Below are 72,089 nucleotides of genomic sequence, written 5' to 3'. Positions count from 1 at the left end.
GTAGGCAGAGCGAGTTATAGGCGATATTAGACGACATAATTCGATCTTGGCCCCCAAATTAGGCCTGCTTCTCAGCATTGCCTGCTTCTCTATTACACTAAGTGCTGAACTAGGAACAGTCATCAGTTCTGGTATGATATATAGTCCTATATGTATTTGTCGTGAGCAAGTCTTTCCTAATTGCATGTTGACCGCACACACTTTGAAATAATCAATCACATGCATCAGCCACCTTGAAAGTCCTTGATATGTTCAAATGACATTCATGTCTAAATGGAAACCAAGGCATGACGGCGACAGGTGGTATACACATTACATCACGAAAGGAATTATTTATGATTTGAGATTTTAGTCATATCATAGAAATCGAGAGCGAGTAGTATAATTTTAATGTTATTTACAATAGGGACGTTTTTATGACCGAAGGAAATATTTTCATATACTGACCGACCAAACTGATAAATAATCTATTTGTTTTTTTCATTATTAATCTCGCCGACAGGGAATTGAAGAGGCGGAAAATAAGGAAGTTCAATCATGACAATATGTTCATTTCAAACGCGAATAAAACGAATATACAAGCGGAATTCAAACATCAAAAGACTAATTCATTTTTGAAATAGATAAATAGCCTATGATAAGGCAGAAAAACGTCAAAAAATTCTATTTAGTCCGATTCATTGTCATCGCTGGGGATTTAAATTCCGCGCGGTGCATACAGCTAGGGTACAAAAATATTGTTATATCGGTGCTGTGTATCATTGGTGACTGCACACACATTAGACTATTTTACCACATCAGCAATTTTGACATATTCACGACACTCACGACTAAATGAAGAGGCCCGGCATTACGGCGACGGCTGGTACACAAAACATCACAAAAGAATTACAGGCTTGTTTATTCACATTGGCGGCAAAACTTAACTCGACTTTGAGATCCTAAGGAAATGTCAACAAGTTGTGGTGTTTGTGTCCTAACAGCGTATTCTTGTATTCAAACCGCTAATTGCATGTTGACCGCACACACTTTGAAATAATCAATCACATGCATGCATCAGCCACCTTGATATGTTCAAGACACTCACGACTAAATGGAAACCAGGCATTACAGCGACAGCTGATATACTAATAATGAATGTTTATGAGTGCAATGGTAAGAATATTTTAATCAATGGAACATACCATATTTCACCTGATCAAAATATTCTTACCATTCCACGAATGAAAACATTCATTATTTGTTCTATATGACACCAAAAAAAAAAATCAACTTAATGAATTATTTCTTTATTAAGTAAACATATTGCAATTGATGCATAATAATAAAACACAATTAGAACATGCTAGTGAATAATTTTTTAGCAGAATCGGCTCATAGAGTCGGCTTCGTCGATAAGCATGGGAAAATCCTCGTCTGTCGCCAAAAGAAAAGGCGATTCTGTTTTTGAAGCACCCGCCATTTTGTCTCATATGTGTTTATCCTTGAAATGCAATACCATTGGCCATATTATTCTGATTCATGATCAAATACGTGCGAGAAAGGTACGATTAATATCGTTAGTTATTGGATTTAGTGAAAGCAACCGTACAATAGAAAAAACTGTGTTTTCCGTTGCGCGGTCATTAAAATGGGAATTTGTTTTTTAATGTTACGTGATCAAAAACAACCAATTAAAAGACATTGTATTAATAAAGTGTTATTTAATATACATTTCATAACAACAGAAATGAAATCATGAGATTCAGATTCTTGTTCCGACGCGCACGATTTGCAAATTGTTTATTATCATTGGTTAAGGTGGGTTTCCATATATAGTCCTATATGTATTTGTCGTGAGCAAGTCTTTGCTAATTGCATGTTGACCGCACACACTTTGAAATAATCAATCACATGCATCAGCCACCTTGAAATTCCTTGATATGTTCAAATGACATTCATGTCTGAATGGAAACCAGACATGACGGCGACAGGTGGTATACACATTACATCACAAAAGGAATTATTTAGGATTTGAGATTTTAGTCATATGATAGAAATCGAGAGCGAGTAGTATAATTTTAATGTTATTTACAATAGAGACGTTTTTATGACCGAAGGAAATATTTTCCTATGCTGACCGACCAAACTGATAAATAATCTATTTATTTTTTTCATTTATAATCTCGCCGACAAGGAATTGAAGAGGCGGAAAATAAGGAATTTCAATCATGACAATATGTTCATTTCAAACGCGAATAAAACGAATATACAAGCGGAATTCAAACATCAAAAGAACTAATTCGTTTTTGAAATAGATAAATAGTCTATGATAAGGCAGAAAAACGTTAAAAAATTCTATTTAGTCCGATTCATTGTCATCGCTGGGGATTTAAATTCCGCCCGGTGCATACAGCTAGGGTACAAAATATGTGACCTTCCACGGGAAAACATACGTTAACGCTATTTCGTTCGTTCGAAAATATCGTTCGTTATCCGTTCGTTTGCCGTTCAAACGCTTCAAGCGTTCGTTGAAACGGTTTTCGAGATCGTTCATCTTTCGAAATTGCCCGTTCGAACGCTTAGGGAAAATCGTTCGAAAATTGGTCCAAAAGCGTTCAACCGTTTCATTTACCGTTCGTTGAAACGTTGGCCGGAATTTCGTTCAATCGCATTGGATTTGGTTCAACATTCAATTAAACATTTGCAATGTTACAACTTTAGAGAAGAAGCCAAGAATGTGTTACACAGAAATACTCCCAGAAACGTATTCAGTTCCTTACTAGAAGGCTTGTGAAGGAAATAGTAGGGTTATATCATTTTAGCCTAATCGAATGCTTTTTTGTGCGCTTCATGTTCTGGTTTATGCTTAGCGTCATGCAGACATGAAGGTTATTAATATGTATGCTCTTATTTCATTACCGAAAAATTTCACGTCATAAGCTTTCTTTCAAAAATTTATCGTTTTTTGAGTTTCGGTAATGCACTGAATGGTTAGAATTTGTGCTTTAATATACTTCTGTAGCTTCCATAAAGCTAAAGTTCACCGCGCGCACAAACAACGTCGCAAGCCATATATTACAGCATTACGAGCCATATATATGCCTTGGCAAGGTGCTAATTAAGTTGCATAATTGTCGGCATTTAGAGACATAAAAGTCTCTAAATGTATGTAAACAGATAAGATCAGATTTTTAAATGGATTGAGGGATTTTGCGTGTTACATATCAATATCGTACTTGTAAACCATGTGTATAGCGAAACATCATAGTATGAGCAAAACGCGATCCATGACAAACAGCGAATTAAGGGACCCCGCAGTACAAGTATACCTCAAGACCCCATCCTCAGTTCGTTATGCCACTGCATGAATATCGAAGCAATTTAAATATGTACGCGTGCATCTAGTCTAAAACTGGAGCCGAAGCAACAAGATCTTCAGTGCCCCGTTTACAAAATTGTCTTATTTCCTTAAAAAGGTATCTTTGTCTCACCAGATCTAAGCCATCTGGCTCGATCGTCGCTGGCATGTTGAAAGGTGGCAATTGCATAAATATAACTTATGGCATAAATATAACTCATGCATTGTAAATATTTATTTAGACTCTTAATTCACAAAAAAATACTTCATATATATTGATATATACACATTTCAGCACAATTCACTCCCCATGTATATTTTGATACTCCTCGAATCGGAAACGTGGAACGCGGAAAAGGCTCAAATCGTATAAATGATAGAGACTGTATGAAAGTAATGAACCTATGTCAATGATGTTCATTGCTTGACATTGTTTATTACAATGAAATTCCGTGTTTTGTGAGGTTGAGTTTTGCGCGATGTTTTAACCAAGTGCGTGCAGTCCTTGCGCACAACTAGCACAAGCCCAAAGGGCAAGTTGCCAAGCTAACGTTTAAAAACATTTGACCTTTCAGATATTTTGCTACATATATTTCGCTATTAATAACTCATCAAAATTTACATTAGAATAAAATTTATCTTGCTTGGACAACATATCAGCTGTTAGGCAACAGGAAAATTTTCACTAATTTTGATTTGGGCTTCTTGATTAGGAATTACATTCCGGATATAAATTGCAATTATGCATGATCATTGCACCTTGAAGCCTGCCAGCTAGAGCGGCAAAATGAGCAAATTTGAAATGGCGCCTATCAACTGTTTATGCGTGCATGAGCGCGCGGGTAAAGATCTTTACCAATAATTTCGCGAAGACTGTCCCAAATATTTGCTGGATATTAGCATCTATGGAGAAGTCAAGGGCGGCGTTTTAACACGTGCATATATAAAGGTATGAACACTAAATGAAACATTAGCTATGATATAAGGAAAGTCATGACTGGGCCACTTTATTAGGCACGCTTGTAATTATTTCCCTCAAAGCATTGAAATCAGGTTTATCAATGAAATCATCAACAGAATTCGTATAACGGTTGGCTCGATTTAAACTAAAGTTTCTTTCCCTTGAGTGTATTTGCTTGGCTAAACTGTAGCTCTCTATTGATCTATGCATTTATCGAAATATAACACGCATTCAAACTAAGATTTCATATAGATGATCATGCAATTGTATATAACAAAACGTTCTCAATTGCATTTTATGTATATGTTAACGCGAGTAAAATGTATTCGGATATAAATGCGCACTGCAATATAACCCTTTAGATTGCTTATCATGGCCGGTGGAATCAACTTGGGCCACGATCATCCAATCATTCCGAAAAAACATGACATGAAACTTCAAATTGACCGGGCTGAGGTTAGAAAGTTGTTAGCTTGGTGTTTACAGTTTATAGGATGCATTACTCACATTGAAACAACAATTGTTTACAAACTTTACTGACATTTTTCAAAAAACGTCTGGGTTGATGCTACCTCGAATACCTACCTCAAATATATATAATTATATGATATAAAAAGATTTCGCCAGACAAAATGGATTAATGCTTTCATGCATGTCTTAATCTTGATTAGTTAATTTTACTGTAAGTAGGAGGCACAAATTGTGTCACAAGTATAGATGTCTCGAAGATGTTGAGGATCGGTTGTTTCTTAAAATGGTGAGTATAAACTCCCCTGTGCATGCATTTGGCATCGTCGTTTCTATATGGGTGGCAACATTGCTATATGCTTTGCAGAAAAAATTATTTGCACTCTCTGATTTAAAAACCCGGTTTCTATATGGGCCGTCTCCTATTGCTATATGCTTTAGTGAAAATACTGTGCAATCTCTTCTTGCTGCCGGGGTTGAGTTGTTTCGCAGGGCGGAACTGAATTCGGACCATCGGGATTGCGGATTGCCGCGGTCGTTTCAAATAAAGATTTTGAAAATCATCCCACTAATTTATGCGTTCTACTTCTTTGGGTCACTATTGTTAGGCTCATGCAGGTAGCTTAGGCATTTTTACACAATTAGCTATGTAGATGGTCGGGGGGGGAATAATAAAATTTCCTGATGAATATAGTGACCACCAAGAATTTTGTTAGCTAATTTAATATCACAAGTGTAGCGACTTGTTATACACAAAATATGTAACTTATATGAAAAAAATATGGCGGCAGAAATAGCGACATTGCAGCTTTAGCTTTTCGAGGAAAATATGGTGCATGCATTCGATGGTGCATGCAATCGACAAAATAGATTATTATCAAATTTTAAAATATTCTTAAGGTGATGATGCCCTTCGTTGCTACTGACAGTACTGTGTATAGGCGACATTCCGCGACAAGCTTGACCGTGGCTAGAGGCTACTGTTGTTGCTGCACGGAGCATATTGTGCGCATTAGGTAAATATCCAAGCTTATATTTTAAATATTATATTACCGCGCAATGCATTGCTGAAATTGAAATGCAGATTTTCACGTGTATAAATGGTGTGGATACTTAAATGAGTTTTTACAGCATGCAAGCACACGTTACTACGCTGGTTCGCATACAAACGAACTTCGCGTATTCGATATTCTGTATTAATGTCTGGTTATCATCTCTAAACAACTTGATCCTTGCGCTAATTATTCAAATGACATTCATGTCTAAAAGGAAACCAGACATGGCGGCGACAGGTGGTATACACATTACATCACGAAAGGAATTATTTAGGATTTGAGATTTTAGTCATATCATAGAAATCGAGAGCGAGTAGTATAATTTTAATGTTATTTACAATAGGGACGTTTTTATGCCCGAAGGAAATATTTTCCTATACTGACCAACCAAACTGATAAATAATCTATTTATTTTTTTCATTATTAATCTCGCCGACAAGGAATTGAAGAGGCGGAAAATAAGGAAGTTCAATCATGACAGTATGTTAATTCAAACGCGAATAAAACGAATATACAAGCGGAATTCAAACATCAAAAGAACTAATTCGTTTTTGAAATAGATAAATAACCTATGATAAGGCAGAAAAACGTTAAAATTTCTATTTAGTCCGATTCATTGTCATCGCTGGGGATTTAAATTCCGCGCGGTGCATACAGCTAGGGTACAAAATATATTGTTATATAGGTCCTGTCTATTTGAAATGTGAGTAGTTCATTCGTAGTCACATAACTTTAAATAAATGCAATGTTTCCCGCCAACAAGTGAAAAATTGTTGCCCGCATATTCAAAATGTTTGGTTTCGCGTTGCACACAGAACGTCGCAGACGCAGCGTATAATTTCTCTTGAACTTCGCTAAATATTCATATCATTTGTCCTGGTTTTAGAATTTTATTGTTTACTAGCTGTTGCTGTTGCAAAGGCGTTGTTAAATCCTAAGGTCGCTGTTAAATATTAAGTAATAATAGCTGTCAGTGACAGCTGGTGAAGCATATATGGCATGCTCATACAACAGTTGATCTAAATTCTTACTTTATCAACTTTATAATATCAACTGGTAGTGAAACTGAATAAATTCAGAGCGGATGCAGCACTAGTGCGTTAATTAGCATGACACAAGGAAATTGCTAAAAAAACCTTGTTTAACCTTGTTCAAATAATAACTTTGTTTTGTAATGCAAATTTGTGCTTTAGTGCTGGACCATCCCCTGACACTGACACCGCTCAAAGCAAATTCAAAAGTTATTTAACTATATTGCGAAAGTTTCTGTTTCCGCGCGATATTAATTAGTCATGCTAATAGTGTGGAAATTTTGCTTGCTGTGCCCTCGCGCTAATGTTTTTGCAGTCTTGGCCAATGGCGTCGTCGAAGTTAGCCTATTGTGGAGCTGAAGCGGAAATATATATTGCATTGCACCTTGGGGTCCCAAAATCAACAACGTAGATTATAAAAAGGATCTCACAATGATTTGTTCGCAGTTAACTTGAAAAGCCGACGAATAAAGAGAAGCCGAATTCAAACACAGAAAAAGGTTAAATTTTAGGTGGGTATAAAGTATACTTATTACTGTCATAAGAATAGAAGAAGACACCTACGAAATATCAGACTTCAATTTCAATTGCACGCGTATACATTTGGCTTGATAAGCCAATACTAAATTGAATAATGCCTTTCTCTCATTCCATTCACTAATATAGCCAGTTATATATGGTCCTCTGTGTATATGGAACTCCCTTATGGCACTTACTGAAGTCAATTCAAAACAATGGCGTTCACGAGCGAAAATAAGCTGCGGCCTTAAATAAGTCGCGAATAGTCGTATAAAGCTCCGCGACTAAAATAGGCCGCCCAGCTAGCATCGATTTTCATTGCGTTGCGAAGCTCGTGTGCACTTCCATTGCCTTAAATATACCTGATTTTTAGGGGAATTATCTTTCGCGCAATGTGGGCAATAAGATAGCTAATATAGAAAATAGGTTCGTTTTTTAGGTTTGTCGTATATGCGCAATTACTTTTACCATACTTTTGCCAAATTAACCAAAATATATTTATATTGAAATAATCAACCGCCCACTCATCAAGATAACTTTACAACAACACTGCAATGGTGGACTTTGCAACAATTTTGTCTCACATGAAATGTTATAGTTAAACGTAAAACTAATCATATTCGTGCTCGTGTAAGAATTAAGGAAAGGTGTACGCCACAACTCACGTCAGTATTAGTCAAAGCATGAAGTTTGCTCTGAAAATGAAATTGAAGATTAGGATTGACTTCGACATATCTGTCAAAAATTCATTCAATAGCCCACGTTTTGATGTACTGTTATAACGACTCCCGCATTGCGCTTTACCGATGCGACTAGCCTAACAAAACGTGTGCTTTATATAGACATGAATGTATTAGGTATGTGTGTAGCTATATATCTATAACCTAGTATGTATTTGAATGTATTAGGTCTCCATTTAGTCGTATTTGTCCTGAACAAGTCATTTTTACCCATAAAAAAATAAACCGGATGTGTCTACGCGCGTTGCCGGCCAAACTGAACTCGACTTTGAGATCTTCAAGAAATGTCAACAAGTCGCTTTGGCTCTGAAAAATTAATGAAATTGAAGATTACGATTGTATTCGGCGACAACTGAACACATCAAACGCGTCAAGAAGGGCTATAGCTATATTGTGCCGACACAATAGTCATATAAACAAAAATAGGCGCTCAAGGAGTATATAAGGATTTGCATGCAACAACATGGTGTCAACTTTAATTTTGAACATACTTTAGCTTTTATAAAGACAAAATACTTCAATAAAACGACAAACGCACGCAGAATATTACTGCACTGATTCAGGTAGACCGTTAAATGCGGATTGTCGTCGCGCTACAGTTGCGCGATGGCGCTGCTAGACGAATTTTGACACGTTTCTAGTTATGGCAAGCCAAAGCTGACAAAAGTGTATCGAGTTTCAATTCACTATTCGAGAAATATAAATCAATAGTCTAGTTCCGTAAGTCGATGGACCAGGGTAATATATCGACGGTTGAGACAAATAAATTGACACACGAATTAAAAAAATAAAGTGTCGAAAAACAAATCGATTGTCGAGAAAGCGATCAGCAGGCGGGAAACATATCATTAGTCGAGAAGGATAATCATAATCCGAAAACAGCCGAAGCGTAAAGCGAGTTTTGCAAACGTCAGTGGCTTAGCCAGCCTGACGATTTACTCATGTTGCTATGCAAATTTTATGTTATTATCATTATTCATTTCTTTAGAAATTCATTGTTTTCACAGTCAATGATCACCAAAATATTAGCATAGCATGACTAAATTGTCGGGCTGGCTACGCCACTGGCAAACGTAAACATAAGACGATTCGCCCCATATTGAATAATGCTTGGTTACAAAGCTATTTCGAAAAAGTTAGCCCAAAATATTATTCTGCCAAAGGTACAACGAAATTGTTTCAATGCTTGCGCTACAAGCAATTACATTTTCTAAAGTTCCATGAGTGAAAAATGAAACTATAGGTATCCCTATATTTTCCCTATTAAATGGAAACACCGCTTCAATTTGATTTTATAACCCTGTCATTGTTGATTAAATTTCCATCAATTATGTCGCCATTGCCATGTCTCGCCGCCTTTATGCACGATAAATACCACTTTTTGATCCCCACCTGTATTTTTTCACACCATCGAGAAATAATTGATAGTACAATAGTACCTATCCAAAATCTAAAAGCATTTGTCCAACTTTGGAGTAAAAAGCCTCCCTTCGTTATCGGGAATGAAATTCAGGTGCGAAAGTCTCATCGAGGACAGCATTATGGGGGGACGCAATGCATTAAATGCAAATTAACTGTTCTGTATTCCCGGCTGGATTCCAAAGTTATCTGATTCTGTTATCAATTTTGACCTTGAAGCCCCCCCCCCTAATCACATTAGCGAAATTATCAAGAGCTTATACCACCTCCTCCACAGGCGTTTCATTAGAGAGCTTTAGATTTGACTACGGCTCCCGCTACGGCTACGAGATTCGTCACTGTGGCGCGAAACAAACGTTGTATGTTTACGCCACCTCGTGTTGGCATGATAAACCTCTGCAAACACAATAATAAATGCATGTCTATCCTGTCAAATATTTCGGAAATTTTACGCCCAATATTTCGAAAAATACACATTATCAAAGGCCACGGTCATGAAAAACAGTTCTCTCAAATTATCAGTTTTTTTGGAAAAAACGAGAAAATGTGATTGCTTTTTAAATCAAATAATCAGGACTACGAAAGTTTTCTTAAAATGCCGTAGTCAGATAAGCGACGGCTACGAGTCTATAGCGTCAGTACGAAGTATCACGAATATCACGTCAATGAGACGAATCTCGTAGCGGTAGTGGGAGCTGTTGTCAAATCTAAAGCTCTCTAATATACTGCGAGCGGGCGAGAAAATTAGGAGAGAGCGGCACGAGCAGCATTAGAAATGCGGGTATTGCGAACAGAAACGCCTGCTGATTAATGATTTCAGGATGGCAGTAGCTAATCCAAAAACTGACTACAAAAACCTTAACAATTTTAGGAAAGTCAGTTAAAGCTTGTTTAGCATAGTTAATAAGCGTAGTTATTGTGCTTTTCTCTGTTTTGATTATCACATTATGCTTTCAGATTTATTCATTGCTATATATATATTCATGTTACTATATAATTTGAATATAATTTCCCTTGAATTTAATTATGTAATACATATTAAACGTACACAGTTCCATTTTACGAAACGATAAATAATAAATTGATAATATCTACATCACTTTCATTTGAATGGCTTGAAGTATAAATATTGAAGCCCAACATAGTGCTTTCAGTAAAGCAATAAGAGACAATTAAACCATATGGGAATGATAAGAATATATTTCGTATAGACGTTTCGTCTTAACTTAAGACATCTTCAGACTAAATGATAAATTACATGATAATTTGAATATGTAGACTAGTAATATATTTACAAGTATCAATTTACAAAAAGTGATAACAAGGACAACGTAAGGACAAACGGTACATGAAAGGACAAGGGACAGAGACGTCACGACACGATGACAATACGAAGTCAGGGCTAAAATAAATTGAGAGGGATAGAGTTGCCTTGAACATTAAGAGAAGGCTTAAGTTTGGTGCTTTACTGAAAGCACTATGTTGGGCTTTAATATTTATACTTCGAATACGCTTCCCGCCCGGCACGTCTCTGACAACAGTATTGAAAAACCTTCGCGTTTTGAAATCATTCCTTCTTGTTTGTCGGCCATCGGTATACGGGCTACATCGGATCATATTTAAAATTAACTTTCAAAATATACCCAGCTAAGACGGAACACTCGAAAATACATTTTTTACGATTGGCAAATTCAGAAAGATTTTTAAGGATGTCCGCAAAATGGATATTTTGTCCCGAAAACAAATATATTATTCAGCAGGCCTTTCCCCGTTGTTTGGTTTCTCTTCGCATTACCCGCATTTGTAATGTTGCCCTCGCCGATCGCTCCCTAATTTCCCGCCCGCTCGCAGTATTATGAAACGCCTGTGGAGGAGGTAGAACTTGTACACTGACTTCAATATAACGATGATCACAGTGAATATTCTATACCGTACCATTAATAATAGTTGGCCGAGGTGTGCTTTATGGAGACTGTCTTATAGTCCGTTACTTTTTAACTCGTATTCATGTCGTATTGAAATCACATATATACATGTATTTATAATTTATGAATTATGAGGTCTAGTAGGCGAAAGCTGTAGGCAGACGGTTATGGGCGATTTTAGACGACATTCGTCGAGCTTGGCCTCCAAACTAGGCCTGCTTCTCAGCATTGCCTGCTTCTCTATTAAACTAATTGCTGAACTAGGAACAGTCATCAGTTCTTGTACAGAAAGTTTAAAAACCATCCCAAAATTAGATAAATCAGGAAATTTGTCTGTGAAATGATGAAAAAAAAACGTACGAAAAATATAGTCGTGCGATTTTAGCATGATGTGTATAAATTAGTATTATATAATATTATTATAATTATGGCAAGCGTCAATTCCGGTGAAATGAAGCTCAGTGATATGCTGAGAAGAATTTTCCGCGTTCCATTACTTTCCGGTAATGGACCGGCACTTTCCCGTAATGGACCGCCGTTAGCGGCGATCCGTTACGAGATGAAAAACAGAGAAACTCTGAATGAAAAAGGCCCAAATAAATGCCCAAGAAAAAATTTAAATGATTTTGAAATTAATAAAATGTCTGCAGACAGTTTAGGTAAACTAAATTACTCAATATTGTGTTTTTGTTTTTATCAAATGCGTACCAGCTCGGTCTGTACAAAAAGTCCTCGGTCCGATATTTCTCGGTAAAGACCTCACGTTCGGTTAATAAGAAGTTAGTAATTTCTACAACATTTGGCGGCTCCGCACGCCGATATTTTTCACAGTTTCTATATTTTGAAACCAAACCTTCAAACTTCCCAGCTGTATAATAGTGAATATTGAAATTTTTAAATTTAGCTAAATAGGGGAGATGTTTCAGCAAATGGTGTATATATTCTCATAAAAATTTTTTTCAGGATGATGACCCTTTTGAGAAAAGATTTTATATGTTGGTGGATTATTCTAATTGGGTTTTTGGAAGCTGTTCAAGGAACCGTTTCCAACACCAAGTATATTACTCGCTATAACAAGCTTTGCACTAGTCCCTGTAAAAGTAAATATAGAAATAGTTATTGGTGCTACACAAAAGGAGCATATGATAGTTGGGAATATTGTTCGCGATCAGCAAACGAGGATATCGAAGGAAAGAAATGTAAGAATGCGTGCGCTGAACGTGGGGAAAAATATAAGTGGTGTTATCTTCTCAACGGAGGGTGGAACTATTGCGGGCTTGTTCAAAACAGACTCCAGCGCTTCAAAACCAGATATGGCTATGACTGTGTTGACGACTGTTCGTATTATCCAAGCAAAGGATATATTACTGTCATACAAATATTAATTATGATTATTGTTCTCCGAATTCTGACACAACTATTTATGGGAAGGCATGCAAAGGTAATAGCAAGTGCGCTTTTCATGGTTATTCATATACATGGTGCTATACAAATGATGGCAGTTGGGATTACTGTGGAGTAATTCAATGGAATTCTTGCGAAAATACTAGAAAAAAGCGGCAGATTGAAGAACTATGCATGAGAGATACAGGAAATAGTATTGATGTCGTATACCTTATGGGACGTGGGCAAATTGCTACTGATCAACTGAGCGATGCTCTAACGCGCAGTGCCTATGAGGCCATCGCTCAAATGGAAACTTCGCGAATACCACCGCGACCACGCTCGGAGATTGTTAGCAATTCTAACTTTCGTATCGATTTGCAAGGAACTCATTGGTGGGGGGGTCAAAATTACTACAATCTCCAACTACAAAAAATATACCTCGCCAACCTGGTCAATCAACCACCTACGCCACAGTTCTCGTTCCTGTAGCTCGAGTAGGAGGTCAGTATATGAATTCACGACGTCTCAGAAATGCATTCATCGAAAGCTTATTAAAAAAAGAAAACATCCGAATAATTGTTCGTTCGACTCGATCCAACCAGAGAAGAAGCCGAGAACTGTTAGAAAAGGATGAAGGACCTGAAAAATACCTTATCCAAGATGAGCAAATAGAAGATAATGTGAGTGAAGAAAATTTGGCCGGCTTCGAGTGGAAGTTAGAATAACAGTTCTTTACAGTCTGCAAATATTATAATTATTATCATAATATATACTTTTGATTCATTAAATTAGATTTAGTTTCATATAAAAATGCAAGCTGCTTGATTGAACTAAAGTTATACATATACATGTAGATTTGTATTTGAATTAAAGATTTGTAATCAAGGCAGATTGGTTTGTCAATGAATGTTCTCCGGATTTAAAATTGTTTTTTATTGAGCTTTCGACTCGGTACTTCGAGTCTTCTTCAAAATATCTAAATTATTAACATGTGGCTAGCTTTATATATTTATTTAAGTTTTGCGCTCTTCTTTAAGACTTTGTATATGTTGAGAGTCTCTTATTGGTATGCACCAACTCGAGTGTGCTTGCTATGTAAATATATCTGCTATGCGGGTGTTTCATACATTTACATAGCAAGCACACTCGAGTTGGTGCATACCAATAAGTCACATGACATGTATATTGATATACTTGATTTGGACAACATTAATGACAGCGGCTGTATATATATATATATATATATATATATATATATATATATATATATATATATATATATATATATATATAATATATTTAATATATATATATATATATATATATATTGATATATATATATATTATATATATATATATATATATATAAAAAATTATGCTGACGCTGATGAGATGCACGATTTTGAGGTCTCATTCAGTTTCAATATCAGTTTCAACAAAATGCGCTAAATATTGTTATATTTGCACAATTTTTATCTGGTTAGAACAGGTAAGGAGAAACTTCTCAGCGCCTTGAGAATTTGGGCATTAACGAAGTTATAACCACGAAACGCGGCGCTAAATCCAGCATTAGTAAGTTTCGTACTATATTCTAGTGAGCTAATAAAATCGTGTTCATCTTCGACGTGACACGACAACAAAAAAATTAAGGTGGCGGCCGAAACGTTCACACAGGTATTGCCAAAAATTTGCAACTTCAGATATCTATAAAGTCTGTTTTGATTGAAAAGATTCATTTCTGATTGCGGCAAACAAGTCGATAAAAAGTTAAAAGCTAAAGTAAAGCTAAAAAAACTAGGTTAAAAAATTCGACTCAGTAGCACTTTAAAGAAAGATTACAGTGGTTTCTGCGCATCGGTTGTGCACATTACATTGGGGTACGCCCATAATTGTTTGATTATAATCACAAAACCGCGTTTACACTGCATTAAATATACCTATACCCAGTTGTATAGTGTTCAAGCTAACAATACAAAAGCCGAACACAGATGAAATGGGCACGAATACCCATTTTAGCCGTGCCGTTCCGATAAATTCTGTGACGAAAAAAACGAATTCGTAGAAAATATATTTTAAAAACGTAAATAACGATACGCTCTGTGTCTTTAAACACTCTAAAATGCCATAATTCTGGACAGATACCTTAGCCAAATCAACGTCATTGACAATGTTCTAGTTTAATTTTAAAATTGATTTCATATTGCTGCAGAAGGCTGATCACATAATATCCAGCAATTCATAAAGTGACTCGCTTTTTTAATCGTCCAACTGAACTGAATCACATGCGAACTATCGTGATTACTTTGATCGTGTTCGTTCTTTGCATTTAGACTTAAGTAATTAATTTTTACGTATTTGTTGGTTTGTGAGGCTTGATTTCCAAACAAACAAAATTCCGTTCAAACAAAAAATCTCCAAATCCAAAAAAAAATCCTGCCAAACGTCTTATGCCTATAATTATGCTTTTCTTGCTTGTTGAAACACTTTATTTTGGGGAAATGAAAAGCGTTTAGGCGATACGAGTTTTTTGTTGTTTTATCGACCTAAAAAAAGAATAATGCAGGAAAAAATCAGCACATGAAATACATGTCTTCCCTCGTAAAAATGCAACATGGCGATTGCATCGTTTGTCAGATTAGCCTGCGCATCAGCCCTTCTTTGGGGTGGCAACCCGCAGACTAGCAAGCGCGCGGCTCCGCAAAAGAAATGATAATAATATCCACGGCAAAACTATGAGCTGACGTCATTCTGACGCTGCTCACAATGTTTTGACGTAATAATCGAAAGGGCCTATTTACATCAGAAGAAAATCCAGCGAAAAAATTCGTACGATCGAAAAATTCCGCTTGTGGGTATAACCGCTTTTCGTGATTGGCTAAATGAGGTTTTCAATGTGTCTTTGCTGAAGTTTTACCCTTGACATGCAATAGCCTATAACTTTAATTGTTGTGACTGAGAATTTTCTTTGACAAATTTATTCTTGGTATTACCTAAACAAATCGCAATACATCACAAACAATCTAATAGGCAATACACAAAAACAAATTCACATCGTGAATGTGCTCCCTTAGATTTTTGTAGTTCGCAAACAAAGATTCAGGGAAAAAGCAAGAAACTTAACTTGAGGGGTTTACATTTATCATTTATTAATATATTACACCGAAAATTTGTTGACTGTGAAAAAGTAAAACGTACGCTATAATACATTTTAGCCTTCCCAAGACAATAAATCGAGTGTAGTGTAAACGGCGCTAGAAGAAGAAATATATGTTACTTACCAAATTGGAGGTCCGTATGGGGAAATATTTCCCAAGGTCTCAAAAAAAGCCCACGGCGCCGAAGGCCGAGGGACGTTTTGGAGACCGAAGGAAATATTTCCCTATACGGACCGACTAAACTGGTAAATAATAAATTTATTTTTTTCTTGCGGTCCAAACTCGTATAGTAGCGTTGGCTCTGTGCTTTTAAATCTCGAGCGGTCCGTACGGCCTCATACGGGCCGCTCGCGTAGCCAATCAGATTGCAGGAAACGCTAAAATATGAATTCGGACCGAAAAAAGAAAAAAATTAGCAATATGACCTCAATTAAAAAATAATTCTGATGAAAACGCGTATTTCCGCCTCGGCTCTGCAGATTCTATAAAAACCTTTGAAATTCAACACTCAATATTTACGGCTTTTGCATAGTTAATTGTTCTAAGCAAAAGGCGGCCTCGACATGTTCGTGATTAATTGCTGTTCTCTTTGTTGAGCTAACAGCAGGGGCCGGGTTGTACACACAAAAAAGGTGGGTGGAATTACACACCAAGGTGTGTTTCACTGCACACTAAGGTATGCTCAATTGCACGCCATGGTGTGTAATTTGTGCACACTTTTCTACGCGCTTTTAGAAAACACACCTTGTCGTGCAACACACCTTTGTGTGTTAGCGAAAACACGTCCTTTTGCACACCTTTCCCTTTGCTCATTAACCTTTTCACTGAAAACACGCCTTAGTGCGTTTCGCAGCACGGCATTTTTTGTAAAAATTCTGTTCTAGGCAATTTTGGATTTTGTCAGTACACCAAAGAATGATTGACTCTTGAAGACATACTCGTTGAAAATTAATTATTTCCAGTGTATTTGGTGTTTATTATAAGTAATATCATGACATAAGGGAATTAGTGATTAAATGCCCCGAAGGCGAGAGAGGTTTGTGTAATTCCCGAGGGCGCAGCGGGGACGTTGCGTATAATTGGTTTTATGTACAGGGTGTATCAAAAAAACGCAACCACTTAATATTCATGAATATCCTCTTTGTTCTACAACACAAAAGACGTTTGGCCCCTGGAATGCGAGAAAGCTTGTAATCATATTCCAGCGGCCCAATCGTCGGTAAACAAAGTCGGGTGCGTAAACCAACGAGCTGAATTCAAAGTATTTAACGAGTAAAATTTTATTTACAATTTATTTTACAAGGTCGACAGTTAGCATTCCAGTTATCATGCACGACAATAAAAACTCATTGTTCGGTTGTTGAGATTGTTTATTTACAAATACTGACCGACCAAACTGATAAATGATCTATTCATTGTCATCGCTGGGGATTTAAATTCCGCGCGGTGCATACAGCTAGGGTACAAAATATATTGTTATATAGGTCCTGTCTATTTGAAATGTGACTAGTTGATTCGTAGTCACATGACTTTAAATAAATGCAATGTTTCCCGCCAAACAAGTGAAAAATTCTGGCCGGCATATTTTGTTCTGTGTTGGCTTTTCGGAAGGACGTTAAAATGTTTGGTTTCGCGTTGCACACAGATCGTTGCAGCGCTGCGTGACGCAGCGTATAAATTCTCTTGAACTTCGCTAAATATTCATATCATTTGTCTTGGTTTTAGAATTTTATTGTTTACTAGCTGTTGCTGTTGCAATGGCGTTGTTAAATCCTAAGGTCCAGGGGCGGCGGAACAAATACATTTGGGGGGGTGATTTCACGAGGCGGGCTTGGCGAATTTTTTTTCGAATTTCAGTGCTCTAGATCTTCGGAAATGGCCATTTCAGAGTCTTACTTGCCGCTTTTATCGTAGTTTTTCATTGGCAAACACAAGCTGAAAACGGCGCAGCGCGTGTAGTGATATCTTCTACATTTGAAAAAGCATCTCTCATGCTTCATTCTGGCATTCTTCATGAAATTTTTGGGGGGGCTAAGCCCCCCCACTTTTACTTCTGGGGGGCTAAAGCCCCCCTAGCCCCCCCTGTTCCGCCGCCCTTGCTAAGGTCACTGTTAAATAAGTAATAACAGCTGTCAGTGACAGCTGGTGAAGCATATATGGCATGCTCATACAACAGTTGATCTAAATTCTTACTTTATCAACTCTATAATATCAACTGGTAGTGAAACTGAATAAATTCAGAGCGGATGCAGCACTAGTGCGTTAATTAGCATGACACAAGGAAATTGCTAAAAATAACCACTTTGTTTTGTAATGCAAATTTGTGCTCTAGTGCTGGACCATCCCCTGACACGGACACCGCTCAAAGCAAATTCAAAAGTTATTTAACTATATTGCGAAAGTTTCTGTTTCCGCGCGATATTAATTAATCATGCTAAGTGTGGAAATTTTGCTTGCTGTGACCTCGCGCTAATGTTTTTGCAGTCTTGGCCATGGCGTCGTCGAAGTTAGCCTATTGTGGAGCTGAAGCGGAAATATATATTGCATTGCACCTTGGGGTCCAAAATCAACAACGTAGATTATAAAAAAAGGGATCTCACAATGATTGGTTCGCAGTTAACTTGAAAAGCCGACGAGTAAAGAGAAGCCGAATTCAAACACAGAAAAAGGTTAAAATTTTAGGTGGGTATAAAGTATACTTATTACTGTCATAAGAATAGAAGAAGACACCTACGAAATATCAGACTTCAATTTCAATTGCACGCGTATACATTTGGCTTGATAAGCCAATACTAAATTGAATAATGCCTTTCTCTCATTCCATTCACTAATATAGCCAGTTATAATATGGTCCTCTGTGTATATGGAACTCCCTTATGGCACTTACTGAAGTCAATTCAAAAAATGGCGTTCACGAGCGAAAATAAGCTGCGGCCTTAAATAAGTCGCGAATAGTCGTATAAAGCTCCGCGACTAAAATAGGCCGCCCAGCTAGCATCGATTTTCATTGCGTTGCGAAGCTCGTGTGCACTTCCATTGCCTTAAATATACCTGATTTTTAGGGGAATTATCTTTCGCGCAATGTGGGCAATAAGATAGCTAATATAGAAAATAGGTTCGTTTTTTAGGTTTGTCGTATATGCGCAATTACTTTTACCATACTTTTGCCAAATTAACCAAAATATATTTATATTGAAATAATCAACCGCCCACTCATCAAGATAACTTTACAACAACACTGCAATGGTGGACTTTGCAACAATTTTGTCTCACATGAAATGTTATAGTTAAACGTAAAACTAATCATATTCGTGCTCGTGTAAGAATTAAGGAAAGGTGTACGCCACAACTCACGTCAGTATTAGTCAAAGCATGAAGTTTGCTCTGAAAATGAAATTGAAGATTAGGATTGATTTCGACATATCTGTCAAAATTCATTCAATAGCCCACGTTTTGATGTACTGTTATAACGACTCCCGCATTGCGCTTTACCGATGCGACTATGCCTAACAAAACGTGTGCTCTATATAGACATGAATGTATTAGGAATGTGTGTATATATCTATAACCTAGTATGTATTTGAATATATTATGTATTCTAAGAGTCATGCAGGTCTCCATTTAGTCGTATTTGTCCTGAACAAGTCATTTTTACCCATAAAAAAATAGACCGGGTGTGTCTACGCGCGTTGCCGGCCAAACTGAACTCGACTTTGAGATCCTCAAGAAATGTCAACAAGTCAGGGGCGTAACTAGAACGATAATTGGGGGGTGAATATTCATATATTCCATCAATAATCACTGGGGACCAATATCGTCCTGACATTCTCCTCGTTACTTCAGACAACACATTATATATTGCAGAATTGACCGTCGGTTATGAATCTAACCTTCGAAACAACAGCAACCGCAAAAAACAAAAGTATTCTGAACTTGTAAAAGAGCAAACAAGAATTTATAGAGATGTAGTATTTGTAAATATATCCATGAGTTGTTTAGGTATTTTTGCTGACGAAAGTAGATCCCTTTTTAAAATGCTCGATAAACTTGGCGTAGACCAGACAACAGGATTACTGTGTGAAACGTATGGTGACGATTGCGATTCGAACTACATATTATATATTTTGCCGTAGAAATAAGAGTGGGAAATCCTGAATTTTTAGTGTATTAATGTTTGATAATGTATTATAAATAGCTTACATAAATGTATAATCGTATTTGATCCTAATTTTTCGTTCCATATATACATAGTATTGATATATAAGTAGATTCAAGTAGCCGATTGTAAGTTACCTAAAGTATTAGTGAGATTTACAATTGTGTATATATACTATTAAGAAAATCAATAAAGTTTCCTTAATTATTATTATTATTATTATTATTATTATTATATTATTATTATTATTATTATTATATATTATTATTATTATTATTATTATATTATTTATTATTATTATTATTATATATTATTATTATTATTATTATTATTATTATTATTATTATTATTATTATTATTATTATTATTATTATTATTATTATTATATTATTATTATTATTATTATTATTATATTATTATTATTATTATTATTATTATTATTATTATTATTTTATTATTATTATTATTATTATTATTATTATTATTATTATTATTATTATTATTATTATTATTATTATTATTATTATTATTATTATTATTTTATTATTATTATTATTATTATTATTATTATTATTATTATTATTATTATATTATTATTATTATTATTATTATATTATTTATTATTATTATTATTATTATTATTATTATTATTATTATTATTTTATATTTATTATTATTATTATTATTATTATTATTATTATTATATTATTATTTATTATTATTATTATTATTTATTATTATTATTATTATTATTATTATTATTATTATTATTATTATTATTATTATTTCAAAACTTCATGTACATGAAAAACAACGACACATACATAGGCAGGTGACAACAGGGCTATAACACCCTAGCTAAGGCTACCCACCTCTATTTAAAAACGAAAACAGACATAAGGACAGACGGACGGACTGAAAGACAAACGGACGGACATGATCTAATACTAATCATGATCTAACAGCAAAATGAGTCAAGTGACGGTTAGAAGAAGTTTCTGATGGTGTTGCAACGTAGACATATCGATCGCCAGGTTGAATTGATGTCAATGTCGTAGATATTTCGAAGAGCGGAGGTGTATGTAGCTTTAAGGATTGCTTTAAAAGTGTTATATACAGGAATTTCTTTTAGAGGTGTAGGTAAAGTGTTCCAGAGTCTTGAAGCGCGAACAAAGTAGCTAGTTTGAAAGCATTTTGTCCGAGATTTTGGAACTTGCAGATTTGAAGAGCATGAGTTTCTGAGGTTGTTAGGTGGTAGTGTTGGCAGATAGTTTGGTAAATCAATGTCATATTTTCCATAAACACATGCATGTAGAAATAGTAAGTCCTTGATTTCATGCCAGTAGGAGAGAGGAAGCAGATTTGTCCGGGTTGAACGTTCTTGATATGGAACAGAGAACCTGGGTGTGCCAAGAATATAAGATGTAGCCCGCCGCTGAACTCCCTCGATGTCCTTCATTTGGCTGATGCTCTGTCCAGACCAAACTTCGCTCGCGTAGTCGACCTGGGGACGCACAAGAGTCAGGTAAAGCAATCGCTTAGACTGCTCATTAAATGACTTGGTGTGCCGCTTCAACAGGCCAAGCATCCTGCACGATTTACCCACTGCAGCTGATGTATGCTGACTCCATTTGAGGTCGGATGTCACCAGGACACCGAGGTCTTTTTGGCTCGTGGTGGATGTTATAGCATGGCTACCTACCTTACATCAAACGCGTCAAGAAGGGCTATAGCTATATTGTGCCGACACAATAGTTCATATAAACAAAAATAAGCGCTCAAGGAGTGCATAAGGATTTGCATGCAACAACATTGTGTCAACTTGAACATTTTGAAGATACTTTAGCTTTTATAAAGACAAAATACTTCAATAAAACGACAAACGCACGCAGAATATAACTGCACTGATTCAGGTAGACCGTTAAATGCGGATTGTCGTCGCGCTACAGTTGCGCGATGGCGCTGCTAGACCAGGGAATTTTGACACGTTTCTAGTTATGGCAAGCCAAAGCTGACAAAAGTGTATCGAGTTTCAATTCACTATTCGAGAAATATAAATCAATAGTCTAGTTCCGTAAGTCGATGGACCAGGGTAATATATCGACGGTTGAGACAAATAAATTGACACACGAATTAAAAAAACTAGGGATCCAAGGATAGTGCAAAGTTTTCATGCCCTGTAATACCTGAGCAACCAGACGTTTGTCCCAACATAGAAATTTTGACTTATGCCAATAAAAATATAACGAACTAGGTTAAACATTAATCAAAAGGAAATTACTCAAAGTACTCAAATTACGTTAGCCGCGGATACTGTCACTATTAAATTATAGCTAATTTTAGTTGCCCATGTAAACCGGCCAAACCGGGCGCGATTTTCTCAGTGTAGTCTCTTTTCTTCGTCAAACAACTGTGACTACATTCACTACATTTATATGATGGCTACAATTTATCCGTCACTTCATAAGAATAGCCAAAATAGTTGCGTTGTAAATAATGTAAATAAACCGCGGTGCATATTATGTCTATGATGTGGATACTTCGACGCGTAAATCGATACAAAACAATATACTTATAATCAATACTGTATACCGCCAAAATGATTTGATTACTGCACAAAATGTCCGTTTTGTATAGTATCATTTATGTACTGTATGCAGAATATCAGGTATCGACTTGCTATCGACATAATATACATTCGTGTAAGAGTCTATCAATACATAAACAACACAGCGTCGTTTCTTCCTGACCTCTTAGCTCTATTTATGGAATAAACCTTCCAAATTATATTTGTGTTGAATTGAATGCTCATAATTCATAACATAAGTTGATAAAGTGCGTAGATTCTCAAAGAACTGCTCGATTTTTACGCCCGGAATGTTCTGAAGCAATGCTCGTCGCTCCTCGTTTCTTTACATCGTGAATAATGTTCACGTCTCGACGGCACATGCGCAGTTGCGACGTGTAAGAAAGAATCGGGTGTTCCGGGGGGTAATTCTACCCAAATCCCTTTAAAACAAAACCCAAACCGCGGAAAAGCAATGCTTCAAAATTTACAGTAACCGCCAAAATCCCTCAATATTTTGGTGAACTTTGCAAAAGGGGTATAGTGCATTAATAAATAAAGCAAGTTAAACGGATTTAAAAACTTTAAATTACTGATCATATACAAAAAGTTACTATACGCATAAATCAACCTACCCCCCGTAAAGTTTACACTATGACTGACTCTCTGACTGACTGACTGTCTGACTGACTTACTGACTCGTTTGAATTTTCGCCACTCATCACAATACTGCAAAGTTTCTCAAACTCTGCACTAATAAAGTGTCGAAAAACAAATCGACTGTCGAGAAAGCGATCAGCAGGCGGGAAACATATCATTAGTCGAGAAGGATAATCATAATCCGAAAACAGCCGAAGCGTAAAGCGAGTTTTGCAAACGTAAACTTGGTTACAAAGCTATTTCGAAAAAGTTAGCCCAAAATATTATTCTGCCAAAGGTACAACGAAATTGTTTCAATGCTTGCGCTACAAGCAATTACATTTTCTAAAGTTCCATGAGTGAAAAATGAAACTATAGGTATCCCTATATTTTCCCTATTAAATGGAAACACCGCTTCAATTTGATTTTATAACCCTGCCATTGGTTGTTTAAATTTCCATCAATTATGTCGCCATTGCCATGTCTCGCCGCCTTTCTGCACGATAAATACCACTTCTTGATCCCCACATGTATTTTTTCACACCATCGAGAAATAATTGATAGTACAATAGTACCTATCCAAAATCTAAAAGCATTTGTCCAACTTTGGAGTAAAAAATAGGTACGCAATGCGTACATGTGGGTAGCCTGTAAAACATGATTAACTGCAATATTTTTAGTCTTATGTTCTAATGCCATAGACAACGCGCTATAGTTAGCTGGTTGAATACAGTTATAACGAAGTCAATTTATTACACAATCTATATATTATAATATTTTATTGTATTAAATACATTTTACGACAAATCAAAACATATATAAAAGCATTTTTACAAGAGATAAGAAGAAATGAAAAGATTTTTAAGCAGAATAGGTGAACAGAACAAAAAAGAGAGTAAGGTTCCGGGATGGTGGCACACATCGTCTGATAACATAAAGCTTAGTTTAGAAGGAGAAAAAGAAGGTTTCAGACTTTTTCAAATTATTTCGTTTTGATGTCCCTTGATCAGCAGCATGTCTTTGTCACATACAAGATTGGTTCTTTTGTTGATAAATCAATGTTATAGTTATGTTAATAGTCAATAAAGGTTAAACGTTATTGTTCCATTAAGATTATACCACTTGTTTGCCAAAGTTTATTGACAATACGTTTCACGATTATAACTGAAGATGATAGCATGATTTCATTGATCCAGTAGAAGGTACAGGTGGTTTGCAATGTTGATTACAGATAACTTATCAGCACCAATTAGCTGGACATAATAGCACCAGTTCGTAGGTCCAAGAACTACGTGACTTTTTCAGAGTTTAAATTTATCAGTTGACAATATCTTATCCGTATGGTAAATCAGTCCGACAATCAGTCAACATTGAATGCCATCAATCATCATTGATATAAATGTGTATTGCTCAGTAGTAGTTACCATGAAGGTATGAGTAGCATTTACCAGTAAGGTTACCAGAGAACTTTGTTTTGTTTGGCATTCGTTGCTGCGATGAACAGATTACAGTTGCGGTATGTGGAGAGATGTCTGGAAAGAGGAACGAGGATTTCCGATATATGTGTTGTGGTCTTTTTATCTTCGGATTAATTTAGCGTTGATCCACGCGGTTGGCAACAAGCAACGCTGACATTTTTAAAACTTCTTTGTGATTGTAGCTGATTCAGACCTGTAAAAAGCAAAAACTCGCGTTATCAAAGAAACAAACGCATATGTATAGCTAGTATGCAATACGAATCTATTATTTACCTTTAAATTATTAGTGTTTCAGCTTCGACATCGTGTGAATAATTTGAAAATATGCCACCGGAACCTAAAAATAAAGAGAAATGGTCAAATTGCATGAGAAAAGAAACTGAAAAAAAAACTCAAAATTAAATGCTTACCTTTTGTTAAATTGGAGTCAGGCCAATAAATATTGGCCTGTGTTCATCTAACCATGTCAATACTATGGTTGTTCTTGTTACATGCTAACGCTATGTCTGGATGTGATTACCTCTTACCTGGGTTCATCTTACTGTCAATACTATGGTTTTCTTGTAACATGCTAACGCTATGTCTCGATGTGATTACCTCCTTACCTTTAGAGAGGCCCAGATTGCTTTGTGATCACTAAAGTAAGTTTCAAGAGTACCTGCCTGGATATCCTCTTCAATCAAATTCGTATACAGATGATCAATCAATGTTCCATTATCTGTTGTAGAACTAGTTATAAGTTGCTCGAGGCCATTGGTATTGATCATAAGATTGTACAGTGACCTTCGTTCTATCTCATCAAGCCAGTTGACATTAAAGTCTCCAATGATTATAACCTGTGGAGAAGGATGTTCCTCCAATGTCGTAGAAATGGCAGCCAAAAGAGATGATAATGCAAGTGTTGGAGATCTGTATATTCCAATTATAATTAGGTCTGGACGTTCGACCATCTTCATAATAGTTACCTCGATCCCATGACAGTTTCTTGCACAAGGATATCCAATAATCATAGGAAGTTTAGAATAAACAGCTGTTCCATGATATGGACGGTTGAGATTTGAAACGTCGTCATTTCTGAATAACTCATGGCCTTCAATTGCGTACATTTCACCAGGATCTTCTTCACGAAATCTCGTTTCGGTAAAAATTAAGATATCAGCAGACGTATAATTAATATCTTTTCGTATATCTTCAATGTGTTTGTGCAAAGATCTTGCATTAAGATAGCAAATTTTTAAATCAGTGGGATTCAGCATGTACAACGGAGTAAAACAAAGATCTAATTTATACTCATTTCTCAGTAAGTGCATTTCTTCTACGACTTTAGGATCAACGGAAATCTTACTTTCGCAAAGATCAGTTATATATAGCCCTTCGATTGTTGTTACTCGGCTTAGAGCGACGTAATGAATATGAGGAATTGCTCTTCTTGTATTTAAATTAACGACGATTTGTGACTGAGTATCACCTTGTGATCGATGAACCGGTTTTCGCGGCAGCTGGCCTCAAAGGAAATTGCTTTCTTACCACTTGAGCAGACTTCGTTTTACCTACAGCAAATTGCGTTGTAACAGGTTTTATTGGTGTCCAAGTACTTAGTATAGATGTACCTCGAGCATAAAGAATTCTATTTTCTTGTCGGGTTTTCTTTCCAACATCTTCGTCGTCAAACTGTACCCAAACGATGCCAGAAGGTTTAGTATTATCAGTCAATTGAACATGCTTAATGACATTACTTGCACCGTTTGTCAGACCATCATCAGTGCGTATATTGACCGCAATTTCTGTTCGTTGTCCGACAGCAATATGCAGTTTATAAGCCAACTGTTTTGAATTTTTCAAAGGAACATGTGGTATTTGTCTGATTATCTTTTCTTTCAGTTCAGCTGAACAGGCTCCAATTACGCTATCTTGTGCCCTGATTATGTATTTATCACGATCATCAAATGATTGGGGCAAGCACTCTCTTCAATACATCTTTCCTTTAGTTTTTGTAGATCACTCGGAGTATGATTACCTTCACGAAGTCGATTAAGTATCTCTGCAAAAATCTTGCTTTCTCTCTGTCGCATGATTTCATCAAGCTCAAACATTCTAAAATATTTTCTCCATAAGTTCGGGGCAAGAACATTATAAGAACTTATAAAGACTGAACATCTGTAAAAATTTAACCATCCATTACAGGTTTGAGTTGAAATAAGTCACCTATTGTGATTATGCTGACACCACCGAAATCTTCTTTACTACCTTTTAAATCTTTCAAACGGTTGTTCAATTGAATGGTGAACATGCTGTTGCCAACCATTGATATCTCATCAAGCAATATTAACTTTAATGAACTTAGTTCGCATCTCATCGTATTCAGTCTTCCAGAATCCAATGGTTTATAATTTTTCAATGACTGACTGCTGGAATGCGCAAGGCACTGTGAATCGTGTTACCTTTTATAAGATATGCAGCTTTTCCTGTTGGAGCAAGCAATAATATATGAACACGATGAAAATCGTCCCCTGCTCGTGAATTGTAATACTTCAATGCTGCCTGGTATATCGATTTAATAAGGTGAGACTTTCCGACACCTCCACTTCCACTGAGAAATGCGTAAAATGGCTTTTCTGATGTTTTTATCAAATGCAGAGCATGATAGAAGAATTCTCTTTGCTTCTTATTTAGCAGCTGAACTAAGGTTCGATATTCGTTATCTTGCATTTCATTTAAAATCAACGGCTCATTATTTGGTAAAGAAGACGGAATGCCCAAATTTTCAGCAAGATGATCAAATGTTTCGTTTAAATCAGGATGTGTATCCACGCATCCTTCATCCTGATCATGTCGTTCAACATCTTGTGTCACAGGTGCAATGGTATCAAAAGCATCATCATCACATTCGTCTAAATGATGTCCAATTTCATTTAAGTCTTCACTACAAACAGCATATTGTTCCATTTGCTTACTGAATTTCTTCATTTCGAGCTAAATAGTGCTCTTCAAAACAGGAATAATTTCCCATCAAATCGGTTTGCTCATTCCGCCAAGGAGTAAAGAGCATAATTAACTCGCGATAATGTTTTTCAGGTTGAGTCTCTTTATTGAACCAGACACTTCGGATTACTCTAGCTCGAGATCTTTTCCTTATTTTCATATTTTCAGGAGTTTTTACAACGTGAAGATTATCGTCATTTATTAACAACTCGTCGTCATTATCTTCATCATTATTTTCTAATGGAAGATTATCAACGTCAGGCTTGTTTGTTTTCCTATATGTTTTTTGACCACAAGAGTCGTACCATGCTGCCCAATCAGCCAGCGTCACATTTTGCAAACAATCAGGTCGTTCTACATATCTTTTTAAAAGACCACCAGACTGAATTTCTTCTGATTCATCAGACATTTTCTCTATTTCACTCAATGGTTTAAGTAATTCGACTCTTTCAGAAGGAGGAGATGTGTTAATGAAAATTACACTACGTGACGATTTTCGCATTGGAAGTTGCAAAACAATATACACGGCTTCTTGTGCACATATTTCAACAGAATTCAAAAATTTGTTGCCAATATCACGAACTTGCTGTTTGATATTTGTATTACCTTCTTTCGCTTCAGCACAAGCTTTACGCAGTAATTCACTCATTCCTTTTTGACCTTTGGAAATATATGATACAATATACATTGCACATGCATATACATCTAAGACATATTGAATGTCCATATTTGCTCGCCATGCCCGAAGGCAAACAGGATTGTAATTATTGATTCTTAATTCATTTGGACTTCTTTTTAAGAAGATTGTGGAGTATTCAAAGATGATCGTATAGCAAGAATATATTGCCGTTCCGAAACACCTAACTCTTGTACTAATTCATCAAAAGTAATGTCTTTACCTTCCTTAAAATCATTTAGTTTCGTTTTAATCTCTTTCCACAATTCTTTGCTGGCTTTAGCAACAGTTGAAGAGATATCTCCATCGAGTGGATAAAGAATCTGAGTACATCTGATTGGTGGTTGTGGATAGTTGAATCTACAAATATTTTTAGACTTTTTCCTGCAAGTATGAGAATGTCTGTGTGTGTCTATTTACAAGATCAAGTAATTCTGTATCATCTTCTGGTTTGCTGCAGGTAATTATGCTATCAATATAAGCAACAACATCTTCATCTTTATCAACACCAAACACAGGTGCATTTTCAAGCCATATCAACATATGAATATGAGGTGATCCCCGCTGTTGGTATTCAACTCTATAAAACCAATCTTTAATTTTTACTAATGGAGCAAGCTCACTCATTAAGACATCTTTTAAGAAGGTATTGAACTGAAAATCAAAATGTCTTGAACAGGTTACTGGGTCACTTTGTATTAGTCGACACCTTTCCTCCCAATTAAGATTGTTCAATTCGTCATCACTATAATCCTTTGTGATCAATAAGTTTACCAAGAATTCTTAATAAATGATTCCATTTGGTTTCTGCTGACGAGAAACTGCAAAATAATGATGCTGGTCCTAACTGACGAATCATGGCAAACAAGTCTTTTTTGGCTCGTTCAAAATAAGGTGGTGAACCCCTAAGAGTTTTCAAGAATCTGAAAACATCATCATGGTTTATTAAACTTTGTAAACCTTCTGCAGTTTTTAGGTCTCCAGCAGTAAGTGTTCTGGTACCTATTTTGTTTTTGCAATCTGTGACTGACCAATCAAGAATTTCATTTGTAACTTCTTAGCTTTGAAGAATATATTTTCAACACACATGGCAGCTCGTCGATCAGATCTTCTTAACTCAGATTTACATATGTCATTATAGTAAACACTTCTTAACCTTTGTTTATCATCAGGTCTTTTTTGTCCAAGAAATATGCCTGGATATGACATTTCTTCAGAGTACTTATCTCTAAATATACTCAACGGCCTGTTACCTTCACCAGGAGCAACATTATAGGTTTCCTGTCTCTCACTATCACTGACAAAGTCTGGAGGAGTCAACATACTATCAGTTACTCCAGCTGGTATTTCTGCTTCAGCCTCACTCCATTCATCTTCAGGGAGGTTTGATGTTAAATCATCTTCACCATTTGATGTCTCAATATCCCTGGTCACATCCAATGACTCTGTCAGGTTTTTCAACCAATTCTGGTTTATAACAATTCCTTGATCTTGATACAAAGTACTTGTGTTAATTAACCATGCAGTTGCTTGCATTACTTTGTGAGGTCTTATATTCATTGAAAGTGCAGAGCTTTTGTATTGTAATCTTCGTTTAAGTTGAACTTTAATAGTACCCATCTCATCTGATAGTCTGGGCAGCACATTAACAGTGCTGTTTACATCTGCAGGCACATTGACAACATTACCTGTAATCTTGAGTTGGCCACCTCTTGGGGCCTGAAAAATCTTTTGAAAAGCCAACCGAGGAGCAATAAGTCGACATTCTAGTTCATTTAGATCAAAGAAAAAAGGTCTTTCTGGAAATTTCATGCCATTAGCAATTGCACAAGGGGGGACTTTGCCTTTCTTTAAATGGTTGTTACAAGTTTGACAAAGCCATTCAATGTTATCAACACTTTTTATATTTTGTAGATACTTAGTTATATCAGGATTGACCATTCTTAGTCTGTCTGCCAGAGAAACAGAATGTTTATACCATAATTGGTCACAGCAAGTGCAAACATACAAAGGTCCTTGTAGATTTCAAATGATTAATTTAGCTTTAGAAATTTTTATTGGTTATTAGACATGCATGAACTAGTACTAGGTTATTTATTCAAATTAGTTGTTGAAATAGACTTGTTATTGCGAAAGGTTTCAGTAGACTTTAGACTTCGAACAGCTTCTGGCTAACATCAGTTATCTACCGATCGAAACATCTACCTCTTTGTAATTGAAATATCTATTTATCTATCCTTCTCTGGACACTAAAGTCTGTAAGTAAACGTTTGTAATTTGTTAGTCATACACTGTAATTGTACTCACTTATGTAATATGTTTGTTATGTAGTTGAACCGTAAATAAATGTTTGTGCGAGTTCGGAGACGATGTTCAGAGTTAGGATTGCAAGTTACATAGTTCAAAGACTTTAGTTTCAAACATGTCTAACGTATCAAGAAGTAAAGAGTCCCCGGCTGGAGATTTGCCTGATATTCAAGCGATTGAAGAATCCATTTTTCTACAACTGAGTCGAAGTCGCTCGGCCGCGAAAGGGAATATAACTAAGAAAATAAAAGAGCTTACTGAATGGCAAATGACCTGTGGGAATATAGTCGAAGCACAGAAGAAAATGACAGAGTTTGTCGACTTGGTGATGAAGTTTCATGAGGCGCATGCAAAATACCACTCGATTATTCAAGATGAAAATGACCTTGCAGATTCTGAAGAGTACTTTGATAAAGAGGAAAAAAGAATTGAAAATTTTAAGAGCTCGTTTAAAGACTGGATGTATCGATTGGAAAATACGAGTTCTTACGACCAAGTTAATGTTCGGCCTGATGATTCGATAAGTAATGTTGAAAGAGGAAAACGGAGCTTCATCGCTGGTTCACGTTCGAAAGTTGGTTCATCTTTGGCAAGTGCTCAGATCCTAGTTAAAGCTAGGAAAGCAGCGCTGGAAGCAGAAAGAGCGGAATTGCTTAAAGAGCAAGCCCTCGAGCGAGAGAGATTACAGCTAGAGCAGCGTATGCAAGAACTGGAGCTCAGCAAAGAAATGGCGAAAATCGAAGCAGAAGAAAGGGTTTATAGCGCAGCAATGGCCAATGACCACTCAGCGGCAAAGTCCAGCGACCACTCAGCGACAAAGTCATACTCACCTGAAACAAAGCCTCTTATCCTCGGTGAAGAAAAAATCGGCGAAGCTAAGGATGCAAGAACCTCGGTGATGAAAGCATCAAGTAAAGCTGGTACAGGAATAAGACCTGTAGAACGAATGAAAACGAGGCAGCCAATTACTCAAACACATACCCGGGAAACTACTAGCAATGCCAGTTCAGAAGTAGCTGAGGAATTTCTTCGTACAGTAGCGAACATTCAACAGCAACAACAAGATCAGATGCGTCAAATGTACAAAATACAAGATTCTCGTGATCAGCAGCTCCAACAGATGTTTGGCTATCATCAGCAGATGGCTTCGGCGATATCTTTGCCAAATGTGAAGGTGCCAGTATTTTCTGGCGATCCTGTTGAGTACTGCCACTTTCTTAGATCATTTGAGAATTTGATCGAATCAAAAACGTCCAGTTGTAGCTCAAGGTTATTCTATTTGGTTCAGTATACTTCTGGAGAAGTCCAAGACCTGATGCGTAGCTGTTTAACAATGAGTCCAGAAGCAGGTTATGAGGAGGCAAAACGGCTTTTAAAAGAGAAGTATGGGCAAAACTACAGCATTGCTACTGCGTACGTTAATCGGATCATTACGGCGCCTGCAATAAAATCAGAAGATAACGTAGCTCTCCAAAGTTTTGCAGTTCTCCTTGTTAGCTGCAGAAATGCTCTAAAAGAGATAGGATATCATAGTAAGGTTGAAAACCCGGACGTTCTATTGAAGATAATTGAAAAGCTTCCGTTTTCATTTCGTCAACGGTGGAGAGAAGTTGCCGATGATATAACCTATAATAAATCGAGAGAGATTACGTTTGATGACGTTGTGAAATTCGTTGAATCAAGAGTAAGGGTTCTTAACCATCCGATGTTCGGGAAATTGGCAAACGACAGCAGAAATAAGCAAAGAGAAATGCCTGGCGGCAAGTATAGGCAAACCTTTGGTATCGATGGGCTGAATGTAAACGAAAAACGAGATTTCGAGGAGAACAGACAGAAGACGCTGGGTCATCGAGAGGGAATCCCATTCAGATGCCTATTATGCAGTGGTAACCATATTCTTCCGCGGTGCACTAACTTCCAGAGGGAATCTCTTGAGGGAAGGAGAAAGATTGTTCGTAAGTACGGACTATGCGATAATTGCCTGTTGGCTGGTCACATAGCAAGATTTTGTCCTAAGAAAAGTTTTTGTAAAGTTGATGGCTGTGACAGCAAGCATTCGACATATCTACATCCTAAGAGTTCTCCTCGACTAGTGGATAAGTCTTGTGGTCCAGACAACGACAGAAACCGTGAAAATCTATTACATTTACCACCCGGCAACAATGCTTGGGTCAACGCAGCGAACGGTGGGCGTCATGCCAGTGGGGCCGGTTACCTAACGACAAGTCTGCCTCTCGTACCAGTTAAGGTGAAGTGTTCAGGATCTACTCGAGTCATAACCGTCTATGCATTTTTGGATTCAGGCTCGAATACAACATTTTGTACCTATGGGCTGTTGGATCAACTTGGTATCAAAGGAAAAGAAGCGTCACTATCCTTGACAACGTTACAGAATGAAGATCGCCTGACCAATTGTCGCGTTGCTAGTCTACAAGTATACGACATGAACGAAGAAAATTTGGTAGAACTTCCCAAAGTTTTCACTACCGAGAAAATACCTGTCAGTGAGTCAAGCATACCTAGACAAGAAGACGTTGATAAATGGCCTCATCTAAAGAATGTCCAGCTGAAAAAGATAAATAGTACCGTCAGTCTCTTAATTGGGAATGACGTTCCTAAAGCTCTTGAACCTAAAGAAGTGATAGAATGTTCCGGAAAGGGACCTTATGCTGTTAGAACAGTGCTTGGTTGGACTGTCAATGGCCCTCTTGGACGACGTGGAGCAGGCAATCGTAGCGTGAACTTCATTAACTCAGACAACAGTCTTAATGAGCAGTTTCAAAAATTCTGTGACATGGAGTTTAACGATTCTACGTATCATGGACGAGCTGAAATGTCGAAAGAAGATTCGCGCGCCTTAGGCCTTATAGAAGATTCGATACGGCTGAAGGAAGGTCATTATGAAATTGCGCTACCCTGGAAGGAATCCCCTCCATCCCTGCCGTACAATCGCCCATTGGCAGAGCATCGTTTGAACCTTCTTAAGAACCGCCTACTGAAGAATCCCGACCTCTTGAAGAAATACTCGAATAACATGGACGATCTTCTGGCAAAGGGATATGCGACCAAGGTCCCTCAATTTGACGTGGAGAATCCTCAACAGCCACTGTGGTACTTGCCTCATCATCCCGTTTACAACCCGAATAAGCCGGATAAGATCAGAATTGTGTTCGACTGTGCAGCCGAGTATCAAGGTACATCGCTGAATGCCAATTTGTATCAAGGTCCAGATTTAGCAAACGGACTATTTGGTGTTCTGATACGTTTCCGCGAAGATCCAATAGGGATGATGGCTGACATCGAGGCAATGTTTCATCAAGTGCGTGTAAATCCTCCCGATACTAACGCCTTACGTTTTCTGTGGTGGCCAGCGAATGACTTGAGCAAAGATCCAGAAGAATTTAAAATGTTAGTTCATATATTCGGTGCTACGTCCTCTCCATGCTGTGCAAATTATGCGCTCAGAAAAACTGCTGACGACAACATTGGGGAGTTTGACAAGATTATAACCGCTACTGTCAAGCGGAATTTCTATGTAGACGACTGCCTGAAAGCAGTTCGTAATGAGCAAGAGGGAGTTCTAGTTTCCAGTAAATTACCCGAGCTACTCGGTCGTGGAGGTTTCCACTTGACCAAATGGGTGTCTAATTCCCTCGTGTGATGATGTCAATACCAGAGGAAGAAAGATCTGGCTCGATAAGAGAATTGAATTTTGATCACCCGACTATTGAGAGAGCGCTTGGAGCACGCTGGGACATTATCAAGGACGAGTTTGTTTTCAAAGTGGCGATTAAAGAAAAGCAACCAACAAGGCGAGGCATGTTATCTATTGTATGTTCAATCTACGACCCCCTTGGCCTCGCTGCACCTTTTATTCTACCAGCAAAGATCTTGTTGCAAGAGCTTTGTAAAAGTGGACTGCAGTGGGACGATTCAATTGAGCCAAGCTATCTTCAACGTTGGAACACTTGGATACAAGAGTTACCAAAGTTAGAGCAGCTTCGCGTGCCTAGGTGTATGAAACCGCGGTTTGCGAATGAGGCCAACGCTAGTACCAATCAGTTGCATACCTTTGCTGATGCGTCACAAAGCGGTTATGGTGCAGTTAGTTATCTGAGATTTAGTGACAACGAAGGCAATGTCTATTGCTCCTTTGTCATGGCAAAGTCACGTGTGGTACCTCTAAAGGCGATTACAGTACCGCGGCTAGAGCTGTCAGCTGCAGTTGTAGCGTCGAGACTTGATAGAATGATTCGAAAGGAGACCGAGATCCCAATTGATAGCTCATTCTTTTGGACGGACAGTTCATGTGTCTTGGGCTATCTTTACAATGAAAGAAAACGTTTCCAAACGTTTGTCGCCAACAGAGTAGCAACGATACTTGAAACGAGTGCCCCAACTCAGTGGAGACTGGTACCCGGTAAACAGAATCCCGCAGATGATGCATCTAGAGGACTTTCTGCGAACGCATTGTTGAGTAGCAAGAGATGGTTCGACGGACCAGAATTTCTCTGGCGCAATGAAGAATGCTGGCCAAAGCAAACCATCCACCCATTAGTACCTGATGACGACCCAGAAGTGAGACAACCACATCAATCCCTTCTTGTTAAAGTTGACACACGAGACTCGATGGAAGAAATCTTCGCGAGATTTTCATCGTGGGAAAACCTAAAGAAATTCGTGTCCTGGATGCTTCGCTATCGTGCAAATCTGTATAAGTCTATTCGTTCAACCAATAATGAAAGGAATCCTGATAAAGTGGACTGTTCTAGCTTCGTAGTTGAGCCTATCTCCGTGGATGAAATGCTGAATGCTGAAATGGAAATAATCAAGAGTGTTCAAAGGAGATATTTTCACGAAGACTTATCCCGTCTTATGACCATGTCTGGAGATTCTCAGAATACTCCAATTGTAAAGAAATCAAGTCAGCTTTCCAAATTGGACCCCATAATAAGAGACGGCATCGTATGTGTGGGCGGACGTCTATCTAACTCACCATTATCGGAGGAAAGTAAGCATCCAATTATCCTCCCTAAAGATAGTCAAGTTTCGCAGTTAGTCGCATTGTATTTCCATCATATCTCTGGGCATAGTGGAATGGAACATGTCCTCTCATTAATCCGACAACGCTTCTGGATCATTGGAGCACGAAAGATGTTAAAGCGAATCTTGAACAGATGCGTAAACTGCAAAAGACGCCAAGGTCATGTTGGGGAACAAAAAATGGCCAATTTGCCTGAGCAACGCGTAACCCCAGACCACCCACCATTTACATTTGTTGGTGTTGACTGTTTTGGCCCGTTTCTCGTGAAGAGGGGAAGAGCATTGGTAAAAAGATATGGAGCGCTATTTACGTGCCTGGCGATACGAGCTGTACACATTGAAGTTATTCATGCTTTGGATACTAACTCGTTTATTCATTGTTTGCGCAGATTTATCGCGAGAAGAGGTCCGCCGAAGGTGATAAGATCGGACAATGGGACTAATTTCGTAGGTGGTGAAAAGGAGATTCGCACTGCAATTAATCAATGGAATCAAGAGCAAATCCATCAATCTCTACTACAACATAATGTCAAATGGATTTTCAACCCTCCATTTGGGTCACATTTCGGAGGAGTTTGGGAGCGCTGTATCAGAACTATCAGGAAGATTTTATGCGCACTCCTCAAGCAGCAGCATGTAGATGATGAATGCCTGATGACCATCATGTGTGAAGTTGAATCTATCATGAATAGTCGGCCGCTTACGAAAGTATCGGATGATCCCAAAGACCTGGAAGCCCTTACGCCAAACCATCTTCTCCTCCTGCGACCGGGTACATCTCTTCCTCCTGGAGTATTTAATCAATCCGATTTATATAGCAGACGCAGATGGCGGCAGGCGCAGTATCTATCTAACGTCTTCTGGCGGCGTTGGCTGAAAGAGTACCTACCCGAATTACAACGGAGGCAAAAATGGATAAAACCACAAAGGAATTTTTCTCCAGGAGATATTGTAATGATTGTGGATCAGTCTTCACCGCGAGCAACTTGGCCGTTAGGACGTATTTTAGAAGTACAAATGAATCCTGAAGATGGACATGTACGAAGTGTGATTTTGAAAACGAAGAACTCGGTTCTAAAACGCCCAATCGATAAAATTGTTTTGTTAGAGACAGATACTTAGATCTGAGGACAGTGAGCATCGAACATCAATTTGAAATCATGGATTTTATTTAAATGTTGCAGAACGTAACATTTAGGGGCCGGAATGTAGATTTCAAATGATTAATTTAGCTTTAGAAATTTTTATTGGTTATTAGACATGCATGAACTAGTACTAGGTTATTTATTCAAATTAGTTGTTGAAATAGACTTGTTATTGCGAAAGGTTTCAGTAGACTTTAGACTTCGAACAGCTTCTGGCTAACATCAGTTATCTACCGATCGAAACATCTACCTCTTTGTAATTGAAATATCTATTTATCTATCCTTCTCTGGACACTAAAGTCTGTAAGTAAACGTTTGTAATTTGTTAGTCATACACTGTAATTGTACTCACTTATGTAATATGTATGTTATGTAGTTGAACCGTAAATAAATGTTTGTGCGAGTTCGGAGACGATGTTCAGAGTTAGGATTGCAAGTTACAGTCCTGTTGATACAGAATTATGAAAATTTCTCACAAGTGTCAATGTATCTTCACTAGGCAAGTAACAATTCTCAGCATTTGCAATATTTTGAACTGAATGTGATTCATTACTTTTCTTTTGCTTTTCAAAGCAGGTATATTTTCTAGAAGCTCTCTTTCTTTCTTTCTCTTTTGCAATTGTTGCATTCCTTTGCTCAGTAGTTTCATTTTGTTTTGTTGCTTTCTTAGCATTATTATTTTTTGCAAGTCTAGCTTCCTTTTCCTCTGCTGACTCATTTTGTCTTCTTACTTTCTGATAATTTCTATTTTTTGAAAGTCTAGCTTCCTTTTCCTCTGCTGACTCATTTTGTCTTCTTACTTTCCCAGCATTTCTAATTTTTGCAAGTCTAGCTTCCTTTGCCTCTGCTGACTCCTTTTGTCTTCTTAATTTCTGAGCATTTCTATTTTTTGCAAGTCTAGCTTCTTTTTCCTCTGCTGACTCATTTTGCCTTCTTACTTTCTTAGCATTTTTTTTTTGCAAGTTTAGTTTCCCTTTGCTGAGTGGACTCATCTGGTCTCACCCTTTTCTTACATGTATTTATTTGACTACCAATTATTTGACTGTTCAACTCTTTTCTGTTAACATTATGTTGTTCAAGTAGCTGAGTAGTATCTGTCATATCTGTATTTCCATTATCTTCTGTAGACAATACTAGTGTCTCTAAATCATTATTATTGATGCACTTTACGCCCTTTAACTCAAATGGCAAAACAATATTTGCTTCATTGCAACTTGACGTTAACCGAAAATACTCTCCAAGATTTTCTATCCCTTCCACTGATATCAAAACACAATAATGCAATGCGGATGGTCTACCATACATATCTCGTGAATGAGAATCAAACACTTTAAACACATCAGGAAAAGGCATCATGATTGCCACAGTGTTCATACCAATTGTAAGTAAACAACTTTTATAGTTTAAAGAATAAAATACTTCATTCAAAGCATGCTCAAGAGTAACATATGGAAAACTATTTTCACTCAAATATAACGCTCCTGAAAAGGAATCACTGTATTGCAAATTAAAGGTATGATTATGTATGTCTACAAACTCAGGGACATCAGTTAATAATAAATAACTCTTATTTATACTTCGGCTGATAACACAATACAAACTGTTTCCACTTTAAAATTGTGTTTAGAATTGACTTGTCCCAAATATTGACTGATTTAATTTCTTTGTAAACAATTGCATATAGTGACATGGCAACACACTGCTTACCAGCATTCACCCCAAACATTAACTCATTACCTTGATTAAAATCAGCATGGATTGTACAAGCAGGGTCAACTATATCATTTATAGTCCTAGGACCTGGATTTTCCTCCACATCATTTGAAAGTCTTAGTAATAATGGCACATAAACATTATTATAGTATACCATTTGAACATACCATAAGCATAATTCACTGTTTTTCTGGCTCTTATTCAATTGGCTTTTGAGATAAGGCAAGCAGAATACATTAAGGTAAAACATTAATAGTAATTGATTCCAAAGTATACCTTTAAGACGACACAGACTGTTGCGACAATCTGTAAAATTGTGATGTGAACCAATCCTGGCCCGATAAACTTCAATGGTCACACCCATATTTATGGTCTAGAACTCAGAAACCAAATGTCAATTCTTGACTTTTTAAAGTGTCTTATTTGTCAGTAATTTGCTGCAAGTCAGCAGATAATATTTGGGTATATTATAAGGTCGTCAGTATATTTGTTAAAAAGTGTTGTAACTGCAAGTTGGCAGCAATGTCAAATAGTTTGTTTGAATATACCAGCACAACGGCTGTCGTTTTATATACCCGCACAATGGCTGGGTTTAATTTCAATACCCGCGCAATGGCTGGGTTTAATTTCAATACCCGCACAATGGCTGGGTTTAATTTCAATACCCGCACAATGGCTGGGTTTAATTTCAATACCTGCACAATGGCTAGGTTTAGTTTTGATACGTGGCCTTTCACGTGAATAGTACCCTGATCTAAAATGACGACCCGTGCGAGCAACAATGGCTCCAGTTTATTTGATTTTGATACGTGCACCTCCGACACGTAGAGCGCCTGACAAACCGTCAGTGCAGGCAAGTTTGCCCCGAATATATAATATGTACGCTCCAATAATCCGATTGTGATCGAAATTCCTCGAGCACGGTAGAAAACGAGCGATAAAAATAACAAATGTCACAAAAATACACGAACTTTAAAGTACTCACCTTCGCTTTAAAATTTGACAAACGACAAACGTATTTACGGGACTTCGGTTGCTTCCGTCCTTCGAAAACAACGAAATTTTCCGGAAGTAGAAAAACTATAGGCAATCGTAAAACGAACGTACCGTTCGTCATCTTTCGTAAGTCCGGCTATTGCCGAAGATGTGGCACCTACAAACATACATCCGGACACTTTTTCGACTACATAGTGGTTAGCCACGCATGCGCAGGCTACCCACAAAAAGCCTCCCTTCCTTATCGGGAATGAAATTCAAGTGCAAAAGTCTCGCGCAAACTCTGCGACGAGTCATCGAGGACAGCATTATGGGGGGACGCAATGCATTAAATGCAAATTAACTGCATGTTCTGTATTCCCGGCTGGATTCCAAAGTTATCTGATTCTGTTATCAATTTTGACCTTGAAGCCCCCACCTAATCACATTAGCGAAATTATCAAGAGCTTATATCTACCTCCTCCACAGGCGTTTCATTATACTGCGAGCGGGCGGGAAAATTAGGAGAGAGCGGCGCGAGCAGCATTAGAAATGCGGGTATTGCGAACAGAAACGCCTGCTGACATTGCCGTCCGATCAGGTGACATTTCGAACTGGTTTGCTGATTATAACTTGCGATTCCTGTTCGAATACTTGACCGATTTTAACAAAAATAGAAGCGATCTAAAGAAGAAATTGTCCTCGGTAGATACATATTTTTTTTATATTGATATGTTGTCAATTCGCTAAGATATTCGCTTTAAAGTGCATGTGCTTTTTATATTATTCAATATTGCACATCAAAGCGGCCTAATCCTTAAAATATTGCCCAAAATGCAAAGAAACACCCGTTGCAGTGGTTTAGTTCACATATTCAGGATTATTTTAATATCTTTAGCGTCAAAATCGAGCTTTTAGAAGATTTTTGCTGATTTTTTATATAAACATAAATTGATGATATGAATTCGCGTCACCGGCGATATTATTTCACAATAATAAAAATATCGAAAAAAATTTCAGGCAAAAAAAGCCGAAAATCTGCCCCCTAGGTCCAATTTTACGCCAGAAATCGATTTCCGGGGTCAAATTTACCCTAGGGGGATGCATTAGGGAGTTTTGTCACATTTTCCAACCGCATGACAACATTCCGAGCATGCGGTAAGCACGCGCTTAGCAACAATGATCGCTTAGAACTTATAAAATGCTATTTTCTCCACTTCTTTTGCACATCCTACCCCAACAATACTCAGAATTATAACAGAATGATAGTATGTAAAATTCAGAAATTTTAAAGAACACAGAGAACAAAAAAAGCGAGAAAATACTGAATTTCTAAAGTATATGGTTGCTATGGGGAGTAATTTGTACGGTGGCCCACAGCGGCCACGGCAAAAAAATGAGGAAACGAGGCGCAGAATTTTTTTATGGCGGCCCAGAGGGGTCAGGGCAAAACTTTCAGGAAACATCACGGCATATATTTTAGGGGAACATAAAAAAGTTTTTTAGTTAAACGTTCGTCGCAAACTATTTTTTGTCAAACCTATGGAGAAAAAACATTCAACTGCAATATCTGTGTCAAGGCATTATGGTAAAACGCGGACTCGACTAGATTAGTAAAACACGGACTGGAGTCGATAAAATTTCTTTAATTTTATAATTATTAACACAACAAGAGATTTAAAAAGTCGTATCCCAAAGTTTTGGAAAGGAAGCGTAAAGCCTTGAACATTATTCAGGATGTAAAGAAACGACGAGCGACGAGCATTAGGGAGATTAAGCTTCGCGTATTTTTTTACGGCAAACGGCAGGAATGATCACGTGACCTTGAATTTCCCGCCTCTGCCGTTTGCCGTTTCAACCTCAAGGTGAGTGATTTCGCGTTTGTCGTAAACGTGTAAAAAATTGTACAATGTAATCAAAAATATTATATAGTTTTCCATATTTTGTCTTAAAAAGTATTGCAAGTGCAAGTTTAGCTGCATTCTTCGTGCTGTAATGTGTTTTTCATTTCATATAATGCTTTATTTTGTGACTGTTTTTCAAGATGCCCCCTTTTCGTTGGCCGAAAGTTGAGCACGATCTGGCATTGTGTAAAGAGGTTGTTGCTGAAAGACCAGTAAGGCCTGAGGATTGGTAAATTATCGCATCAAGTCTATCCGTTATCTTTTCGACAACAGAAAGCTAAGTTCACTTGAAGGGACGAGGTTGCAGAGAGCACCTCGACTTGTTGATAAAGAAATTTAAAGAAGACGAAAGGAATGCTTTAAAAAGGTATATTCTTTTATAATGACCGACATTTATCTCAGGCAATAGCTTTTATTTTTATTGCCTATGTAAAATAGACTATATTCCATATTTTGTGTCCTTATCTTATAACAGCAATACCCTTCAGGAAACTGAGGCAGAATCATTTCTGCACATAATTTGTGGCAGGAATCAGTATGTTATGTATTATTTTTAGCTCGCCTGCACTTTAGTGCAAGAGAGCTATTGCTATAGTCTTGGCGTCCGCGCCCGCGTCCGCGTCCGCGTCCGCGTCCGCGCCCGCGCCCGCGTCCGCGTCCGCGCCCGCGCCCGCGTCCCCGTCCCCGTCCCCGTCCCCGTCCCCGTCCCCGTCCCGCGTCCCCGCGTCCCGCGTCCCCGCGTCCCCGCGTCCCCGCGTCCCCGCGTCCCCGCGTCCCCGCGTCCCCGCGTCCCGCGTCCCCGCGTCCCCGCGTCCGCGTCCCGCGTCCCCGCGTCCCCGCGTCCCCGCGTCCCCGCGTCCCCGCGTCCCCGCGTCCGCGTCCCCGCGTCCCCGCGTCCCCGCGTCCCCGCGTCCCCGCGTCCCCGCGTCCCGCGTCCCCGCGTCCCCGCGTCCCCGCGTCCCGCGTCCCCGCGTCCCCGCGTCCCCGCGTCCCCGCGTCCCCGCGTCCCCGCGTCCCCGCGTCCCCGCGTCCCCGCGTCCCCGCGTCCCCGCGTCCCCGCGTCCCCGCGTCCCCGCGTCCCCGCGTCCCGCGTCCCCGCGTCCCCGCGTCCCCGCGTCCCCGCGTCCCGCGTCCCCGCGTCCCCGCGTCCCCGCGTCCCCGCGTCCCCGCGTCCCCGCGTCCCCGCGTCCCCGCGTCCCCGCGTCCCCGCGTCCCCGCGTCCCGCGTCCCCGCGTCCCGCGTCCCCGCGTCCCCGCGTCGCGCCGCGTCCCCGCGTCCCCGCGTCCCCGCGTCCCGCGTCCCCGCGTCCCCGCGTCCCCGCGTCCGCGTCCCCGCGTCCCGCGTCCCCGCGTCCCCGCGTCCCCGCGTCCCCGCGTCCCCGCGTCCCCGCGTCCCCGCGTCCGCGTCCCCGCGTCCCCGCGTCCCGCGTCCCCGCGTCCCCGCGTCCCCGCGTCCCCGCGTCCCGCGTCCCCGCGTCCCCGCGTCCCGCGTCCCCGTCCCGTCCGTCCCGTCCCCGTCCCCGTCCCCGTCCCCGTCCCCGTCCCCGTCCCCGTCCCCGTCCCGTCCCCGTCCCCGTCCCCGTCCCCGTCCCCGTCCCCGTTCCCGTCCCCGTCCCCGTCCCCGTCCCCGTCCCCGTCCCCGTCCCCGTTCCCGTCCCCGTAATGATAAGGTCAATGTTAAGATGCTATATTTTTTAAATATTATGGCTTTACATCAGAGGAATCATCATAAATATAAGTCATGGATATGCATTGTGACTATTCAGTGCCATTTGGTACACATTTATACAATAATAAAGAAAGCTTTGCTCAAAATTATCAAATGATAAGGCAAATGTTAAGCTTATTAGCATCATGATAAGGTCAATGTTAGAGTTATCCAGAGTTATCACGCTCATTACGATTTTCAGGGCTATTGTGTAGCCCTGTTTTTTTTAGTTCAAAGTTGTAGCTGAAGCCTGAATCATATTTAACGAAAGTATTTGTACAACCCTAAGCCAAATGAGAAACTTTCAAATATTTTCACCTGTATGCTACCATTTGTTTGTATTGTACATGTACAATTATAAATTATGAGATTGTGTTGTGACATGCCGTATCAAAATTCAATCGCTTAATATAGAAATCATTCAGGGAGTGAAAATATATAAAACATAGTCCAACGTTAAAGTTTAAAGAATATTGTCAGATAATTCGCAATTACAAGCTTTAGCACATAAGTATTTATAAGTAGAAAGCCGATAGGCTCGGAATGCAAAGGCAAATGGCAACGCATGTGACATATATTTGCATATTATTTATGTAGATACACATGCAAATATATTATTAAAGCACCTATAAGATTTATGTACATACCTTTTCGTTGTTTGATGCATAATCCTTTTTTGTGCAGATATAAAAATCCAATCTTGTTTATTTCATAAAGCTAGGCGCACACACGACGATTTTAGTCTGCCGATTCCTGTCTAGATTGTCTAGATGGATGTTTTCATCAAAATGTGGCGACTGGCGAGTGGCGATCTATACTTGGTCATAATATTAGACCAAGTAGACTCGCGTACACGCGCGAGGCGCGAGCGCCGCGAGAAGGAAAACATGTCTGGGCAAGCGCTGCCTATATGTCTAAACCTGAATGGCCAACCACCGTAAAATCGTTGTGTATGCGCCCGGCTTAAAGCAGGGACTTTTGCCTGGTCCGTTAACTTACCTGTTGATATCACGTGCGCGGATTGCGAGAAACGGAAGAAATATTGGTCACAAATAAAACTAATGTAATTCCGAGGCCAGTTTTGGCCAGTAATTCTGAGGTCACAACTAATATCTGAAGTTTGTGCTTAATATTACCTTCCAACGCGGATTTTAGCCTTGTAATTTGTGATAAAAAGATCGGTAATTTGTGCTTCATACAGATACCTTTCATACAGAGTTTAGCCATATTCTAGACAAACAGTGCAGGCGAGCGTTAGGTGATTTCAGCACCTCTCTGGTTGGCTAATATGTTTATGCTAAGAGGTTCAGGCTTATATAGTAAAAGTATAACTTGGATATCATATTGACCAATAATTGCTCAACCTATGAGAATTCCAATGACCTATATACTAAGAGTCTAACTGCCATTTTAGTTGAAGAATTCAAATGGTTACAACAGGATATATGTATTACATTGCTATTTCAATAAAACATTCCAAGAAATATCTGCCTGCATGGAATCATTGGAATGATTTTTGGAATGGACTACTTTATTTGATTTAGTTAAAAAACAATTTAAACAATAAAACAAAACAAATGTAACCTTTTTGCTTTATCTCTCGATCACTTTTAAGATCTGGGACAGAAGAAGATTACACAGAATTAACTCAATTGTTGGAGGATATTACATCTTACCTAAATGATATGTCTAAACCATCAAGAAGTAAAGCCCACAAAATAGACAAAGAGCATGAAGATTATGTTAATGGCTTAAAAATGAGAAAAGCTGCAATGGAGACTTATAGTTAGTTATGCATCTATCAATTTAATGCGAGGGTCATGCATGCATAATATTTGGCACAGTTAAGCTGTGTTTTACATTACAAGCCTGAGCCTGACTTTGGCCTAGATTTATTTGGTTACAAAGCATTCACACTTGTGTTTTCAAAAGGCTGAATTTGGCCTAGAATTTCAGCAGTTTTCATATCAAAACCATTGAACTCTACAGTTTCACCGATGTAAACTAACATACTTTGTGCCGTCAACTTTACCATAGAAATCTGGCCCATGAGTGTTTACACTACTGTAAAGACTAGCCTAGGCCTGATCTAGGCCACCTGTTGTGATGGGCCCAGATTTCCTGGTCTAGGCAAGGGTTAGGCCAGGCCAAAGTGCATTTACACTACGAAAATCAAAGCCAGGCCTACCGCTTATGCAGGCTCAGGCTTGTAGTGTAAACACAGCTTTAATTGATTTGTGTGATCCTCATCCTAATTAGAAATGCACAATTGCTTGATGCAAACAATTATATATATATATATAAAAATATGATATATCATTGCACAGAGGCTATCTTCAGCCATGTTTTTGTTTTCTAAAGATAAAGAGAACAAAGATGAGGAACTTAATAGTAACAGCAGTGATGAAGAAAGAGATGAGGACATCTTTAAAGGTTAGTTAATAAATAATCAGAATTAGCTGTATATAAATCACTTCAATAACTTTTAAGATCTAAACCCATGTTATACAACCCACCCCCCTTACTTTTGTTATTAAACATATGGCAGTTTTGTAAGTACAAGGCTACCAATTGCTATTTCTTTTTTTTCAAGTCCCAAAAAGAAGAAACAACGCAGAATTGGGCAAACACCTATGCTTCAATACCTTTCAGAAAAACATGTTGACAATATCAAGATTAAAGAAAGGTCACTTGCTTTAGAAGAAAGAAAATTGGAATTGGAAGCTCAAAAGTTGCTTTAGAGCAAAAAAAGTGGGAGTATTTGACACTGCAAGTTAAGAACAAAGATTAACTTTCCTGAATATATAAATTTAAAGAAGTATTTGTTAATTGAGTGACATAAATTACAGCAAATGTTAAAATGCAAGTTAATTTATTAATTGTAAATAATTTAAAATATTTCACACAATATTTATTGTAACAGTTCATTTAAAATCATTAAATAAATTCTTGTTTTTACATATTTCTGAGGTAAGCTTCTAACTGTGGTGGATCCACTCCAAAAAAATGTCCTGTTTGTGATCCATATAAACATGTGTGGCAATTCGTTAACAGAACAGCAACACAATAAAGCTTTGCAACTGATTGTAGTAGAACTTTTAGGTTTTTGGAAAAGTCCATGAAAGCAAAGTACTGAACAATTTTCCCATATCCCCACTCAACACTTGTTCTTACTGAGCTCATGTGTCGGCCGATCTGCTGCTGTGCTGGTGAGAGCTGTGCTCCTCTAAATGGTGCTAGTAAATGGCTCCTGACTGGATATGCTGGGTCCCCATAAAGTACAAACGGCTCACCATTTTCATTATTCATATGTAGCTGTAATTGTTCCAGTAGTCCACTAGCTGTTAACATGAATGCATCGTGCCGCCGGCCTTCAATAGGGCCAAACAGGTTACATATTAAACCATTTGGGGTAACCACCGACTAAATTATAAATGTCAAAATATTGAATTAATAACTAAATTAGTAACTATATGCACCCAGTAGCCTTCAGATGAGAAATAAAATGGTCTGGTGCTATGAAAGTAGAGTAAAAGAATTGTCATTGCTAGTGTTACAGTAAATATTGCATATTGTCACCTACCTGAAATTTTATGCAATGTGTTCTTTTATGTCCAGAAAACATAATCCTTTGGCTAAAAATGGGCCTGCAGATTGGTCTTGCAGTTCCATCTATGAACCCCCAACAGTTTCTTAATGGTGCACCTCTTGCATGTATAGCATCACAAAAGATTTGTGGATCCAGCCAAGCCAGGTTCAGTTGTGTCAACAAGAAAGAAAAACGATTATAGAGGTCATTCACAATCTAAATAAAACATAAGGAAATACAATTTGAGATCACTTCAGGATGTTTTTTGGTTGATGCCATATTTTACATAAATACTTGGAATGTTTTTATTAAAGCTGACCATAGCACAGAAATAGTTTGTCATTCTGAAAGCATGTCTAGACAAGGCTATTTCAAGGCTATACATACATACAGGCAGCCACTATTTTAACTCAAGAAAAACGTAATATTTTGCAACTCGTTAAATATTAAACTCATCTCGGTTCTGGCCTGCCAAATATGCCTGAAAGGTCGCACCACCTGTTCGGATATGCCAGCCGCCTCAGCAAAATCATCAGTGCTTCCATTGACGTGCTCATTGTCCTTTGATGGCACCTGTAGTATTCTGGAAGCAATAGTGCTTCGGATAAACGTTTCATGTCTTCTTTCCGAAACCTGAAAAATTAAAAAATGCATTGCCATTTAAAAATAATTAAACTGATAATGCAATAAACTGATACAGAGAATGCAATAAAACCAGAACCAAAGTTGTCCATCATTATCAAGAGGTGAAGACAAGAAGTTAATTAACAAACCATGACACATTTATCTTTGACAATATTAAATATATCTACATTTGCCTGAACATAGTCTCACAATCAACTTCAGAAATATCATTGAGGTTCAGACGGCAACGTTTCACTGTTGTTGGCATTAATGTTGAAAGTAAAATAGTTTCTAAGTCATCATCGCTGTCATCACTATCTTCAATAAGTCCCATTAGCTGCAGAACTTCTGCCCTGTCACGTCTAAAAAACAATGATAAAATGAATTCCAGCGCTATGTCAATACAATATTTATGAAACAATTGTAAAATTAATTAAAAAACAAGTCTAGTGTGTGTACTTGACCTTCTCTTAGCAGCCATTTTTGAGTATCAAATCGCCGTCCGAGTTCACAAGCCAATAATGTGGATGAGAACTAGTCCCCAGTATCAAGTCACCAAAACGAGTAAAAACGCGAAGCTTAATCGCATGAACGCCAACGTGAAACGGCAAACGGCAAACGCGAACTTCCCGTTTGTCGTTTGGCGTTTCACGCGAAGCTTAACCTCCCTATTGCTTCAAAACATTCCGGGCGTAAAAAATCGAGCAATTAACTTTCAGAATCTACGCAATTTATCATCTTATGTTATGAATTACGAGCATTCAATTCAACACAAATATAATTTGGAAGGTTTCTTCCATAAATAGAGCTAAGAGGTTAGGAAGAAACGACGGTCTGTTGTTTATGTATTGATAGATCTCTTACACGAATATATATTATGTCGATAGCAAGTCGGTATGCATAATATATATTCGTGTAAGAGATCTATCAATACATAAACAACAGACCGTCGTTTCTTCCTAACCTCTTAGCTCTATTTATGGAAGAAACCTTCCAAATTATATTTGTGTTGAATTGAATGCTCGTAATTCATAACATAAGATGATAAATTGCGTAGATTCTGAAAGTTAATTGCTGGATTTTTACGCCCGGAACGTTTTGAAGCAATGCTCGTCGCTCGTCGTTTCTTTACATCGTGAATAATGTTCAAGGCTTTACGCTTCCTTTCCAAAACTTTGGGATACGACTTTTTAAATCTCTTGTTGTGTTAATAATTATAAAATTAAAGAAATTTTATCGATTCCAGTCCGTGTTTTACTAATCTAGTCGAGTCCGCATTTTACCATAATGCCTTGACACAGATGTTGCAGTTGAATGTTTTTTTCTCCATAGGTTTGACAAAAAATAGTTTGCGACGAACGTTTAACTAAAAAACTTTTTTGTGTTCCCCCAAAATATATGCCGTGATGTTTCCTGAAAGTTTTGCCGTGACCCTTCTGGGCCGTCATAAAAAAATTCTGCGCCTCGTTTCCTCATTTTTTTGCAGTGGCCGCTCTGGGCCACCGTAAATTTGAGATAACAAGGCAACCTATTTTTTTTATTCATGTTTTGACTTATAATACAAATGCAGTTTATTACTATATGCGGGTTTGAAAATACCATTTAAATTGTCTTTTCAAGCTCTATCGTTTGGTGTTATTTCGGGGTCTTTAGCCCAAATACTCGCTGAGATATTTAAGTTTTGCTTTTCCCGACAATATTGTCGGGAGCAATAGTGACCAGACGGGAGTGAGTTTTAAATGAATCATTTGTGACAGAACTAGAGAGTTTGAAAGTGGACATTGTGGCCTTGGAGTCTCGGTTTGATAGCGAAGTGCTGATTCAAATTGATTCTCTTCCATGAAAGCAAGATACCCTTGAATCTACTATTCGTAATCAAGATCAAATTATATGCAAACTTAGCGATGATAACATGCTTCTCAAATCAAAATTGTTGTGCCTCGAAAAGCTTTTATCTGCAGTGATTAACAAATCACAGAACAATAGTCCTGTTTGCTCCTCTGATGATCTTGCGAAAACTGTTAACGATCAGGGTAATGATGAAATTTTGAATACATTACCGGACAATAGCCCAGCGCCCATTAGTGGGATTAGCATTCTTGAAGAGCCTGTGTTGATTGTTCCAGATCAACCTGCGGCTATTACAATACAATACAATACTTTATTGACACTCCCCAACAGGGGCTTTTCAGTGACAAATTTACAATAAATAAGTTACGATACTATGATAAAAATTTAAGTTACTATGTTATGTTAGCTAGTCAAAAAATTCATTTAAAAGATATTTCCTTAATTTACTTTTAAAACTACTTAAACATTCACTTGACTTTATAGAAGATGGCAGATTGTTCCATATGTTGGCAACTCTATAAGAGAATGACCTTTGTCCAGATTTGGTCTTACACAAAGGGATATGCAATTTATCAGAATTCCTTGTTTTACGGCCACTTACACTGCCCCTAGTGCTAAATTTCTGGTGTAAGTAATCAGGAACCAAACCCATCATGCATTTAAATGCCATTACAGCATCTCTAAAATGTAAATTAGTTTTGACAGGTGTCCACTTTAAGTCCTTCAAAGCTGGTGTTATGTGATCGTATTTTCTTGTGTTAGTTACTATACGAGCAGCAAAATTCTGAACACGTTGACACTTCTTGATATTAAATTCTGCGGTATTTGACCAAACTGAAGAGCAATAGTATAGTTTACTAAATACTAACGCGTTAATTATCATCACTAATAACTCTCTTTTAAAAATGTGCTTCACCCGATTTATCTGTCCAAGTGCTGACATACATTCAGAGACGGTTTTTACTATGTGTTCATTGAATGTTAAGTTTTTATCAAAAGTTACTCCGAGGTCCTTTACAGAGTTTACTGGTACCAACACTTTTCCCAACAGCGAGAGGCGATATTCTGGCAGCCTGTCTGTCATCTGTCTACTTCCATATATAATCAATTTTGTTTTACCTGGGTTCAATAACAAACAGTTGTCAAAACACCAGTTACGGATGCTGAGGAGATCTTGATTCAAAGCTGTGAGGGCGTTATTACATTCAGAAACACGAAATGACATAAGTAGCTTAGTGTCATCAACATAGCACTCGGGTGAACTGTTTTGAGGGACAGTTGGCAAATCCTTGACGTATATGGTAAATAACAGGGGTCCCAATATACTGCCTTGAGGAACACCACTTACAACAGGCTGCGGGTCAGAAACTGCAGAATTGATACGAACTGTCTGTTTCCTATTAGACAAATAACTATTGAACCACTTTAAAGCAGATCTCGATGCACCAACATCTTGTAGTTTATCCAAAAGAGTCCTATGTTGTAAACTATCAAACGCTTTACTCATGTCTAACAGTACCGCAGCAGTTACCTTCTGTTTGTCGATGGCATTTAAACAGATATCTGTTGTATGTATTAAAGACGTTTCTGTGGAGTGCAATTTCCTATTTCCACTCTGCATCGCCGGTATTCGCTGATTGGATTCAAGATATGGGAGGAATTGATTTAAAGCAGTTCGTTCACATACCTTCGATAATATAGGTAAGAGTGATATAGGACGATTATTATCAGGCACTTCATGGTCACCCTGCTTTAAAATAGGCCTAACCTCCGCTATTTTCCAGATGGTGGGGAAGATTCCGGTCTTGAATGAACCATTTATAATAGACGTTAGAACAGGAACAACTGAAGGCAGACAATGTTGTAATACACGTACAGTTATTTTGTCAATTCGGGAGCTTTACCTATTGGCATTGAATTAATTATGTCTTCGACTTCTTTACATTTAACAACTCTAAACGAGAATTGGTGTTCTTTATGGTATTGTCTAGGAACAAAGGAGCGATTGTTAAGGACATAATTATTTTGCTCAGTTAAAAGTTGTATTTGATCCACAGTATTCTTTCCAATTGAAGCGAAAAATGTATTAAATTCATTCGCTACCGTTTTATCATCTTTACTATACGTTTTGCTGCTACCAGATCTCTTGGGAATACACGCTCTTATAGTCTTCCAAATACATCCTGTGTTATTGGATTATTTTTTATTTGCTGTTCCACGTATTCCCGTTCAGCAAGTCTTAACTCACGTTTAACTTTCTTTTTGTAGTTTCTGTAGTTAGCCCATACCGAAGGATCAATCGAGTTTCTAGCAAGCTTTCGCCATTTATCTGTCATCTTCATTAATGAACGTATTTCATCAGTAACAAAAGGATTAGGTCTACTCCGTATCTTAATGACTTTGATAGGGGCATGTAAGTCCAGAATTTGGTTAAATAACAAGTGGAAAGCATTCAGTTTATCGTCAACATCATCGAAAACGTCGACGACTGACCAAGGGACCATAGACATATCTTCCTCAAAAGCAGCTTGATCATAATTTTTGAAACTTCGCGTTGTAACATATACAGGCTTAGAACGATCCTTCTTTAAACGAATTTCTACATAAACCAGGTCATGGTCACTTATTGAACAGGGTATGACTTATTGACTAGGGCTAGTATTGGTAGCCAAAATAATATCGAGCAAAGACTTCGAAGTCTCTGTTATCCTGGTTGGTTGCTTGATTAATTGCTCAAGGTTAAAAGTAGAACAAAAATTCAACAAAGCCTGAGAGCCAATATCGTCAGTCTTTAACAAATTACAATTCATATCGCCTAGAATGTATATGTCTTTGTTAATAGATAGTGCCGAAATAAGTGTCTCGCTAAGATCTTCGTCAAAACAATTTGTAGTTGTATTTGGTGGTCTATATACTGTACAGACGATAAAATATTTGCAGTTTCTTACTTGTATTTTGAGCCAAAGTTGATGCATACCAGTAATGGAAATCCTTGATAAATCGCTCAGGCATTCAACCTTATAACAACTTCTCACAAATGCACAAACGCCCCCTCCGAGTTTGTCCAATCGGTCGAGTCGATAATATATAGCCAGGAATTTCCACCTCTAAATCTGTACAGTACTATTCAGCCACGATTCAGAAATAGTTAAGATATCATAATCATTCTTTAAAATGAGATCTTTTACAAGAATATGATGTTCTCTATTCTTGATAGATCTCACATTCAAATGGGCAATTTGCAAATGGCGCCGTTGACGTTGTTGTTTATTCGCAGCACAAGTCCTTCGTGTATCACGCTCGTTGACTGGACCAGGATTTGGCGAAATATCCATGTAGATTGTTAAATCTATTTCAAATGATTTTGATGGTAAAGCCAAAATAGTTATTCCTCGCTTTGTATTTCTAACGATAGCGAAAGACAAATTCGGCTTTGTGGAAATTATACGCCTCCGATAAACATTTATATGCTGAAATAAAATAGGCTCAGCACGTTTCACTAGTACATTGTTGCTTGAAGAAATATCGACTCTCCATGTAGTGTTGAAGTACTCAATTATTTGTTTCGAACCAGAAGCAAAGAAAAATACAAAACAGGGATAAAAATCCCACAAGCGAACACACCGATCTACCCGCCATGTTGTCGCTATTGTCCAGGGTCAATCTACCGACCAATTTAACGGTGATCAACCGCCATTTTAAATTCAAGTTTAAATTTGAATTCTTCGCTCCTACCGAATATTAATACTTCCCAAGTTGAAGAGGCATCGCAGCTAACATTCTCATGAAAACACAATCACAAAGCAACATAGGATTTGCGATCGAAAGCATCACCATATTCACGGCCCAAAGCATCACCATAATTACGGTCCAAAGCATCGCCATAATTACGGCCCAAAGCATCACCATAATTACGGCCCAACTGAAACATCACCATAATTACAGCACAAATCATCACCTTAATTACGGCCCAAATCATCACCGTAATCACGACCCAAAGCATCACCTTAATCACGGCTCAAAGCATCACCATAATTACGGCCAAATCATCACCGTAATTACGGCTCAAATCATCACCATAATCACGGCCCAAAGCATCACCATAATTACGGCCCAAATCATCACCGTAATCACGACCCAAAGCATCACCTTAATCACAGCCCAAAGCATCACCATAATTACGGCACAAAGCATCACCTTAATCACGGCCCAAAGCATCACCTTAATCACGGCCCAAAGCATCACTATAATTACGGCCCAAAACATCACCATAATTACGGCCCAAAACATCACCATAATTACAGCACAAAGCATCACCTTAATCACGGCCCAAAGCATCACCATAATTACGGCCCAAAGCATCAGTATAATTACGGCCCAAAACATCACCATAATTACGGCCCAACTGAAACATCACCATAATTACGGCCCAACTGAAAAATCACCATAATTAAGGCCCAACTGAAAAATCACCATAATTAGCTACGGCCCAAAGCATCACCATAATTACGGAGCAAAACATCACCATAATCACGGCCCAAATCATCACCGTAATCACGACCCAAAGCATCACCTTAATCACGGCCCAAAGCATCACCATAATTACGGCCCAAAGCATCACCATAATTACGGCCCAACTCATCACCGTAATCACGACCCAAAGCATCACCTTAATCACAGCCCAAAGCATCACCATAATTACGGCACAAAGCATCACCTTAATCACGGCCCAAAGCATCACCATAATTACGGCCCAAAGCATCACTATAATTACGGCCCAAAACATCACCATAATTACGGCGCAAAACATCACCAAAATTACAGCACGAAGCATCACTTTAATCACGGCCCAAAGCATCACCATAATTACGGCCCAAAGCATCAGTATAAATACGGCCCAAAACATCACCATAATTACGGCCCGAAACATCACCATAATTACGGCCCAATTCGCGGAATATTGTTAAAACATTCTCGAAGGAGTGAGAATATACACGGATTTTTCAAAAATACTGCGGGTTTATTGCGCCGGAAGTCTTTGGATTCAGCATGTTTGAAAATTGTAAGATATACAAAAATATTCGGTTCTACGACATGCTGATGAAAATCGTTTTCTAGGCATATTTTTCAGCCACAGGAAACGGATGCCAAAGCTAAATTATGCATATATTTAATTTATGCTGCATCATTACAGTTACCCTAATCCCAATCCCAATCTAATCATAGTCCTAACCTAATCTTGGGCCGGATAAATTCTTGTCTTTACGATTTACAGAATATTTTTAAATTTCTTCCCAATCACCCTCACCCGCTCTGGCGAACATATAATTTTGTCTGCATAAATTAATTCGTTCAACTTGACTGACCTTGATTCAAAAGAGAATATATGCAGATGATTTAATTATTTAATAAATCTTTCCCAATATCTATTAACAAAGAAATAGTAATAGGGGGGATAGCAGTAGGAGGAAACTAAATTCCTATTTATAAACTGCTCTCCTGGAAACTAAACTAAAGTCAGCAAGAAAAATAATAAAGTTAATACTGAATACAGATATTGAAAAAGAAACAGCATTAGTTTATCCTTAAAACTAGACAATGAAGTAGCTTCCAAAACTTCGCTGGTAAAGTGTTCCAGTCCAAGATATAGCGGTTAAAAAACGAGAACTTAAAGTAATTTATACGTGCATGTTTAGGTCTTAACTTAAAGTTATGGTTAGATCAAGTACGAGATTCAACCACAATATCCAGAGGCCAGTTGTATGACAGCCGGATAGCGCTATCCCGGCACCGGATAGTGATTTTTTTAACCGTTCTAAAAATGCTCGAAAAGCGATAAAATGTCATCTTTAGGACGTGCAATTATTAAAAAGGATCCTTGATTTAGGAATACTAAGATTTATTCAAAGTTATAGCAAACAAGGGGCGAATTTAAAGCGATTGAAAAAACCACCATCCGGTGGATAGCGCTATCAGGCTTTCATACAACCGGCCCCTGGGACCGGTTGTATGAAAGACGGGTAGCGCTATCCACCGGATAGTGATTTTTTCAACCGTTCTTAACATGCTCGAAAAGCTATAAAATTTCGGCTTTGGACTAACAATTATAATAGAGGAACCTCGACTTGGGAATACTAAGATTTAATCAAAGTTATATCAAACAACGTGGGATTTAAAAAAACCACTATCCGGTGGATAGCGCTATCCGGCTTTCTGCAACCGGCCCCAGGGGGCGTTCTAAAAATGCTCAAAAAGCGATAAAATTTCATATTTGGGAGCTGCAATTATTAAAGAGGATGCTTGATTTAGGAACACTAAGATTTATTCAAAGTTATAGCAAACAAGGGGCGAAATTTAAGCGATTAAAAAAACCACTATCCGGTGGATAGCGCTTTCTGGCTTTCATGCAACCGGCCCCAGATGTTAAAATTTGTCAATGTCACAAAGCCCAAACATGATCTTATAGAGCTCAACGAAACAATGAACCTCCACGTGAACGCTCCAATGAATCAAAAATTTTACAACACAATATTTCGACTATATACCCGCTAAAAAATTCCGCCACTTGAAGACGAATGAAAGTTAATAATTAATAAATTATATATAGTAGCTAATTATCACTCGTGAAAACTGTCTTTAAATGTCACAAGCTTTTCGAAGGCATCAACACAACTGCCATAAAATAATACCGATAATATCACAGTAGTGAATACAGTTCCATAGAAATGGTCTTTGGAAAACCATGTCTCGAAGATGAACGGTCCAAAGATCAATCCAATGCGGCCGGCAAAGACACAAGCGCTCGTTCCAAGGCTGCGAATCTCTGTTGGATAAACACGGGATACACACGTGGTTAGGAGTGCAATGTCTGATAACATGAGGTCTCGAGAAATCATTGTGACTATGAGTAATGGAATACTCAGGTTTGCGACGAACAAAGCGATGATCTGTGACACAAGTGTCAACAACGTAATTATTAAAAGTACTATTCTCGCATCAAAAACTTTACAACACAAAGCGGCTGCGATAATGAGCCCAATACCTGGCAAGGTCATCCAGACCATAATGGTATACCTATGACGGATTAATAATTCCTCGTTTTTTAAACCAGAGGATGAACTGCCCGCCACGTCAGACGCGGTGTAGATGAAATAACCATGTGAAAGGTAGGTGATACACGTCGCGATACAAGCACATATTGTGATTTTCCAATAACCTGATCGAAATAGCTGTGTAAAATCTGCCCTCTGTATCTCAGGACCGTGTTTCCGAAGTATTGTGTTGCTGAAATCCATTTCAGGCGCCAAATCATGAAGAATGTTCAAAGCTTTCTGCTCGTCTCCTGCTGCAAGATAAAAATGTGGTGATTCTGGGAGAAATACAATACTACCGATAAGGACAATTGCGCTCGGAAAACACACGGTAGCCAGAGCCCAATGATAACCGATCACCGAAAGCTCCATTGAAACAACAGCCGAAAGTAGATATCCTAAATTGTAGAACACGACTGTTAATACTGAATACATAGAACGGTATCTTGGAGGAAATATTTCAGCGATGATAACATATGTTTGAAATGAAATAGTCGCTCCGAAGCCGACAAAGAAAAGGCTTATCCAAAGCCAGTAATAGTTTGTTGAAAACGCGCTCACCAATGCGGAAACAAGTATGAACGTCGCACTGGTAACTATTGAACGCTTTCTACCGTATATGTCCGACATCAAACCCCAAACCATTGTTCCTAGAGTCATTCCTACAGGTATTGACAGTGTTAAAGCCCCAGCTGTAATTGCAGAGATATTCCAGTCTGATTTCAAACTAGGAAGTATGGCGGATAATATGGTCGTCCCCAGGCCACATGTAATATCTACGAGACAAAGCAATACAAACACTTTCCAATGATCAAGTCTCAATCCTATATCATCAAGAATCTCATCGATTAGGCGAGATGTGAAAAGTTCGTCGTTCAAGTCTGTGGCTTCCTCGTCGGCATGCGAAATGAGTTGGTATTTGACTTTGTCGTCTACACTTTCCACGTTTTGCTCAGATGAACTTTGGGCTGTAGAAAGCGGCATAGTTGGTAAAAACTGTTTAAATTTCGTCCACAGTCGCTCCATTTTCATTCGTTTGGTTAGCGTGGAAGATAAAGTTATATTGTTGCCGTCACTTCGCATATACGCGTGTACTGACCACAATTGTTATGATCATGATATGAATAAAGACACACGCTTGACCAGTGAAGCCTAGTCTCAAGAATTCGAAGATCGCATTTGGATATCTCGATGAAACACCCTGCCAATAATTGCAGCTACAATGCATTTATCGGAAATCACAGTGATTTTCATCACATTCAATGATCATTGGCATTGCACTGATGAAGCTTTGCAGTTTGCAGTATCAAATACTGTCTCGTCACTTTGCCTGCATAAACAAATTCGTTGAACTTGAATGACCGGGATTCAAAAGGAAATATATGCAGATATTTCGACTACCCGCTAAAAAATGTCGCTAGTTGAAAACTGGCATAAAAGCCAATATAACCAGGGGGCAGCGTCTTCAAACAACTTAGCATCAAATGTGGTATAATAACTGCCTAAAATAGACAAAACACTTCTCGGCGTTTCGACCTGAGGGCCTTCGTCAGGAGAGTTAATATGAAAATAAATAGGGGAGAATACATGTTTTGTATGGGGTCATGGGGGCAAAACACATGATAAAAATGGGCCAATAGAAAACAAAAAATCAAAACAAATTGGAATACATTACATTGCCAAGGAGACGCCTGATTGTGAGCTAACAATAGCCCGCAATGAGGGAAGCCTGAGTAGTATAAAGAAGAGGGGTTCTGGAGCGGGTGGTGCGGGTGGTGCACTTAGCACCACACATGACGTCATCGATTCCTAGATGTTGTAATTTATTCAGGCATTTTAATATATTCGAGCTTTGCCGTTTTATATTGCTATGCCTATAGCAATTTTTCAGGGTATTTTACTACCATTTCTTTATTTACATAACTACATCGTTTAGTGATGTCTGGTTACTTAGTTATATTAAACGGTAGGCGATTTCACGCCGTATGTTGTTCTTATCGTCGTTCGTATGCCTGTAGTGATTTAGCGGTCGTTTGTTTACATACGGCCGCGTTTTATTTCTAACTGCTCCTCTACCGCTTATGCTTATTTGCAATCGATGTTTTATAGATTTATATTTGGTTATATTCTGTTTAGAGATCTTTAGAGGCTTTAGAGATCTCATGCAGTTACATAATTAATCATAATTTAACGTTCTGCCTGTTTTTACACAATGATTGTGCAATAATTTATTATTCATATATAAGTACGCGCGGGGGCGAGGAATGGGGTAAACAGTGAAGCGTAAATACACACAATAGCGTAGATACGCACAATAGCGTAAATACGCAGGATATGTTTGTTTGACAGCAATTTACTTAAATTACACAAATGCCAGTTTACTTATCACACAGTAAAAATTTGCGAAGAGTATATTTTATTTTACTATAGGATTACGCATTTGTATGTCAATATTTAGTACCATTAGACTAATGTTCATTTTAAAAGATTCGTTTTTCTATATATGCTTTGTGATACAATTCAGCTCATACGTTAACCCTGATTTAATTGTCCTCATATATCATAATGTCAATATGCCGTTGACACACGAATCATTTCCATACATCAATTTTCGTGTTATCGAGTTACTCAAAGTGTACTTGCATGGAATATGAGGTGGAATATCGGTTACAAATTTTTTGCAATGAGCAGATGAGTACCTGCTCGTAACTGCTCGTCTGCTCAATGAGATATTTCATACCCACTTGAAATTTTTGTTGATAAAATGAAAATGTACATATGAACTAGCGACCGGAAAGAAAATTTCAGATATAGGTTAACGATTTTAACATTTATTTGTCTTGCAATTAGTTACAGCAATAAACAATAATTTCCCTTAAAACGTTTTCTTATTTTTTTTTTCGCTCGTTTGCCATATATGGTTTCCTTAAGAAAGGTTCGGTAAGCCTTTGCCATTGGATTACATTTAAAGTCTAATTATCATCATCGTCATAATCTTCACTGTCTTTATTTTCCTCGTCATCTTCAATCTCGTGGTCGCTTAAAAGCCTTTTAATAAGAAACTTTCTCTTATCAACTGCAGCTTCTATTGCTTCTTCTGGGTCAAAATCATCATTTTGAATAAACTATTCTTTTGTGTGCATTATTTTCCTATGTACTAGATCTTTCTTTAGTTGTCTTATCCACAAAAGGCGCTCAAAATAGATATTTTCTAATTCTTTCTGGAGTCTAGGCATAATATTCAAGTAAGCTTCCTTTAGCAGATTGCTCGTCGAAACCTCTGTCGTTTATGAGGCGTTCTTTCATTTCCTCGAGAGCTGTGTTACTTCTTTGTTTTGCTTCTTCTATTAGTGGTATCCAGGGATCCATTTCTTCTCCAGATTCTGAGTCAGTCGTCGTCGAACTTCCTGACTGCTGAGTAGAAGTTGTTGAGACATCGTCACGGAAATCTCTTTCTTGACTGTCCGAGTCTGTGGCAAGAGTGTCTTGTTTCATCAAAAACCAAAAAACTTGATTGTTGGGCTACCTATGCAAGAATAGACAAGAGTGAACACGTTTAATGACTATCTGTCTCAAAGGATAATGCGCATGCGTATTACCTGTTTTGTTATGTCCCACAATCAAACGGTAAAAGTTTTGTATTTATATTTCGTGGTTCGTGCAGAAATTGATCAACTGATAACTTAAAATTTTCATCCGCTGCGAAACGAAATCGGTTGTGTCATATCAGTAAATTCAATTCTGTAAGGAATTGGTATATTATCGACGGTTAACTGAAGAGGCTTAGGTAAGACGTCAATTAAATTTATTACTTACAAATTCCAAGTAGTTGCTGTGCCCTTGTTGGCTGCACCAATGAAGAAAGAATCTGAGGTGCCCCTTGGGAAATGTCTAGCAACGAACGGGTTTAATTGTTAATTTAAGTGCGATAACTTCCAAGTAGTTGCTGTGCCCTTGTTGGCTCACCAATGAAGAAAGAATCTGAGGTGCCCCCTGGGAAATGTCTAGCAACGAACGGTTTATTTTAGTTGTGAAGTTTATTTAAGGCTGTTTGGCTACAAAAACTAATAGACTTATCTGTTTTAGAATGGATAACACCTGCAGGACTTGTTTAAAACAGTTCACACAGCTGCGAAGTTTGCATCGTCATGAACGTTCTATTCATGGTGAAAGAAGGTTTTGTTGTGATCATTGTAGCGAGTCTTTCACACGAAAAGATGCTTTGAGGCGGCATCAGAAGCGTCATCAAAAAATGATTACACACACGTGCAACAACTGCATGAAAGATTTCCACCGTCGAGATAAATTAGTAGAACATCAAGTTCATTGTCAAAAAAATTTACTGAAGAGAAAGCGTAATGAAGGCGATAATAGTCCGGCTCCAAAGAAAATGCGAGTTCAAATTGGAGAAGGTGAACCCAATAATCAAGTCGAAGAAGATAACCCTTGCAGTTCTACTTCGGCGTTTGAAGATTCTTTGAAGAAGATCGAGTTGAGACCATGGAAAGATCAGAAACAGGACGTGTCCCACTTCTTACGCGGCAAGACAAAATCCATTTTGAGTCACCTTTCCAACGAATTAGCAGAGAAAAGAGGCATCAAATGGTTCATCAGTGTTAAAGTGCGATTCGTCAAACCTAAACCCAATGGCGAGAGTCTGGCTACCGAGTCCCACTTCCGCAGTCTCTGCATGAAAACAGTAGGCCAGCACGAACTGCATAATCAACTAGAGGAGGTCAAGCAGAAAATTACCCAGTCACTAGTTTTATTTCAAAAGAAGGAAGTGGTTGGGTATTAGACGAAATCCTTCATCTTGACCTGAGTATAGCTCAGTATACTCCAGTAAAAGGATCCAGCTACATCCCTCTTCCCAGCAAGATAAACGCCAAGAAAGCAGTAATCAACATCAAGAATTCTGATAACAAATGCTTCATGTGGTCCGTCCTCGCCGCTCTTCATCCAGTGAAACAGAGTGCGGAAAGATTGCATCATTATCAGTTTCAAGATGAACTAGATTTGGCTGGTATTGAGTTTCCTGTTACTGTTGACAAGATTGGAAAATTTGAGCGTCAGAACCATATTTCTGTGAACGTGTTTGGCTTTGAGGATGTACTCTTTCCCATCTACATCACAAAGGAACACTTTGATACCCACGTAAACCTATTACTATACTCCCAGGGGAACAACTAGACATTACTGCCTCATCAAAGATCTGAATAAATTACTCTACAGCCAAAACCGGAGAAAGACTCGTATGTATTACTGTCGTTACTGTCTTCATGGATTTATCCGAGACAACCTCCTCCAAGAACACGAACCCCACTGCTCTCAACACGGTCCACAACGTATTGAACTCCCGAATGAAGATAATGCTCAACTGTTCTTTAAAGACTACCACAAGCAGTTGAAAGTGCCCTTTGCAATCTACGCCGACTTCGAAAGTCTTACCACCAAGATCAACTCAGTTAATCCTAATCCTGAAAAATCCTCCACTGAAAAATACCAACACCACCAACCTTGTGGATTTTCCTACATTGTTGTATCCGACCATGAGAAGTACTCCAAACCGCCTGTTGTGTATCGTGGAGAAGACGCAGTCGATAAATTTAGAAGTGTTAGAAGAAGAGCAGAAATATATTCAAGAGAAACTGATTGGGTCGACCCATGCGAATTGAGAGAGAAGAAGAGCAGCATTCAAGATGCAGTCCATTGTCATATGTGGATATGAATTGGGTTCTGATCGTGTTCGTGACCATTGTCATCTCGGAAAGTACCGCGGAGCTGCACACAACGATTGCAATTTGAACTATAGTTTTAATGGTCGAGTACCCGTTATTCTTCACAATCTACGCGGTTATGACTCTCATCTCATCATGCAAGGACTTGGTAAACTCAAAGACAAGAAGATCAACTGCATTCCAAACAACACCGAAAAGTACATCTCCTTCTCCATCGATAATTGGATTTTATCGACTCTGCAATTCATGAATGCATCGCTGGAGAAGTTAGTATCCAATCTAGCAAAGGAGGTGTTGACAAGTTCCCCACTCTAAAGAAATACATCGACAGCGATAAAACACCCCTTTTGCTGAGAAAAGGCGTCTACCCCTACGACTACATGGATTGTACAGAAAGATTTGAAGAACCAACCTTACCACCGAAGGATCCTTCTACAACGTGTTGAACGACGAACACATTTCAGACGAAGATTACGCACACGCGACGAATGTATTTAACAAGTTTGCCTGTCGGAACATGGGTGATTACCATGATTTGTACTTGACGTCGGACGTTCTTCTCCTTGCGGAGTGTTTGAAAATTTCGAAGCGTGTGCCTCAAAGCCTACAACTTGGATCCCTGCCACTTCTATACAAGTCCTGGTCTAGCCTGGCAGGCGTGTTTGAAAATGACTGAAGTCGAACTCGAGCTTCTAACTGATCCAGACATGTACTTATTCATCGAAGAAGGTCTTCGCGGGGAATTTCAATGATTAGCAACCGCTATGGTAAAGCCAACAATCCATACGTTCCCGATTATGACCCAGAACAAGAGACCTCCTACGTGATGTATCTTGATGCTAACAACCTCTATGGCTGGGCTATGTCGCAACCTCTACCCACAGGTGAATTTGACTGGCTAACCGACCAAGAGATTGCAGAACTTGACATCACGGACGTTGCGGACGATGACGATGAAGGCTACATATTGGAAGTAGACCTACACTATCCGTCCGAATTACACGATCTTCACAACGATTATCCTCTAGCACCTGAGAAAATGAAGATTTCTTCAGAATGTTGTCACCGTACTGCCAGGATCTGTCGGAAGTTTGCAACTTCGTGGTGGGCTGTGTCTAAATTGGTGCCGAATCTCCGGAACAAGACCAATTATGTAGTCCATTACCGCAATTTAAAGCAATACCTGGCACTTGGCATGAAGTTGCAAAGATCCACCGCGTTTTGGTATTCCAACAAAGCCCATGGTTAAAGACCTACATCGATTTCAACACCGAGAAACGAAAACATGCAGCAAACGACTTCGAGAAAGATTTCTACAAGTTGATGAATAACTCGGTGTTCGGAAAAACCATGGAAATTTGAGAAAGCGCGTCAACGTCAAGCTCGTCAACGATAAGACGAAACTATCGAAACTAACAGCATCTCCATCCTTTGACTACTTCCGCATATTCTCTGAAGATTTAGCAGCTGTCAACATGAAGAAGACGAAGCTTTACCTAAACCGTCCAATCTACGTCGGATTCACCATCCTGGATCTCTCCAAAGTACTCATGTATCAGTTTCATTACGAGTACATGAAACCCAAGTATGAGCAACGCAAAGTTGTTGTTCACAGACACGGATAGCCTTTGTTACGAGATAAGACCGACGACGTTTATCAAGACATGTTGCAAGACATCGATCTCTTTGACACATCCGAATACGCACGAGACCATCCACTGCACAGCCTGACGAACAAGAAAGTCCTTGGCAAAATGAAAGATGAAACGCATGGCATACCCATCCAAGAGTTTGTTGGGTTGCGACCGAAGATGTACTCCATTCTCTATACCGAAAACGACAAGCAAGTGGAGAAGAAAACGGCTAAAGGAATAAAGAAGTCCGTCACAAAACGAAAGCTTCGGCACATCAACTACAAGGAATGTTTGTTTGATAAGAAACGGACAATGGCCAGCATGAATCAGATTCGAAGTGAACGCCATGAAATTTACTCCATTAAATTGAACAAGATTGGTCTTAGCCCTTATGACGACAAACGCTATATTATAAAGGATGGAGTGAACACTCTTGCTTATGGACATTACCAAATCATAAGCACAGACGAGTGAAATATCAAGTTTTATTGTTGTTGCGCAATACATAAGTTACGTTTTAAAGTTATAAATTATTGCAATTGCATGAAATACAAGGTTATGTTACAATGTTACGTGTTTATAAAGTTGAAGTTACATGTTTATTTATATTAAGAGGAGGTTTTTTTTCATGTTTGGAAAATACTCAAACCTTATAAAATCATAATATTGTACGCATGCGTGAATGCATTAAGGTGTGTTTTGAAAGTTCGGTGTTGAATGTGGGGTTTACATAGAAACAAACTCTCCTCTTAAGTTACGTTTTAAAGTTATAAATTGTTCTGAAAGTTAATAAATTGTTCTAGTATTTTCCAAACATGAAAAAAAACCTCCTCTTAATATAAATAAACATGTAACTTCAACTTTATAAACACGTAACATTGTAACATAACCTTGTATTTCATGCAATTGCAATAATTTATAACTTTAAAACGTAACTTATGTATTGCTCAACAACAATAAAACTTGATATTTCACTCGTCTGTGCTTATGATTTGGTAATGTCCATAAGCAAGAGTGTTCACTCCATCCTTTATAATATAGCGTTTGTCGTCATAAGGGCTAAGACCAATCTTGTTCAATTTAATGGAGTAAATTTCATGGCGTTCACTTCGAATCTGATTCATGCTGGCCATTGTCCGTTTCTTATCAAACAAACATTCCTTGTAGTTGATGTGCCGAAGCTTTCGTTTTGTGACGGACTTCTTTATTCCTTTAGCCGTTTTCTTCTCCACTTGCTTGTCGTTTTCGGTATAGAGAATGGAGTACATCTTCGGTCGCAACCCAACAAACTCTTGGATGGGTATGCCATGCGTTTCATCTTTCATTTTGCCAAGGACTTTCTTGTTCGTCAGGCTGTGCAGTGGATGGTCTCGTGCGTATTCGGATGTGTCAAAGAGATCGATGTCTTGCAACATGTCTTGATAAACGTCGTCGGTCTTTATCTCGTAACAAAGGCTATCCGTGTCTGTGAACAACAACTTTGCGTTGCAGTCATACTTGGGTTTCATGTACTCGTAATGAAACTGATACATGAGTACTTTGGAGAGATCCAGGATGGTGAATCCGACGTAGATTGGACGGTTTAGGTAAAGCTTCGTCTTCTTCATGTTGACAGCTGCTAAATCTTCAGAGAATATGCGGAAGTAGTCAAAGGATGGAGATGCTGTTAGTTTCGATAGTTTCGTCTTATCGTTGACGAGCTTGACGTTGACGCGCTTTCTCAAATTTTCCATGGTTTTTCCGAACACCGAGTTATTCATCAACTTGTAGAAATCTTTCTCGAAGTCGTTTGCTGCATGTTTTCGTTTCTCGGTGTTGAAATCGATGTAGGTCTTTAACCATGGGCTTTGTTGGAATACCAAAACGCGGTGGATCTTTGCCAACTTCATGCCAAGTGCCAGGTATTGTTTTAAATTGCGGTAATGGACTACATAATTGGTCTTGTTCCGGAGATTCGGCACCAATTTAGACACAACCCCACCACGAAGTTGCAAACATTCCGACAGGTCTTGGCAGTACGGTGACAACATCTCTGAAGAAATCTTCATTTTCTCAGGTGCTAGAGGATAATCGTTGTGAAGATCGTGTAATTCGGACGGATAGTGTAGGTCTACTTCCAATATGTAGCCTTCATCGTCATCGTCCGCAACGTCCGTGATGTCAAATTGTGCAATCTCTTGGTCGGTTAGCCAGTCAAATTCACCTGTGGGTAGAGGTTGCGACATAGCCCAGCCATAGAGGTTGTTAGCATCAAGATACATCACGTAGGAGGTCTCTTGTTCTGGGTCATAATCGGGAACGTATGGATTGTTGGCTTTACCATAGCGGTTGCTAATCATTGAAATTCCCCCGCGAAGGCCTTCTTCGATGAATAAGTACATGTCTGGATCAGTTAGAAGCTCGAGTTCGACTTCAGTCATTTTCAAACACGCCTGCCAGGCTAGACCAGGACTTGTATAGAAGTGACAAGGATCCAAGTTGTAGGCTTTGAGGCACACGCTTCGAAAATTTTTAAACACGTCAGCAAGGAGAAGAACGTCCGACGTCAAGTATAAATCATGGTAATCACCCATGTTCCGACAGGCAAACTTGTTAAATACATTCGTCGCGTGTGCGTAATCTTCGTCTGAAATGTGTTCGTCGTTCAACACGTTGTAGAAGGACTCCTTCGGTGGTAAGGTTGGTTCTTCAAATCTTTCTGTACAATCCACGTAGTCGTAGGGGTAGACGCCTTTTCTCAGCAAAAGGGGTGTTTTATCGCTGTCGATGTATTTCTTTAGAGTGGGGAACTTGTCAACACCATCCTTTGCTAGATTGGATACTAACTTCTCCAGCGATGCATTCATGAATTGCAGAGAGTCGATAAAATCCAAATTATCGATGGAGAAGGAGATGTACTTTTCGGTGTTGTTTGGAATGCAGTTGATCTTCTTGTCTTTGAGTTTACCAAGTCCTTGCATGATGAGATGAGAGTCATAACCGCGTAGATTGTGAAGAATAACGGGTACTCGACCATTAAAACTATAGTTTAAGTTGCAAACGTTGTGTGCAGCTCCGCGGTACTTTCCGGTGAGATGACAATGGTCACGAACACGATCAGCACCCAATTCAAACCCACAGATATGACAATTGACTGCATCTTGGAATGCCTGCTCTTCTTCTCTCTCAATGCGCATGGGTTCGACCCAATCAAGTTTCTCTTGAATATATTTTTGTTCTTCTTCTAGACACTCTAGGAATTTATCGACGGCGTCTTCTCCACGATACACAACAGGCGGTTTGGAGTACTTCTCATGGTCGGATACAACAATGTAGGAAAATCCACAAGGTTGGTGGTGTTGGTATTTTTCAGTTGAGGATTTTTCAGGATTAGGTTTAACTGAGTTGATCTTGGTGGTAAGACTTTCGAAGTCGGCGTAGATTGCAAAGGGCACTTTCAACTGCTTGTGGTAGTCTTTAAAGAACAGTTGAGCATTATCTTCATTCGGGAGTTCAATACGTTGTGGACCGTGTTGAGAGCAGTGGGGTTCGTGTTCTTGGAGGAGGTTGTCTCGGATAAATCCATGAAGACAGTAACGACAGTAATACATACGAGTCTTTCTCCGGTTTTGGCTGTAGAGTAATTTATTCAGATCTTTGATGAGGCAGTAATGTCTAGTTGTTCCCTGGGAGTATAGTAATAGGTTTACGTGGGTATCAAAGTGTTCCTTTGTGATGTAGATGGGAAAGAGTACATCCTCAAAGCCAAACACGTTCACAGAAATATGGTTCTGACGCTCAAATTTTCCAATCTTGTCAACAGTAACAGGAAACTCAATACCAGCCAAATCTAGTTCATCTTGAAACTGTTGATAATGATGCAATCTTTCCGCACTCTGTTTCACTGGATGAAGAGCGGCGAGGACGGACCACATGAAGCATTTGTTATCAGAATTCTTGATGTTGATTACTGCTTTCTTGGCGTTTATCTTGCTGGGAAGAGGGATGTAGCTGGATCCTTTTACTGGAGTATACTGAGCTATACTCAGGTCAAGATGAAGGATTTCGTCTAATACCCAACCACTTCCTTCTTTTTGAAATAAAACTAGTGACTGGGTAATTTTCTGCTTGACCTCCTCTAGTTGATTATGCAGTTCTTGCTGGCCTACTGTTTTCATGCAGAGACTGCGGAAGTGGGACTCGGTAGCCAGACTCTCGCCATTGGGTTTAGGTTTGACGAATCGCACTTTAACACTGATGAACCATTTGATGCCTCTTTTCTCTGCTAATTCGTTGGAAAGGTGACTCAAAATGGATTTTGTCTTGCCGCGTAAGAAGTGGGACACGTCCTGTTTCTGATCTTTCCATGGTCTCAACTGGATCTTCTTCAAAGAATCTTCAAACGCCGAAGTAGAACTGCAAGGGTTATCTTCTTCGACTTGATTATTGGGTTCACCTTCTCCAATTTGAACTCGCATTTTCTTTGGAGCCGGACTATTATCGCCTTCATTACGCTTTCTCTTCAGTAAATGTTTTTTTTTGACAATGAACTTGATGTTCTACTAATTTATCTCGACGGTGGAAATCTTTCATGCAGTTGTTGCACGTGTGTGTAATCATTTTTTGATGACGCTTCTGATGCCGCCTCAAAGCATCTTTTCGTGTGAAAGACTCGCTACAATGATCACAACAAAACCTTCTTTCACCATGAATAGAACGTTCATGACGATGCAAACTTCGCAGCTGTGTGAACTGTTTTAAACAAGTCCTGCAGGTGTTATCCATTCTAAAACAGATAAGTCTATTAGTTTTTGTAGCCAAACAGCCTTAAATAAACTTCACAACTAAAATAAACCGTTCGTTGCTAGACATTTCCCAGGGGGCACCTCAGATTCTTTCTTCATTGGTGCAGCCAACAAGGGCACAGCAACTACTTGGAAGTTATCGCACTTAAATTAACAATTAAACCCGTTCGTTGCTAGACATTTCCCAAGGGGCACCTCAGATTCTTTCTTCATTGGTGCAGCCAACAAGGGCACAGCAACTACTTGGAATTTGTAAGTAATAAATTTAATTGACGTCTTACCTAAGCCTCTTCAGTTAACCGTCGATAATATACCAATTCCTTACAGAATTGAATTTACTGATATGACACAACCGATTTCGTTTCGCAGCGGATGAAAATTTTAAGTTATCAGTTGATCAATTTCTGCACGAACCACGAAATATAAATACAAAACTTTTACCGTTTGATTGTGGGACATAACAAACACGTAATACGCATGCGCATTATCCTTTGAGACAGATAGTCATTAAACGTGTTCACTCTTGTCTATTCTTGCATAGGTAGCCCAACAATCAAGTTTTTTGGTTTTTGATGAAACAAGACACTCTTGCCACAGACTCGGACAGTCAAGAAAGAGATTTCCGTGACGATGTCTCAACAACTTCTACTCAGCAGTCAGGAAGTTCGACGACGACTGACTCAGAATCTGGAGAAGAAATGGATCCCTGGATACCACTAATAGAAGAAGCAAAACAAAGAAGTAACACAGCTCTCGAGGAAATGAAAGAACGCCTCATAAACGACAGAGGTTTCGACGAGCAATCTGCTAAAGGAAGCTTACTTGAATATTATGCCTAGACTCCAGAAAGAATTAGAAAATATCTATTTTGAGCGCCTTTTGTGGATAAAACAACTAAAGAAAGATCTAGTACATAGGAAAATAATGCACACAAAAGAATAGTTTATTCAAAATGATGATTTTGACCCAGAAGAAGCAATAGAAGCTGCAGTTGATAAGAGAAAGTTTCTTATATAAATTTAATTGACGTCTTACCTAAGCCTCTTCAGTTAACCGTCGATAATATACCAATTCCTTACAGAATTGAATTTACTGATATGACACAACCGATTTCGTTTCGCAGCGGATGAAAATTTTAAGTTATCAGTTGATGAATTTCAGCACGAACCACGAAATATAAATACAAAACTTTTACCGTTTGATTGTGGGACATAACAAAACACGTAATACGCATGCGCATTATCCTTTGAGACAGATAGTCATTAAACGTGTTCACTCTTGTCTATTCTTGCATAGGTAGCCCAACAATCAAGTTTTTTGGTTTTTGATGAAACAAGACACTCTTGCCACAGACTCGGACAGTCAAGAAAGAGATTTCCGTGACGATGTCTCAACAACTTCTACTCAGCAGTCAGGAAGTTCGACGACGACTGACTCAGAATCTGGAGAAGAAATGGATCCCTGGATACCACTAATAGAAGAAGCAAAACAAAGAAGTAACACAGCTCTCGAGGAAATGAAAGAACGCCTCATAAACGACAGAGGTTTCGACGAGCAATCTGCTAAAGGAAGCTTACTTGAATATTATGCCTAGACTCCAGAAAGAATTAGAAAATATCTATTTTGAGCGCCTTTTGTGGATAAGACAACTAAAGAAAGATCTAGTACATAGGAAAATAATGCACACAAAAGAATAGTTTTTCAAAATGATGATTTTGACCCAGAAGAAGCAATAGAAGCTGCAGTTGATAAGAAAAGTTTCTTATTAAAAGGCTTTTAAGCGACCACGAGATTGAAGATGACGAGGAAAATAAAGACAGTGAAGATTATGACGATGATGATAATTAGACTTTAAATGTAATCCAATGGCAAAGGCTTACCGAACCTTTCTTAAGGAAACCATATATGGCAAACGAGCGAAAAAAAAAATAAGAAAACGTTTTAGGGGAAATTATTGTTTATTGCTGTAACTAATTGCAAGACAAATAAATGTTAAAATCGTTAACCTATATCTGAAATTTTCTTTCCGGTCGCTAGTTCATATGTACATTTTCATTTTATCAACAAAATTTCAAGTGGGTATGAAATATCTCATTGAGCAGACGAGCAGTTACGAGCAGGTACTCATCTGCTCATTGCAAAAAATTTGTAACCGATATTCCACCTCATATTCCATGCAAGTACACTTTGAGTAACTCGATAACACGAAAATTGATGTATGGAAATGATTCGTGTGTCAACGGCATATTGGCATTATGATATATGAGGACAATTAAATCAGGGTTAACGTATGAGCTGAATTGTATCACAAAGCATATATAGAAAAACGAATCTTTTAAAATGAACATTAGTCTAATGGTACTAAATATTGACATACAAATGCGTAATCCTATAGTAAAATAAAATATACTCTTCGCAAATTTTTACTGTGTGATAAGTAAACTGGCATTTGTGTAATTTAAGTAAATTGCTGTCAAACAAACATATCCTGCGATTTACGCTATTGTGCGTATCTACGCTATTGTGTGTATTTACGCTTCACTGTTTACCCCATTCCTCGCCCCCGCGCGTACTTATATATGAATAATAAATTATTGCACAATCATTGTGTAAAAACAGGCAGAACGTTAAATTATGATTAATTATGTAACTGCATGAGATCTCTAAAGCCTCTAAAGATCTCTAAACAGAATATAACCAAATATAAATCTATAAAACATCGATTGCAAATAAGCATAAGCGGTAGAGGAGCAGTTAGAAATAAAACGCGGCCGTATGTAAACAAACGACCGCTAAATCACTACAGGCATACGAACGACGATAAGAACAACATACGGCGTGAAATCGCCTACCGTTTAATATAACTAAGTAACCAGACATCACTAAACGATGTAGTTATGTAAATAAAGAAATGGTAGTAAAATACCCTGAAAAATTGCTATAGGCATAGCAATATAAAACGGCAAAGCTCGAATATATTAAAATGCCTGAATAAATTACAACATCTAGGAATCGATGACGTCATGTGTGGTGCTAAGTGCACCACCCGCACCACCCGCTCCAGAACCCCTCTTCTGTATACTACTAGCCTGATCAGCAACGAAAACGTATTACAACCACCTTTGATATAAACAAAGAAATGGGAGTCATATTATTCTGGGCGAAGTAGCTTAAATGAATCTTTCATTTATGCCAGAGGGATGGAGAGTGCCAAGACTGTGAATGAGTCACATTTCTTGTCGTTTACGGCTACAGTTAGTACCGGAATTGGGACAGAGGACTCTAAATTTCATGTCCGTGACACAATGATTACCAGAGGTAAAGTGTCTGGCAACAGGCTTGGTGTTATCGTGGTTGTTGACCGACCTACGGTGTTCACCAAACCTTACCCTTAGAGATCTTCCAGTTTCACCGATATATAGTAAACCACATTTGTTACATGAGATGCTATAAATGAGGTTGGAGGAGAGGCATGCGGAATGGTGCGG

At 38.4% G+C, this 72,089-nt stretch overlaps 2 protein-coding genes and 1 pseudogene across 2 annotated transcripts; all 3 read right to left on the bottom strand.

The window, feature by feature from the left end:
* Positions 1 to 46,245: 46,245 nt before the first annotated feature.
* LOC114541309 lies at positions 46,246 to 47,424 on the bottom strand (annotated as a pseudogene).
* Positions 47,425 to 55,971: 8,547 nt separating this feature from the next.
* On the bottom strand, positions 55,972 to 57,642 carry LOC114541308 (putative transporter SVOPL). Its single transcript, XM_028561242.1, has one exon. It carries the CDS (start codon positions 57,526 to 57,528, stop codon positions 55,972 to 55,974), a length of 1,557 nt encoding a protein of 518 aa, XP_028417043.1. The 5' UTR covers positions 57,529 to 57,642.
* A 7,146-nt stretch (positions 57,643 to 64,788) lies between these two features.
* Positions 64,789 to 68,274, bottom strand: LOC114541307. Its single transcript, XM_028561241.1, has one exon. It carries the CDS (start codon positions 68,272 to 68,274, stop codon positions 64,789 to 64,791), a length of 3,486 nt encoding a protein of 1,161 aa, XP_028417042.1.
* Between the last annotated feature and the right edge of the window lie 3,815 nt (positions 68,275 to 72,089).

Source organism: Dendronephthya gigantea, unplaced genomic scaffold (assembly GCF_004324835.1).
Source record: "Dendronephthya gigantea isolate DGI-Jeju-01 unplaced genomic scaffold, DenGig_1.0 000280F, whole genome shotgun sequence".
Classification (NCBI taxonomy): Eukaryota; Metazoa; Cnidaria; class Anthozoa; order Malacalcyonacea; family Nephtheidae; genus Dendronephthya; species Dendronephthya gigantea.
Note: the sequence above shows the minus strand (reverse complement) of the source record. Positions and strands in the feature narration are given on the sequence as shown.

Bases quoted from the DNA above. Each gene is read 5' to 3' on its own strand.
- LOC114541308 (XM_028561242.1), bottom strand. From the start codon at position 57,528: ATGCGAAGTGACGGCAACAATATAACTTTATCTTCCACGCTAACCAAA.
- LOC114541307 (XM_028561241.1), bottom strand. From the start codon at position 68,274: ATGCGAGTTCAAATTGGAGAAGGTGAACCCAATAATCAAGTCGAAGAA.